Raw genomic sequence first — 60,948 nt, 5'->3', positions numbered from 1 at the left:
GCTGCGTCTAAGTCTGAACAAAACCTTGCAGGTTTGACTTGCGGCATTAGTTACCACGGCAACTAAAGCAAGTGAACCCGAACTGCCCACGAAGTTAGCTGGTTATTCCAGCGACCCCGCTCTGCTGGCCAGTAACCACCGAGATGTGTGTGTGGACTGAATGAAAACGGACCGACAACCAGCACAGCCAAAGAAATGAAATGAAACAGCAGGAATTCTCCGATCAGTTGTGGGGCTGACACCAGAAGGCCTTCTTAGCTGTTACAGCAGCCTGCTGTCCCGACTCCCTTTCCTTCCCGATTCTCTTGTAACACCGTCAGACACACTGAGACCAAACAAACATGTTGCACCATTCTCTTTCTCATAAACATTTGAGAAGCAGATTTTTGGAATATTTTGACTGTTCACTTCCATGTTTGTTGTCCACGTTTGGCAGTCCTCTGTCCTCATGCTCCCCTTTGCACGTGTGTGTGCCTGTAGAGCACGGAATACAGACAAAACAGAGAACTGCTCGTCAAAACATGGAGGATCTTTCCTTGAGCCGTGCTGACACGGACACCGTTCCTCCACTGCAGCACCCAGCGAGCTAAAGGAGTTTACCTTGATGTGAAACTGCCCGTCACCCTCTGAGTCTAACAGCCCATTGGTTCACAGCGAGGCCGACTCCTCGCTGATACTGTCGACAGGAAGTGCATCACAATATTCCTGTGTGAATGATGAGATCTCTGATGTGCAGTGCTGCTCAGTCATGAAATAATCAGGCCAGCAAATAACTACATTTCATTGTTTACTTTCAACTTCATGTTCAAAAAGTTACGTAGTATTTTAACAATTAAAATGTGCTGAAGCACAGCATTCTAAACTTCTAAAAGCCGCTTCGGACAAATACAGAACATTTCAATGAGCATAAAAAAAGAAACCTGTATATGTATAATAAAAAGTGTAAAACACCTACACATTAAAAATCATTGAACATCACCATTAATGAAAACAAAATGAAACAGGAAATGTACAAAAGTCTGTGGGAACACAGAAGGAGGAGGAAACTTCCATACGAGCGGAGTGTGTTTGAACGCTGAGCAGAGGTTGCTTTAATCGAACATGTCGTCGTCGTCGTCTTCTTCCTCGTTGTCCGACTCGTCGAAGTACTTCACCTCCTTCTTGGCCCGGCCCGGTCGGTCGCGGGACGGAGCGTTCATCGCGCTCAGGCTGTTGCTGTCATCGTCCTCGTCGTCTGATGGAGGCTTCTGAGGTTTCTGCACACGGGGACGATAGAACACTTCGTTATAGTCGCCGTTCAGGTCGGTACTGAACTGAAACTGCACAGCAGCTACATGTCATACGTTAAAAAAAAAAAAAAAAAGGTACATTCTGCTGAATCTGAGGTTTACATCCCAGAAATCCTGTATAGAGATAAGTAACTGTGGGCCTCATGTCTCAGACGAGCAGGACATGCTGCTCCTCAGCTCCTGTGCTTAGTTCAGGTCTTATTCCAGCATAAGGTGTACTGCTCCTTTACACACCTACCTTCAGACTAGGTGCACTTTTCTGCACTCAGGAGAGAAAATGACTTTGGTACGACTCTTTCAATACTTTTACAAACTAACAATATGCCATCCTTTTCCAAAGGGTAGTTATTATGGGATGTTTTGTTTCTGAGGCTTTTAAGTAATTTAAAAAGTAAAATTTGAAATATTTATTAACAGATTCTAGAATAATAGATTTTAGATAACAATGAACGACTTTCTGCCCACTTTTGTTCTTTATTTAGGATAATTAAGATAAAGCAGATGACTTTATCTGGCTGCTGAAGACATACAGTGTTTGTTGTGAATGTAATATGTCCATCATCAGGCCACTGAGAGTGTAATACTGAAGAAGCAGAGGGAGTCCCAAGCTCATCTAATGAACCCAGGGAGACACTCACTCTGCCCACAGGTTTTGCTGCTTTCTTCATTGGACTGTAATCATCTTCAGAGCCGGAGCCCTTCCTCTTCCTCCCCCTGCCTTTACCTGTGCAAAGGAAAAAAAAAAAAGTGACCAAAACATTCACCACCAGCAGTGTGAATTCCAATGAGTGTTTGAATAAGTAGTCGTGCTGTACCTTTGAGGGCTGGTGCTGGCTTCTTGGACCCAGTGTCAGAGTCAGAGTCCCAGATGGATTTGTCTGGTTTCTTTGCTTTTGGTGCTGGTGGCTTCTTGGGTTTGGGAGCTGCATCAGAGGGCTTCTTAGCTGCTGCAGATCACACATGTGACCATTAAACACTGCTACACGTGGTGACTGATCTGCCACAATCCATCACGCTGGATGCTTTGTGCTACCTCTATTTTATACACTGTTACAGCATCATGCTTTGATGAGTGTCCTTATCTGGGCTTAATGAGCTCCGCTTCAAGTGTCATTGAATTCATTAACACATCAGTAATCCCCTTTAAATCCCCCTCCCCTCTTTTGTGCTGTCAGCTGTGTTGCTGCATTAGAGCTCCCTCTGGTGGACAAAAGGCAGTCTTTACCTTTCTTTGCTGGCGAGTGTTTGTCAAACGCGGAGCTGCTGGAGTACGTGGAGAACACTGGGCCATTGCCGTCGTCGCTGTCAGACTTGGAACCATCTGCAAGACAAACACGGACCAAAAATTCAAATTCATCCTGAGCCGCGATGCTCTGCAGGCTCAGTGGACTCAGGAAGCACTTCTGTATTACGGTGCGTGAAAGAAAAGTTTGCGTCTGGTGTGAAGCTCTGTGATTCCATACTTTAGACAAACTGATCACACCTTCTGTGCTGTTGTGACAGTAAATCAAGGAAACACAACGTCATTCCCAAAAAAAACTGTCGAAATTCTAATGGATACTCCAGAGATGGGAGCGCCTGTTTTTCACTGAATTATACTCCTGGAAGCGCTTCATTGCATTGATAAAAAAAAATCCTATAAATCCACTACTGACATAAATGAATTCTGTTCGTTGACCTCATGCAGCCAGACACATTAAAGGGAGAGGCTGCTCGGTATAGACGGCACCAGAGCAACAACGATTACTTGATTAGTTGATCAGACAATCAGAAGACAATTCGACTGTTGGATTATTTGAAGTTTTTTAAGTTCTCTTTTCCCAGCATCTAAAATGTCAAATGTATTTTCCAGTTTTCGTTGTATCGTCTCATATGATCTAACTTTCACAGGTTAGTCAGACCTGCAGTCTTAAACCCAAATCACTGCTCGTGCTGCAGCGGAACAGAAAAATCTCTCACTGTCGATAAACTCTTACCTTCACACAGACAAAATAATAATTGACCAAACACTTCACTGCAGTACATTTTAGAGAGCAACACCGGGCCTGTACTCACCGCTGTCGTTGCTTTTTTCAGAGAAGGCCGACTTGGACGAGAAGATGCTGGTCGTCTCTTTCTTTTTAGCTGCTGGTGCAGGCCTTCAGAGAAGCACAGATAACATGGCCCACGTTACTTTTCTGTGTGTTTTTGGGCATCTTTGCCTTTAGAGAGCAGTTGGAAAACCAGGTCAGGTTAGCCATTGTTAGCAATACCAGTGGATAACGCAGCCTTACGCCGGATTTTGCACATACAAACACCGTAGCAGCATGACCACAGATAGAGATTGGACAGGACTGTGTGTACTACTGATTTAATAAGACCTAAATAAGACAGAAGTGCTAATATACAGTATATTACTACAGCTTTCACACTGGGGATGCACGGAGCAGCCATCTTGGTTTTTTTTAGTTGAGGTTGGTTTCCAAGTCAGAAATCTGTCTTCAGGGGGCGGTCCAGCTGAATTCTCCTTTTAATTTGACTTTTAACTTGAAATGGAACACACCATTAGGCCCGGAGTACACAGAGAAGTCCCAAAGTATGACTGCAATCCAACAATTGCCAAAATCTGTCCCTTCAACACACTGTAACCGTTCCTACAATCATTCAACGCGTCCACATGAGCTCCTGTCTAAACCTTACGTGGTCTTCAGTTTGGAGGGAGAGTAGGAGTCTTCGTTGTCCTCGTCCTCGTCGTCATCATTGTGGTCGCTGTACCGCTCCTTGGTCTCCGAGGAAGGGAAGTCATCTTTAAATGACCTCACCGGAGAAGAAGCCATGTCGTCATCACCGTTCTCCTCTTCATCTGCCTCCTCCTCCTCCGAAAAGTCGAACGTGTATTTTGGCTTGGAAGCTGAAAGACAAGAGCAGAGTCCGTGTCAAACCGCCTTATTATTGCTGTGGATTCTGGTGCCTTGTTCAATAATTATTCCTGTTGCTGCAGGGTTGCATCAGACGACTTCAGAGGCTGATCAGACTGAGGAAATGCGGGCCCGGTTCACAAGTTATTTTTGGCCCCAGTCGGCTTGAGATGGATGGAAATGAAATGGAACCAGTCGCCCTGTGATCAGCTGCAGGGTGCAGACGTACTTATCAAAAGAGACGGAGGCTGAAAATTCATCACTGATGCTGTAACAGGTAAACAAGCTAAAAGCACAACTGGTTCAAATTCTGTTCATGCAGATTTACGTCCAACTCCTTTAAAGGACAAGTCCATGTTTTTTTAAAGGCGGTTTCAATACAACACTCATATACCATATGTGCATGTATATGAAAGAGTTATCGGTCAGTGTAATAATGTCTCCTGCCTTGCGCTTGGTGATAAAAAACTATGTTTACACTGATAAAAATTGTCCATGATACTTTCCTACCTCGTCTGTGGCTCTCAGCCCTGATTTCAAACTGTAGACATGCAGCTTGCCTTATAAAACAGATTAGAAATGCATGTTTCAGGTTCATCCACATTTGGAGCTGAGTGAGCGTTTGGGGCAGCAGGACTGTGTGCGTGGGACTGAGTCGAAACAAACGACAGTGTGTGTTCGTGGTGATGAAAGAACATGTTAGACGGTGTAACACTGTACCTCATTGTTGTGGTTCTAACAGATTTTTGGATAACAATGGAGGCGTTCACACACAAAGTGCTTGTTAGTAGGACACATTCAGTGTTTGTTTGGGTCTTTTTTTTTCTAAGATTAGTTGACAGGAAGTAAAATACTGAAAATCACCAAACACTCTTTCAGATTTAGACTAAAAATAGCTGCAAAGATTAACACGGTGCATAAAGTGGCCTGACGGTGGTGCTAGAGATGACAGTGAATATTCAGACTACTTTACCTGATGCCCTCTGGGACTTGTTCTCTCTGGGAATGATCACAGGCTCACTGTTCTCCAGGTCGCTGTCTGACTTGGACTCGTCCTCAGACCAGGGGTTTCTCTTCTTCACCTTCTTAGCAGAGGCCGCTTTGGGTCCGGGAGGTTTTCTCACTCTGGGAGTTCCTGCAACACAGTAAATAACCGTTAGACTATTTGTTGACTGTCTGCATTCTGAGTTCAGACTGGGGAGCTGCTGGTTGTTCAATAATTGATGACAGTTTTCTCACTGCACTGCAAAGCATCAAAGAGGCCCAGGGTAAAAGCTACTTTCAAACCAGTCGGACGGTACGCAAAAGAGACAGAACGCTGCATCATCTGAGGATAGTCGCAATTGACAAATATCTGTCTGTGCTGATAAATCATTCATCTACTGATACAGCAAGTCCAGCTCCATCGTTTCTTAAACTCCTACACCTTTCATCTCAGAAAGTTTGCAACTGAAAAACATCTCACTCTTTCCCATTTGACCTTTTTAATGGAGCACTCTTACATTTGGACAGAAATGGGACCTATTAAAACTTTAAGTAAAAAAACTGAAAGGAAATGAAGTGAACGTGTTTGATGGAATAGCTGAGTTTTCAGTTTTTAGCACTGACCTGGCTCCTTCTTCTCTTTCTTGACACGTGGAGCCTTTGGTTTGGCCACAGAGTTTTCTCCCGCTCCTCCCTCGCCACCCACGCCATCATCATCAAACTCCAACTTTACACTCGCATCTGCGTCGCCCTGAGAGAAAAACAACACCCTGTAACTATCCTGGATCGCTGACATCGCTCTCCTCGTTTCAGTGTAGCATCACCAGACGTTACGGTACCTTCTTCTTTTTGGTCAGTTTCTTGGCTGCGTCTGCTTTGATCGGCTGAGTTGGAGGCTCCACCCTGCGACCAAACGGTGAGGGCATGGTCTCCTCCAAGTTCATCTTCTTCACTTTAGGTTTGCCCACTTTACCCTTCACCAGTTTGATGGCCTTCCCTAAACTCTGCTCCTCTCGTTCTATGGCCTCCAGTTTCTGACAAACAGACACGGCAATTCTTCGGTTAGACAACTCAAACTCATGAAGGCCAGATCAAAAACAAGGAGGAAAGGCGGAATAGTCCACTCTCACGTGGTTCATTCCACATAGTGTACATAGTTTACAAGTTTCTTAGTTTCATGTAGCTTTCTACTCTTTTGGTTTATGTATGGATTCAACTAATGAGATATAATGTTTTAATTAGTGAGCTTTAGAGGTGCTGGTAGGTTTTGTTTCCTTCTGACAGAGCCTGGCTGGCTGTCCCCCTGTATCCATTCTGTATGTCGATGTCTGATCTTTGCCAGAAAGCCAATACGGTCATTTCCCAAAATGTCCAACTATTCCTTAAATTGACTGGAGAGAAAAATGGCAAAGTCGAAGCAGCTGGAAACATTTTGCGTGGATGAAAACAGTGTTTCTGTTAGAGAAGAGAGCAGTGAGTGTGACATGACTCAACATGTTGCTCTGGTGGAATGGAAACGGACATTATCCTAGGTTTCAATTTGTTTCTGATATCAGAACAAAATCAGTTGTTATCTGAAAGCACATCAACTTTCACAGTGTCGCGCACTGAGACAACAACAAATGTCTTAAACACAGAACTTACATCCAACTCCTCGATGAACACCGCCAAGTCCTCCCTCCACAGATCTTCTGGAAGTTTCTTCTGGAGATCATTCAGCTCTACTCTCTGCACATCAGCACACACTCGCTTTGTTAATCAACACCTCGACTACACAACTTCATACAGTAAGTCTGAGGTGTGGTCCTCGGTCATAGTCAACTGAATAAAATATGTAATGCTACTGGAGTTGGGTCACTCACTCCTGTTTGGTTAACCTCAGATAAATAAATGCAGTCACTACAATAACCACGGAGTCCTGACAGGCATGACGGCTGTCTGGTAAGATGAAAAGAAATACAACAGCGACTGATGATACCTTTTGGTCCCTCTGTTTGAGCAGCTCATCCACCTTCTCTTTAGTCAGGCACCACAGAGGCATGTTGAGGATGTAGTTGAAGTTTGGCCCTGACGAGGAGCCAGAGTCCACAGAGCTGTCGCTGTCATTTCCTTCCTGGTAATCTTCTTCCTGAGCCTGTCAGAGACAAACAAGATTCATCTTAATGATGACAGAAACTCGTGAATTTGTGTGTAGATGTATATCAAGGCCTCTGTAATTGTACCTTTTCCTGAGCCTTGACCCAGGCAGCCACTGGGTCAGACTCATAGCCTTTCTGGACCAGCATGCGGATCAGTTCACGCTTGGATTTGTTCTCTGTTAGCATAAAACAAAAATTAGGTTAGAAATGGAAATATATTCAACCACTCACTGCTAAATAAAAGCCTGATACTTTTTAAAAGAAAGCCATCTCACCGATTGAAACTTTTCCTTCAATCTTCTCCAGGACAAAGCGAGCCTGGTTGGACAGTTTGGCAGACTCGGCCCCCAGGCTGCCCACTGACCAGTCCTTCCTCAGTTTGTAGTAGTGCAGGCGGAGCTCGAAGAACTCCTTGAGGATGTCTTGGACTGAATCGTACCTCTTCAGACAGCCCATGTGGTCAAACAGCACCTACGGGTGAGGTCGATAAAAAAAAAAAAAAAAAATCAGTTAATGATGCAGCATTGACATTTAACAAAGACTGAACAAAAAACAAAGATGCCTGACTTTAAAACGAATGAACCTGGGAGGCCAGGAGCACTTTCCACTGTTTATATTTGGCTTTGGGCTGAACTGAAATCACAGCTTACCATGGAGTTGCAGGTCAGGCTGGACTGCAGCTTGAAGACTTTGTGGAGGCCAACTGCCTCGGCCTGGGCCAGTTTCTCTTCAGACAAGCGAACCACAAACTTGACCGTGGTGTCTGTGTGGTATTCCTTATAATCATTGATGAGAGCTGGTGTTTTGTCAGTGCCCTGTAGCATGGGCTCCAGTACAGATTCCTTATAGGTCTGCAAACAAGAGGGAATTCACAATAGTACATGTGACAATGTAAGATTTACCACACATCCTATTTTTATTGTTTGTGTTTGTATCCGATGTATCCTTGTGAAAAGAGGCTGAAGAGTACCTGTGTCCACGTCCGGACAGGAAGCTCTGTGATCTCTATGGTGTTCCTGTCTATGACTGACACCTCTCCACTGACCAGGTACTGGTTCTGGCCCAGCTCATGGATCACCCCTTTGAAGTTTTTGTAGCTGGGAAGCTGTTTGAGGACAACAGTTACACAGAGAGAGAAACTGAGAATGCTCCAATTTTTCTCAGAAACAAATGTAGCAACTTTTGATGCAAAGCCTGCATCCACACTGCGAACAACAAGCCACGGAGCACCACCAACAATCAAGGATACACAGCCGATGTGTGTCCTGCCAACAAGCTTAAAAGCCAAGAAAATTTAGTCGGAGCTGCCAAAAGTTTCCTTTGTTTTGTTTCCACAACAATGTGATTTAATTTAGGAAAAAGGATAGTTGGCAAAACTACATTCAGACTCCTAATTCTCTACAACTTTTCTTTGAAGGAGTGCAGGAGTATGGACACGAGCTTGTCAGACTGCCATTGGCACTCAGATTTCATTGACCCTGTCAGTCTGCCTGTATTGTTTGGAATTTGTAAATTAAAACATTTTTTCTAATAGGCTATTTTTACTGATTCTAATTTCATTCATAGATTGTCTTATGAATTGTAAATACTCACTGAATTCAGGAGAGAATTTTCTGTCTATTCTTGATTGTGTTTCATAAACCGACTTCCATGGTCTCTCATACTGTCCATGGTTTGAGGTGGGTAGATAAATCATCTATTGCATGATATGTAATTTATTGTATGATAATATTGATATATTGGTATCTGATATGCACCATGATACAGTACATTTTCAGGAAATTCAGTGAAAAGCGTGTCTGAAGATAAAACTACACATGGAATATATTTGGCTGAATTAAACACCTTTCAAATAAAGGTATGTGATTACATTGGGATATCAGAAGATATCATGTTGCACAACACTACCCATAGTCACTCAGAAATCAGGGACTGCCTGCTCTTTATGGAAAGCGTACTGAGATAACACTGTTATGAACTGGTGCTATATGAATAAAGACTGACTGACTGATTGATGATCACATTGCTTGAGGTGTGAACAACAGAAGTCACACTGGCACAGGTGAGCGAGTTTCTCTGAGTCCTCAGACTGTTTACCATCAGCAGGGGGTCCTGGTGGTTGAGCAAGCGGTTGATGTTGTTGACGATCTCTCGTGGGTCGTAGTTGGGGATTTTACACGCCCAGCCTGTCCCGATGCCTTCAGCACCGTTCACCAGCACCAGAGGAATGATGGGAATGTACCACTCGGGCTCCACCTTCTGGTTGTCGTCGTACAGGAACTTAAGTAGGTTGGCATCCATCGCTGGGAACAACAGCTTGGCAAGAGGACTGTGGGAAATGCGGCCACCGTTATGAGACTTACTGATTGAGTTACTTCATAGAACATGTATACTTGTACCATGAACTGACATTAAGAACTGAATCCTAACTATTCAGTTCATCGTTGCTTTACCTGAGCATGGTGAAGATGTAACGAGGGCTGGCAGCGTCTTTGCCTCCATTGATGCGAGTACCAAACTGACCCAGTGGCTGCAGTATGTTCACGTTGTTACTGCCCACAAAGTTCTGGGCCAAGTTCACGATGGTCATCATGAGAGCTTGCTATGAGGACAAATGGGAAATGGGCGGTCAGAAATTGTGAAAAGCCTGCTAACTGCCCATCTTCCCCATTGTTCTAATGACAGTCAGTACACTGTCACACATCGAGCTGACTGTACCTCTCCATGATGATAAGCAGACATTTCTGCCACTGAGCCAGCCAGCTGAGCAACCTTCACTTCCCTCTTATCGTTCCTCTTCATGCAGGTGAACAGCACTTTCCTCTGGCCTGGTTTTAAACCTGGAAACACACACATCCCATCATCAACACACAGGGTCTGAAATGTCATTTCCACTGCCTGCCACAGTGGTAGGGAAGCATGTTTTGGTTTACCACTAACAAATTGTACCTGTCACTTTTGAAAACTGTGTTAAATGAAAGAATAACTGTAGAATAACATCTAGGTCATCCAGACATCACTGAATGTAAAGAATTTGAAAGCATGCTTGCTTCCATCCACCGCAGTTATGTGATTATTAGGAGTTGGTTCATAGTGACAAACAGTGGATTGTGACTATTCTCCAGTCAGAAAACCATTATGCCATTACAGAAAAAGAGTGCTGGTCAACCTCAAGCAGTAAAAAGCAATTTGGAAAACAATGTCGAAGTATGAAAGTTCAGATTGTCTGGTTTTTCTTTTCATGAATTCATGTGAGGAAGGTTTCGGTTTCCTCACGGGTCCACATAGATCTGATGTTATGAAAACTCACCTATTGTAGCAGCTAATCAGACACCTGTCAGACAAAATTCATGTGGGGTAGCTAGTGTTGCTACAGTGACGAGGGGGTGTGTATGTGTGTCCTGATTAGTTAGAATTCTGTGAACTTGAAACGAATAAAGGTTCTACAGCCGACGTATAGCTCTGTCCGGTCATATGCCAACACTAGTAAATGTGTCTTCCTGTTGTGCATCTCCCCTGATAATTCCTTCCGCCACTGCCAATCATTTGCCCCCATTTGGAATGTGGCGAGTGCTAATTTCAGGCCCTGTCAACACAATGCTGTTCTTCTCAGGTGACAACAGAATGTGATTTAAAATAGTTTAACAAAATATGCCTTTTTGCATTGTTGATGTTGTTGATTCTTTCACTAGGGCTTAAGGGAAAGGAAAATTGTAACAGGAAAGCAGGACACCACACAGTTCTCAGATATGGAGTTTGTTCACTCAGGCCTTTGGCAGCTAATCTGTTGTTTTGTTTGTCTGTAAAGCGTCCTTGGGTTTTTTGAAAGGCGCTATATAAATGCAAGCTATTATTATTATTATTATTATACAAACCATCGACCAAGGATGGAATTGATCTCTCATTGTCAGAGTTGGAGAACAGAATCAGCTCTTTGTTGATGAAGTCATTGTAGGAGAGATGCCTGGCCTGAGTTCCATACAGGTATTGCTGAAAAACAAAAGGAAAAGCACACATCTTTCAGTCACTAACAAAATGTTACATCAGGGTGGGTTCAGATGTGTTTTACCACAGCAATTAGCCCTTTGAAAGTTTTCAAAAGAGACATTTCCAACACAAACAACATCGATATCAGTGTCTGACAACCACACACAATTATGGAATTCCACACTATCAGTCTGTGAAGCTCAGCCCAAAGATTTCCCTCAGTGGGAGCAGAACACACACTAAAACAAAAACATCACACACACATCTTGACTTCCACACAACTTTAAGCAAAATCACAAACCTCTGGCAGGCCGTGCATCCTCCTCTGGCGTCTGTCCTCCATGAAGTTAGTCAGCCACTCCTTCCTGTCATCGGTCTTCTTCTTACTGAAGGCCTGGGGCACAACAACCAGCAGCTCAGCCTCCATTTACTGCATGCCTTTAGACTGTATTTAACATTTAAGAACCTTTTCTGTTGATTGAAATGTTTTGTTGAAAAGGTGTCAAAAAAAGTATTGTTTTGCTACCAAATCTCAGGTATAATAATGGCACTATTATCAAAAAAACGTCACGATATTAATGCCTACACATACATGAAGGTAGCCTTTATCTCATTTTATTTAGACACATATACACTGTGGGTGTCTTGTGCCCTGGCCAATATATTCAACAGTCTACATACACGCTGAGGCCAGAAATATAGACCCCCTGCACAGTGTCAAGCAATCCAAAAGAAAATCCCTGCCACAGATCTTACCTATAAGAAGCCAGTGATGTTGGAGAGGAACTGATTCAGTTCTAGATTTGAAGTTTGGACTATTTAACAGTGGCGTTTGACTGTGCCTTATACTGGAAGGTATTCTTAACAATTCCGCTGCCTTAGAGAACAGACTAGCTTGCAGCACCAAACTCACCAGAGTAATAGCGGCGTCGTCCTCTGCGCCGCTGTATCTGAACGTGATGCGATGCTTCTCCATGTCGGCAAAGTACTCCTTCGCCTCTTTGCTCGTACTTGTACCCAAACCTGGAAAATGAATGAAAGACTTTTAAATCAAACTATTTTTCAAACAAAAACAGAAGGAACATAATGTATTAACTTTAATATATTTAAAACCCAGAGGAGCGAACCTTTGTAGTACTTTATATGCCAGGATTTATAGTTCTCTGTCTGTTTCTTCCACTCGTCAAACTCTGGAATGCTGTAGAAGGCCAGCTCCTGCTTGCTCTTGGTCACCTGCAGACAACAAGTGAATATCAGTGAGGTCCAGCTTTACTGTGCGTTTGTGTTGAGTTTTCATTCAGTGCACCAAATGTTTCACATGATGCAAACAACCCCTTAGAAGACTGCTTCACCTCTGCATTTCACTCCCATGCCTTTTAGGAAGGAGTATTAAAACAGTAATGTACAGTGTGTGAGGCTGCCTGTGTGTGTCTCTCTTACTTTGACGATGGGTGTGATGAACTCCTCCAGGAATGTGTGTTTCAGTAAGGATGGCCAGTTGTGGTGGAAGAAGTTGATGAGCAGACCTTTGATATGGGAGCCATCTTGATCCTGGGACAAGACGAAAGCTGTTAAAACTACAGGTTGAGCAGCTATTAATCACACTAGAGTGCGTGGGTGTCCCCGGGGCAGCTCACCTGATCCGTCATGATCATGATTTTGCCGTAGCGGAGGCTCCTCAGCGACTCTGCATCGTCATAGCTCTTCTTGTATTGGAGGCCAACGATTTTGATGATGTTGTTAATCTCTGCATTTTCCATGATCTGTTGACACAAAGGGTCACTTCAGACTCCAGACAGAACATAAAAAGTTCCTTTAAGCAATAATCTGATATTCATTTTGGATTTTGAACACCAAAGCGCATTGATATCAAAGACCAGGGCCGTGCTCTGCCTTTATAACATCTTCCTTGCTGCACTGTGTTACATCATGTCCTGTCCTTCGCCAAACCAGTTCTTTGAAAGTCTATGCGTTGGACATTCTGTTTTGTATTTCCAATAAATATCTAACAGAGTTATGATCTAGTGAATGGGACGGTCATGGAAGGTGTATCAACTACATACAGCTTTCTCGACACCGTCCAACATTTATTTAGCAGTGCATGTTAGGGCTTTAGGGCCCTGTAAAATGAGAATACTTGCTTTATAATCCCTTTCCCAAAACACGAAAATGCAACTCCTGTGGCCTAAATGACCTCTAAATAACATTGTAGATCCCCACTACATTTTGGATACAGACAGTGTTACAGGCGCGTACAAACCAGTAAACACATTCAGATGTGGGGAAAAGGGTGAACCACTCATCACAATATATAACTTTTTTCATTGCAATGACCCCCATTTTACTCTCCTCCTCATTAATCATTATAGCTGTCAACTGCATTGATTCCGTAGGGCAGCACATGTGATGTCAGCAACTTTCCTGTTTAATCTGAGCTTTACCTTCCTGATTCTGATCCTGTTCTCTGGTGCACTTTGTCAGGGTTTAGCATGTGCTGTCATGGCATACGATACGTCTGTCAAGCTGAACAATCTGTGAGTGATGTTCCTCCAATCTGAACACAAGCCGTTTGCTTTGTGTGGAGCCCGATAAGCTTCCTCTGCTTTCATGACAGCTGACATTGAAGTTCCAGTCATCAGAATGGTCACCTTCGCCGTTCTGTGGTACTTACTACAAATTCTGACAACTGCTTTTCACTGTCCGCTTTATTTTGTCTACAATCTGCAGATCAGAGTCCCTCGTCACACATATCCTGTCTCATACCTGCTTGTGTGTTGCCTCTCGCACGTTAAGGATCTTTCCTCTTAGTGGGAACACTCCATAGCGATCTCGCCCAATGACTCCTAGTCCAGAGACAGCCAGAGACTTGGCTGAGTCTCCCTCAGTGAGGATGAGTGTGCATTCAGAGGAGTGTTTGCCGCCTAGGACATGGGTATAGAAAAGATTTATACTTTGAATCATTGTGTATCATTCTATTGTTGTCTGGATGGCTCCAGAATTACAGTGTAATCTCTGATACAAACCGATATTAAAATATTGGCAGAGCCTCACATAATAGGCCTTCTCTCTGGTTTTGTTATAGCAGTAAAAACAGTGTTCTTAGTAACATTATTAAAGAAGTCCTGAGCCCACCCTAAGGCCCAGTATCGGTATCGATTCCAGCAATTTTTAATGAATCGGTATCAGCTACAATCAAGATGAACAAAATACAGTTCTGTCTTTACTGGACTGTAACTCGGCAAGTATAGTTTTGGAATCAGTTCAGTAAGCAGCCATGAAAGAGGCTGCAGATCCTGTTTAACCAGATCCAGCCGTTATATCGCTCTCTTCAAAACCACCAGACTCAATTGACTAAACAGCCCTTTCACCTCGCAGGCCTACTGCAGCCCTGCTTGCTATTGTGTGAATTTGGTGTTGTAAATGGCTGGTTTCGATCTGAACTAACCTTTTAAAACACCAAAGTCTCCCAAACAGTAATCAGTCATTTCAGATTGCATTACTCAGCCTGTTTAACATCTGATGCTGAAATATGTGCAGATGGGGCTCAGGTTTAGGACTGTTCCTTTCATAAACTAAGATAAAACATACTTGTAAAGATTGCAAATAAAGGCCTGGTAGTGCCAATAATGCACCCCAGAAGCCATATAATGCCTTTTAAGCAACACCTCATAAGTTATAAAGTGCTTTGTAAGCCTGTCTCTACTCCACATCAACATTTCAAGAGGCAACAACCACGACTCTGTCGTCAGCGGCAGATATTCAGAACAACACACTCTTCTACACATTCATGAATAATCACACTGTTAACACACCAGCGTCATTAGCGTCGTCTAGCTTGGGGATGCCTTTGATCTTGCTGTGCTTCACGGATGAGCACTTCTTGTTCAGCTGCGTCTGAGCTTTAAACTTCACCCAGTTGAGTATACTCTCAACGACCCCACAGTTGGTTGCCTGCAGGCGACAAAGGGAAAACATTGTTTGTTGACTGATGCCCAGTTATTGTACGAGACACTAAAAAGGAGGGGTGATTGAAAGTAGAAGAATGAGAAGTGTCCTTACAGCCCTGACAAACTTGTCTGACAGAAGGCACTTGGACCCAAAGCTCTTGGTCTGGAGTGTCATATTCTCCTTGGTCTGAGAGTCAAAGGAGGGGTTCTCAATCAGTGCGTTCACAAACACCCAGATGTGGCTCTTCACCTGAAGCACAAAGGAGAGGAAGGTCAATCCCATCTATAATGAAACCACCGCGGCCGCCTTGAGTTTGAAATGTTGCAGAAAATCATTCGTAACTCTACCTGGAAGGGTTTGACTGACACTCCTGCCTTGTTCTTCTTCTTCACCACTTCAATAAGTTTGGACACTATCTGGTCCACCACATAGTCAATATGTCTGCCACCCTGAAACACACATACTCTCAGTGTTAGAAGTGGTGTGAGTAAACATGGAGGCAACGAGTAAAACTGGGTTTCTGACAGTTTTTATTGTTCAGATTTAGAGACCTTAGTGGTGGCGATGCTGTTAACAAAGCTGATTTGTTGGAATCCCTTCTCGCTGAGCGTGAGGCACACCTCCCACCGGTCATTCACAGTCTCATTCACCACCTTCAGGGCCACGCCCGTCTCGTCCAGTTTGTCCTTCACGTACAGATCCACATAGCTGCGGAACCCATTAATCTTTAGTGACAGAAAGGATAGAAGTTAGGTTCAATAAGTAATATTCACCTGCGGAACACCATGAATAAAAGTCACATCTGCTCTCAGATCTGCCATGCTAATTTCATTTTAATTTCCACTTCTGTGCTATGTTGAACATTATATCTTTGCTCTCTATGTAAAGTGTCCTTGGGCTTCTTGAAAGGCGCTATATAAATCCAACTTATTATTATTATTATTATTATTTACTGTTTGATGACAGCACCTCTGCTGAAATTCATGACTATTATGACATATGAACATTTCTAACACTATCAGCTGTTTAAAACACTCCACACAGTAGTAGAGAAGGTGAGAACTGTACATTAAACATTTCACATTGAAAGCCTACCAGTATGGGCAGGCTGGCTAACCGTGGCATATAAAAATCAGATAAAAAAAACAATAACTTGTTCATGAAAACAGCTAAACGTGAAATACAGAGAGATTTCTAAACAAATTTGGTCAAAACAACTTCAAAATAAAGGACATTGTGCATTCAGTATGTGCTGTCAACAGATTGTTGCTAAAGCTAGTACAGTACAACAGTGGTATAATGATGATGGAAAAGAGACTCACAGGTAATTTTTTCCCATTCAGAGAGACTTTAACCCCCTTGCAGGAGCCGGCTATATCGTATGCTCTGCGTGTAAGGAGTGCTACAATATCCTTATCCAGTTTCTCCATCTTGAACTTGGACAGGTCTGGCTGGAACGTCACGCAGGTGAAATCGTCTCCATCAAAGAATTTGATCTTGGGCTCAGAAGTCTTGCTCATGTTGTTCTGCCACGTCTGAGGAAGATAAAACACACGGTAACATATACACATTCCAGCTGTTGCCCGAAAAGTTGTATTCTCCAATTCTTAATTATTTCAATTTATTACTGACAATGTAATAAAAGATCTTACACACACACACTCACACACACACACACACACAGGTATATGCGTGATCCTCTTAAACCAAGACCCCCTTTACTGTATCAAGTGTGCTTAGTCCATCACGAAAACAAGTGTGACAAGAAACATTTGGTTATAATTATGCCCGTACACCCTGGAGGGTGCAACCACAAAGGGTGAGAATATACCCAGCCTTACCTCGGATATGACCACATGTTAAAACCCTATAAAACAGCAATTACTTCATTCAAACCTCAGACAGCACTGGTGAAGATTTTATACTGAAATTTGCTGCAAGTAGATCAAATCAGTCATTACTTTGTAAGCAAACAAAACCAGTGGCTTCGGGTGACCCTAATTGAAATTGTAGTAGCACATTAGCAGCTTCCTGTAAGCACAACTATGTTCCACTTGGAAAAACATCACAGGAAGAAATGTGCACTGGTACTGCTAAAAAAAAACGTTTAAGCTTTCAGAGGGAGGAAGCGGATGAAAACAAAAACCATTTTCATTATTACAGTCACCTAGTTTATCTTTTAGAACAGTGGACAACATTACCTTTGACCAAAAAAAGCAAACATCCTCTTTGTGACAAGCAAATGTAGCAGTCTTTAAAACCAATAATGAACGTGAACGTTTGAGCCGAGTGTCATGGTATCAAACAGAAGAGACATCCTCACCTGCTTAAAACTGTGTCTGTATTCCTTGCAGGCGGTTTCCACTGTGAACTTGGTACTGAAGATGTTGCAGAGTTTAGCACCGTACCCATTCCTTCCACCTGGGGGCAAAGCAAACCGTTATTACAGTCATGTTAACTTTCCTGAAAGGACCTCTAGAAGCACTGATGAGGATGTTAAGGTGGCTCTGCTCACCTGTGACCTTTTTCTCATCATCATCGTAGTTACTGGAGGTGAGCAGGTGACCGAAAATGAGAGCTGGGACGTACATCTTCTCATCCTTGTGCTCCACCACAGGTATTCCTTTACCATTGTTCCAGATAGAAATAGTGTTGGACTCTCTGGTGGGGGCAGAACACACGGCGGGGATGAAAATGAGAGTTAGTATGCAACTAGGGTTCCATGAATTCTGGGTGGCAGAAGGATGTTTTCTCTTAAAAAGTGTGTCAGGTTAAGACAGAAAGAAAGACATATGGAGGGGCACTGGAGCAACAAGGGGGAGGGGGGGGGGGGCACAAGGTTTGTGGTGACTCAGAATAAAAAGCTCACCACAAACAGGCTGGGGGGGCTGTGGTGAGGAGCGTTAACTCTCTCTATAAAACCACATTAGCTGCCCAGAGACCTGAGAGCGACGGGGCTAATGGTATCATTTATACAGCGGCCGACATTAGAGCGAGCAGCAGCAGCTCGGCTGAAGGACACGCTGCTGTTTAAGCAGTCAGATATGGATGCAGCTGGCGGGCTGGGGATGAACTGCATATGAGAGAAGAGCGGAGTGCATTTCACCACAGGCTCATTAGACTGTATCTCGCCTAGATCGATGTCTCCAACCTCCCATCTACTGCATGTATTCACCCTGGTTATAGCCACAGCATGAAGAAAACAGCCATCTAAAGAGAGCCTGGGCCAGACCCCCCCCATCACCTCAGCTTACTGATACACTAAAATAAAATCACAGCCTGAGAAAAGAACAAGCATGGTCGTGCCAAAAGGAGCTGCAAATTGCTTTTTAAGGATGGTACACACTCCACTTAGTGCACTCTTGTCTGTAGTTACATTATGAAACATTGTACTCACGGATCGATGGTGATCTTAATAGCAGTCATGTTCTTGTCCCTTTGTTTGTTGTCTGCGGCATTGACTGTAAAGGATATGAACATTGAAATTCAAACACAGTACACACAGTATCCAAGTACAAGACATGATGCTTTCATTGATCAATTGTCTGTTAACATGTCAGACAAACAGTGCACAGCAGGATTTCACACATCTGACCAGCAGGCCAGAACCCAAACATATTCCAGGAAAAGGTGGCAGACTGTTACATCTGAGAAGCTGGAACCAGGGAAGGTTCTTAATCAATGACTTGGAAGAATAATCAACTTGAAAACTGTTGTTTATTCATTTTCTATTGATCACCTGATTGATTAATCAACAAGCTGTTTCCGGAATGAACTAAACAAAGAAAGCGTCGGCTCTATTTCTCTCATGAATGGTACTATATTATATGAAGCACTACAGCTGCAGTCCTTACAGGATACAGCAGAATATCGTATATCAGTCATAAGTCATTTCTTAAAAACCACACCTCACATGACAAGCAAACAACAGCAATGTTGGCGATAGTGTGGGCACGAGAGGGTGCCTGACAATAGATTAAGCAGTTAAGTCGTTTATCAATGCCAAAGTGCCAATCATTCTTTGGTTCCAGCTTCTCCAGTGAGAGGATTTGCTGCTGGTTTTTTTTTAAATCTCGATAAACTGTATATCTTGGGGGTTTTAGACTGTTGGTCAGACAAAACAAGTAATTAAAAGTTGTCCCTTTAGGCTGTGGGACCTTGCCGTCATCTTTTTTCAGCATTACAACAAAACATTTGTAGACTAAACAATTAATTGATAAGCTGAAACAACAATGAATGAATGATGATGAAAGAAAAAAAATCCTGGCTACAGCCTGAGCGGGCACATGAATGCTTGTTATTCCCTAGATCTTGTGATCATGTAAAAAGAGGAAAGTACTCAGGAGAATGTATTTGAATGAATTTCTCTTGCCGATAGTGAGATGTCGGACTGATAACAGAAGATATAATAGGCAGCATCCTGTCTCTGTGAAATGTTTCTCGTTTCCTGAAAAATGTGAGCCTATTTCATATGGAAATAGTGAGGGAGACATTCATGTTGGCAAAACCTCTGTTCACCTCGACCATTAAGAGGGAGGAAGAATTACTATAAGTACAACATGGATATCAAGGCAATTGAAAAGAATCACATACCCCACATGGTTCAATGGTGACCAACAAAAGGACCCAATTATTATTTCACACGGGTAGAAAGGAAACTGGATCTTGTGTTTTTGCTGAGAATGAGTGAGCCATGGATGAGTGCTCCTGGCCGGAGCCTCTGGTGTAATTACACTGACGCAGCAGTAATATCCAGACAATGACACACTGTCGTTAATCAAGTACCTTTCTAAACACACAACAGGGGCCGTGGGTGCACAGATGAAAGCTACACTCCCGTGGGGGGGGGGGAGCAGCGCAGCATCATTTAAAACTGATCACACTGCTGCACTTTACTGACAGAGGCATCGGGCACAGCATCTCTTTCACATTTTACAGCTGTGCACACGTCACAAATAGACCACACAACCGACTCGCTAACCTTCATTTAGCTGAGAAAAGCTGTCTGAGCACAGTCGCATTTTTACCAAGGAACATAAGTGAGACCGCAGCTTTGACTTGACAAACGCTGAAATGATTTCTCAGTCAACTTTTCGTTTCTCACAAATGTCTCTAATCAGGCTGCAAACAGTCGCACAAAGACGAGCTCACAGAGGGAAACTAATCTCCACATACAGTCCTAGATCAATGCCGCTTAGCAGTGCCGACAGCAGACTGTGACTCAGGGAATGAAGCTGACATTTTTATAGCGATAACAAGCTTTCAATAGCCCAGTTACAGAAGGACAATCTCAAGTGACAAATGATCTTTCATACTAATTGTGCAGATTAAAGAGTGCCAGAGGATGATGAACGGTGTGGATTTGCTCACCAAGAATTTCGTCAAAGATTTTGTACAGTCCAGGAACGTAGGTGATTTCCCTCTGGTTCATTCCGACTTCTTCGTCAAACACCCACATTGGCTGAAAGAAAAAGATAGAAATAATTGAATTGCTCACAGTGATCATAAAAAAACACTGTCAACACAACAAAGTTAAGAGTGTCCGATGTGCAGATTAACACGTTAACAGTCGTGTGTCAGCTGATTAGCAGTAATAAATATGTAAGTTTAAAGGCTAATGGAGATTTTTAAATTACTGACATTGATATCTTCTTACAGTACATTGACTGGATATACGACAAACTATTATTCTATCAGTGATTAAAACACTGATTGTTCTTTTGATAATTTAGCTACAACGTTTTTGCAACAATCCTCTCATTAGAGAAGCCGAAACGAGCAAATATTTGATATTTGGACTTGACAAATTACTTGAGTTAACTGTCAGAATTCCCGACCATCTTCTTGACTGATATTCAGTAAACTGACAATTGTTTTCAGCTGTGATTTGAACCGAGTCATCAAATAAACCCTGATGGGACTGATCCAGTTCATGCAGACAGTCTGATCGGATGGTTATTACAATGCTGCCTTTATACAAAGAATTAATATAAAAAGAAACATCACTGGACAATTAAACGATGTAAACTTTACTCAGTGACCTAAGGGAAGGGCTTGTTTAACAGTACTGGACAGGACAGGTAGCTGACGCAGCACAGGAGCAGCTTTTTGCCCTTTACACATGCTGTAGGTTTCTGTAGTGTAAGTGAATCCTTGGCTTGGCAGGAAGCCGTCCTGTGTGAGGAATCTGCATGTGTTAACGTTGTATTTAGTGTGTGAAACTCGACATGAAACAGGAGTTAGGCACCGCACGAGGGATTGTTTACTACAACGCTCTGCCGAGCCGTCGTGTTATCTCAGACAGCGGCTCTCTAATGTCTCCGTCAAGTTCTGTGCTCAAGGGGCGTCTCTTTACATAGTAAGATCTCTGTGATCCCATGGTTGGTCACACACAAACACAGCAGATTTAATCTATCATCTGCTTGTCTACGGTCCAGGCTGGTGCCGGTACCGTGCCCCAAAGAGCAACCAATCCCAGAGTTGACCAAACTACATTTGTCAGAAGAAGCACTCCTCTTAATATGATTTCTTCTGATTACACATCAGACACAGACGGCAACACTTACAGAGAAACGTCCAGAGGTCCTCTTGTAGCATAATGCCAACATGTAAAACTCGTGGTGTTTGTGTGTTACAGTGTCGGCCTCCTCCTGAAGCCAGCAGTGGAAGGCAGTTTGTTCTGGACTCACCTGGGTGATGGGCTCCACGCTGCCGATGTACGTGTCTGGACGGAGAAGAATGTGCTCTAGCTGGGTCTTCTTCTGATACACTCGCTCCACAGACAGCTTGGAGCCGGCCTTTTCTTTCTTGGCCCCCTCCATCTTGCTGGTATCACCTCGGCCATTCGTCGCCTCCTGTTTAGCAGAAGCACTTCCGTTATTAATGCCGACATAACTGCGTTACAACCCCAGGAGCAGCAAGACACCGACTCTGCTGCGCTGTCCTGTTGACAACAGATAACCAGCGCTCCCCACCACCGAGAGAACGCCCTCCTCTCTGTAGCTTTGGGATCCTAGTGGCAGTCAACAAAAGCAAAGGCCATTATACTGTAACTGCTCATGTTGTGTTTAATGTGAAGTGAGCTTTAAAACGAATATCTGTGTACTCTAAACCACAGTAAGATTCAGGAAAGTTAAACACCAAGCTCTGCGAACGCATAATATGCCATATTTCAAAATCCAAAAGGCAGTGAAACTGAATAATGAAAAACTAAATGAACGTGCTTGTATACATACATTCAATATTTCGTATGCACGACAAAAACCAGAAAACTTTTGTCATGTGGAATCCAAAAATGTGAACACCAGAATATTAATGCCGAACTCTGCATGAGATTTGAGATCTGCATGAGATTTTTCAACAACTTTTCCTCAAAGTTTCCAGACCTTCGCTTTCCCATCACACAGCACACAGCAGCAGGGTTAAAGGTTTTGTACCTATACTACACATATACTACACTTATACAATGAGCACAGTAACATTATGTATGTTTGGATTTCTTTTTGACGTTATATTTGGCGTATACTTGGATTTCTTATTCATGATCGCTTCCATTTTTGGACACTTAAAAGGCATTTTTACTGTGTGATCCTTGCTGTTCGGCATCAGGTTTAGTCTGAACTGCATCTCACACGTTATTCACTTTATGGATCTCACTATCAGGCCGTTCACAGTCTAAACATTGTGTGCATTAGTTTTAACACCTTACTGTTCTATTTCCGTGTGTTTTCTTTCCCCACTTTCTTGCTTGCAGGCATCTTATTTATGAGCTGATAAAGAGCTGCTTGTCAAACCATGTTAATGAGGGAGCTGATAAGGAGACCATGCCGAGTAAATACTGTGTGATCAATACCTGATACATTCACGGCACAAAGGGACCAGACACCCTGTGTGTGTGTGTGTGTGTGAGGGGGTCTGGGCCACTACAGTGGAGGGTGTGGGGGGTGGGTGGGGGACATCTGGGTCACCATACAGGTTACTACTCCTGTATGAAGCATCTACCCTGCTCGGTGGTAATAGTCCACATCTCCCATAACAGAATCCTAGACGTCCCACAGCAGCAGGCAGATCGCTCCACTGTGATTTATTAACTTGATCACAGTGAGCAACTCCAGACATAATAAACACTTCTCCCAGTGACTGCTTTAAGCTCCTGCTGCATGCTGGATATTTAACTGAATGAACGGTGCAACATTCAATAGTCACGTTAGCCAAGTTTTCTCCGCCCGGCTTGATTTTGTCTTCATATAGGGGGGTGGCACTAGCGCACTGACCCCCCGGACAACATGCTACGGCAGCCCCGGTTGTAAATCTTTGTACCAGCCGGTCCCACAGCAGGGCCAACGCTCCGGGACCAGGCCCTCACAGTGAACTATTTAAACGCAGACCGCAGCTCGCTGGTCTTTAACACGCTTTCTCCGGACAGGAGGCTCGACACTACGGACTTGCTGGGAGATTTCACAGATAGCTTCAGCACCTAGCCCCCCTCCTCCACCCCCCTCAGCTTCACCGAGCGGAACACTCCTCAGTGTTGCAAAAACATGGCTTACATTAGGAAAGTGTAAGTTGGCGAGTTGTGAGACAAAGTAACTTACCATCCAAGCCAGACCGCCGCTTCCTGCTGCGCCGTTGGACATCTTCCTTTGTGATCCTAGTTTTTTTTTTTTTTTTTTTTAAATGCAGCTCGCAAAATGTCTTCAGTTCCAGTGAAATTAAAAGTCCGTCTGCATAACAAATGTCTCAGTTGAAGAATGGTACCCGGACCAGTTTATGTCCCATGTTCCTTCTCCGTTTGCTTTTAATGTACTCCTTTGAATGTATCACAACAAGCGGAGGAGGGGAGTGTGTCGCGGCTATTGTTAAAATCGACAAGCGGTGGCACAGTTGGGCCTTAACTTCCAACAAAGATGCTAACCGGGCTACTTGCTGCTAAATAAATACTATACAAAACGCACGCATTAAATAGGCTTACAATTTCATGTGAAAGCTTAACAGAATAAAGCAGGAGATTAACAGACACGCACTGAAAACGATACACTTAAATACATTTCATTTAGAAATAAAAAACGAATATTAGCTAGCAGTAGCATCCGCTGTCCGGCTCCTCCATCTGCAGGATAGACGGCGAATCGTCTCGCAGTTAAACTGACCAATCAGGTGGCTGCTTTTCAAAGGCACCGGCACTTCGACCAATACGGAAAGTCAACATTTGGTGACCTATGCTCTTTTCCCGACACAAGATGGCGACAAAGCCCCGCTCAAATGTCCTCACTCAGGGACCAGTGTGGAATGTAATGCACACCTTTCCATAGCATTATAATGAAAATATCTTTATTATACCACCATATGTTGTTTTTGTTTTTTTTAACATTCAGCCCTTACCATCAACCCAACACCAATATTAATCTACCCACTTTATTATCATACACATGGATTTTTGGAGGGCATGGCAAGGTGTAAAAATACCATTGCTAAGTATCAAATGACACACTCACCAATACGATACAGTTTATCACCAGCAGGAGAACTGGAGCAACCTGAGCTGACAAGGGCATCAACCCTGGTTTGCTGTGAGGGATTGTCTCCATGCAGCACATACATTACAGACACATCCACAGTGGAGGAAATTGCTAAAAAAAAATACAAAAAAAAACTATGGCTTTATGGTTAAAACTCTTCACGGGTATATTTCAGAATGCATGTCTCATAAGTTATTTGGCCCAGGGTCAAATCAAAAAATAAATTAAGAGTGTGGCATCTGTACTCTGCGATAGGTACAAAATCCACGTCTTCATTCATCTATCATCAGGCCATGCATGTTTAATCATTCTGGAGGACTGACACGTTTAAATATTGCACCGACTTGTCAAAGAAAACTATCATCCAAACGACTAGCTTGTACCTTGTAAAAGCAGTCGGTGGTGAAAGAGGTCCGATTTCTTTGAGTAAAACGACTATTAAACATCTTTATCTAAGTGGATGATGATCTCAAATGAAGTCTCCTCCGTCTCCTTTAAGCTTTGTCTGAAGAGCTGAGAGTGCTGCCATGACGTCTCGCCCTCTCCACCACTGAGTCCTGCTACAACAACCAATTCTGAGGAGCCGGAGAGACCCTGGAACGACTGCGTCTTCCCATCTAAAACGTTCAAACACAGGAGAGGAAGTTATTTAGCAGGGATCATGGCCCGCAATCACGTTTGGGATATTATATCAGAGTATCTATTACATAACCGTACCTCCAGAGAACTCTGTAGTAGTCTGGCCCGCCTGCAAGTGCCAGCAGACTTTCCCAGAGTGGAAGGTCTGGCTGCTGGCCATGATCGAGACAGACTTTATCTTCATTCCTGCTGGAGCAAAGTCAAACTTCCAACTGATTCTTCCCACAGGAGAACCTTCTGTTCGAGCGATGTACACCTGAGGAGAGAAATACAATCTGCTCAGCATGCCTACCGCTGCACGCTGCACCTGGATCAAAAAAGATGACTCTGGGATGAACAAATGTACTCTGCAATATTTGTCACTGCGGCAGGTCTTTGTTTGCTATAGGATATGTATTATACCTATAGGATATTTCCAATCTCTTCCTGATCTCAGACATGTTAAGTCATACATGATCTTGCTTTAGGAAGCACTTTTTTTGGTATCCGTGTGTTGGCTGCTCTCTGAAATACTGTAGGTGCTTTCTCTTAACATAACACTCTCATTCTTAAAGGAGAACTTGGGCCCTGTTCATGTTTTGGTGGATAAATGACTAGTAGGTTACAAAAAGTAGAGAACTTCACGTTTAAATGAATTATTTATTTCATGAAACATGCATGCCGTAGACATTTTAAATCCATTCATTTCCTATCCTGAGCAATAGAACGATGACAAAATCATGAAAGGATACGGGTTTGTTATGAAACAATAATAAACGTACCATCTGCCAATCATTCTCCAGCTTCCTGAACACGCACTCCTTCCTCCACACACACCCGTCCCAGCTCTGGATGACCTCAGAGTCATTGGACACCCGACAGTACTGGTCTGTGGAGGCACTGTAGCGCACGTGCAGTAACCGGTCACTCTTTTCTTTCTCAGTAGGAGTAAACACATAACCTGCAGTCTGAGGGAACACACACACACACACACACACACACACACACACACAAAGTTAGACATCTAGCTACCAAGTTATCATGAACTAAGCTAATAAAATATCAATAAAACAATGCTGGTGGCTCAGTGAACCCAAAAACTGAGCTGCCAGTGATGTTTAATGCAGTTGTGATTACACATTAATAATAATACCATAAATATGAAACAAAAACGGAACATAATAACCGTCATGAAGGTGGACTGTTGTATTAGCTTTAGCTGGATATACCGAATAAACTGCGCTCGATTATAATACCATATTCAATATACTGTACCTGTGTGGAGGCCTCTGTGTCAGCCCCTCTGGTCTCCCCCCGTGCTATCCTCCAGGCCAGAGAGCCAGAGTTGCGCCCCCCCAGTTCTCCTGGTTTTGGTTTCTTGGGGGAAATAAACTCCACCAGCTCGACGAGCAGCCTTTCTGTCAGCTCCTTCTTCCTGTCTGGACCCAGGGGCTGCTGCCTCTTCAGTATCAGAGCAGACGGAGGGTAGCATGACGTTTCATCAGTCACCACAACAATCAGTCAAAAGGGTCTGAGCCTCGAGGCTTACCGAGGCATTGAGCCCGTTGATGGTGTGCAGCAGCCAGGCCTCCTGAACCCTGGTCCTTCTCGACAAAACCTCTGGATGTTTGCAGGAGTACCTCCAGGTCACATCAACCACCTGCACCACACACATACTCAAGTACATGACCTGTCTGTCCCAGGAAGGGAGTTCACACCTAAACAACAGTCAACAGTGCACAGCTCTTCAAACCAGCTTTGCAAATATTTAACAAGGAAGGAAATGATTTCAATGAATGAATTCATGAATTACAAACATGTTGGTTTACCAGATAACTCTACAGGGCACATTCTGTTTGCCGGAATAATGTTACACCAACAAGCATTTATGTCGCTTTGAAAGATGTGAGATGTAACAAATGAGATTTGACACATTAATGCATAAAATTGTGAAGTCCACCAAAAGTTCCACCTTCAAATATTCAACCATTTGTCTGTTTAACAAGTCCTTGATCACGACACACTACAGTAACTTCACTACTGCTCATTTTAGAAAGGCCACTGCTGGACAATTATGAAAACCTGATTACAGAGCTTTGAAAAAAAATACCAACAGTTATTTACTGATTAAGTACAAGCAATGTCAACTCAGTGGCTGTTTGGTTTTACAGTGGTTGATGCACTTCCTTTGGGCTGCAAAGTGTTACTTCATTCTCCCAGTAGACAGGACAGAATTACTTATAGGGAACCATTCTAAACACAGATGGTGTCATTATTCTATCGCAATTACACTGTGCAATCACTGTTTACTTCATAATGATCAATGAAGTTAAAGCCAAGAAAGTTGTCTGATATTTCATAGTTTTCTTATTATCAACAAATCCCATGAAAATAACCAAACCAACAATGCATTGATCCTACTAACTAAGCCTGGATCTAAAACCTGAAATAACTCGTTCATCTGTGCCAGGAGCTCCATTCTTTTCCAAACATGGACATGCCATGTGGGTATTAATCCAAAACATAACAAAGAGTAGTCCCCAGCAAATGCAGCTTCTTTCTGTCTGAGTAACATTTGTTAAAAACAGTACAGTGACCAGCTGTTTTAGAGACTAAGTTTGTATGGTTGCTGGTAAAATATGAAAGACTGTAAGCATCTTTATCCTTTAAGGATGTGATACCTTAGTGTTTATTTTAACTGACACCCAGAAATAAGATCGCAAAAAGGCAAAAATCTGAAGTTACATTAAAACATGACCGATACCAGCGTAAAACTTTACCAACTGATAGTGGTAGTTGTAACAGTAGTAATATGTAGCGCCTATTTGTCTCACCTGATCCTTAGAAAAAGCCAGAACATAGGCCAGTTTCTTCCCCCAGCCAACCTCATACAGTAGAGGCTTATCACAGGCGTTCTCACACGAGTCACAGTGCAGCCAACGGCGCTGAGAGGCCGAATAAATCTCTGTCCACACGTGGTCTGAAAGAGCAGGGCGACAACACAGCTGGCTTTCACTGAGCCTTCCACACACTTTATGCACAACACGTATGAACAGCAAGTATGAAAGTAAAACATGTTGTGATGTTGGAAATGTGACAAGTTATGTCAAAGCTACCAAACACTTTCAGTGGCACGATTTAAAAAGTGTTTCACATAGAATATTGTTCTTGAAGGGACCGGACCGACTAGTTCTCAGGACTACTAGTCAACAACATTTCCTTTCAATGTGTCAAACTGCTGCTTTTCTCTGCAGGACAGAGAATTAAATTAGCAATGCAAGAGCCACATCTGTCACTTCTGTACTTACCCGTGCTGTCCCAGATATATCTGGCCTCTAGGCCCATGGCTCTGCAGCACAGTGTGAAACAGTTAGCCCACTCTCCACAGCGCCCCCTCCTGGTTTCCAGAAGCTTCTCAGGATTGTTATACCTGATATTAACAAAAAGCATAGAAAATGAGCATAACTGAAAAGCAATCAATTATTCTCCATGCATTTTGTGGTCGGATTCATTCATACTCGTTACGACTGTTTCCAGGAAACATGTTTTACTTCTTACCATTTTAAAGTGTTGTTAACAGTAAATACTGCTGAATACAAGAAATTTAACAATGACAAGTACAAGCAGTTAAAACGGATCCGTATCATTGCTTAATGTGCCTGACTCTTTCTGCAGCTTCGTCCAAATCTGAATTTTATCTCTAAAACTGATCCCAGGTGGCCTCACTGCCATAGTAGAACTAGCCAAAACAAACACACACACACACACACACACACACACACACACACACACACACACACACACACACACACACACACACACACACACACACACACACACACACACACACACACACACACACACACACACACACACACACACACACACACACACACACACACACACACACACACACAGACCTAGGGAATCTGGTGGAGAGCTGGCAGCTCTGACAGTAGTGGTTCTCCACTCTCTGGGCTCCCCAGCGGAGGTCATCGGTGGTGGGGCTGAGGGAGCTTGCGTTCTGGGTCGGGCCTCCGCAGCTGCTGCAGGGCAGACTGTTCACCCATGAGAAGAAGTCCTGTTTGAACCATCTGAGCAACTCCAGCACCAGGTAGTCTTCAATTCCAAGTTTACATTCTACAGGCAGGAAAGCAAGTCAGTTGGTCTCTTTGAATGACTCCTTATTTGTGTCTTTAATTGCATGCTATATGATCCAGATCTAACCAGTTCTTCTGAATGGGTGAGAGGACTTCACCTGGATCGGCGTCTTTCACCTCCTTCAGCTTGTGCTCTGCAGCAGAGGACAGCTGCTGGTGAGGGATGCAGCTCCTGGCTTTCTGCTGTAGCTCAGGGTTTTCATACAGCATCACATGTTGGAAGTTTGACTGTAGAGTCACAAAGAAACTCATACTGCTCTCCTGACAAAACGACAAGAAAGCATCCGGATTACAAACAAGCCGAGAGTAAGGAAAAGTAGAGACGGCGTGACAAATGGTCGTGAATGAAGGAGGTAAACATAGCGTTTATCAGAGATGTAAGGGATTGTATGGACTGTTGGTCTGACACAACAAGTCATTTGAGGATGTCGCCTTGGACTTACTCATTCTATTAATCGAATAGGTCATTGTTAATTGTCAGTGAATATAATCACCAATTGCAGCCCATGTTCATTATTGTACAGGAAAATAAAGCCCTGAAACAGGATTGCTGCCCCAAGCATATGGCAAAGAACACCTTTATGAATGGTTGCACACACTGAGGCCATCATCTGCAACAAAAGTGAGCTGAGGTGTCTTCAGTCTCCACTGTGACCCTGCTACAGTGTCATGCTCAATCACAATTTCTGATATTTAAGCTACGGATGGACCCATATTTACCAAGGATGTCGGCTGTGGTGGCTGTGGTGGGGGTGGTGCTGGTGCTACTGGCTGGCTGGGGGCAGCAGGAGAGCTCTGTGTTGCTGAGGTTGAGGCCGAGGTCGATGCAGATGCAGCAGCAGCAGCAGCAGCCTGAGCGGTGGGCTGGACAGGATGTCCTCCACGCAGCCTCTGATCTCGCTCTGCTGCTATGGACTCCCGGATAAGCTTTAGCTGTTCCACTGATGCAGACTTGGGGAACACTAGGTGGGTCTCAGCCTGAAAAGAGGTGCAGATGTCGTCACAGTTAGGCCGACGACCGATGATCAAATAGACCTTTGGCAATTAAGCTAATCGTACGATGGGTGTGCTCTCTATAATTCAGTTTACTTATTAATTACGTGTTAATTACCTCCTCAAATCCCATCTCAAAGAGACACTCCACAGCACCTTTGATGGGCAACAGCTTGGTGGAGAAAGTAGGATTGCCTATGCGGATGGATCTGTACTTTTCCTCATTGGGATACCTGTTGGGAGGTGACACCATATGCGGAAGTAGAGCTGTTCTCGTCGCTTTTAAGAAAATATATTTTGAGACAAATTACCATCTACAAAGGCTAATATGTAAGCAAATAATAAATTGGTGTCATTAGATTAAGTTGTGGTAAGTGGGCATTTTCTTGCACCCATATTTCACGCCACGCTCACAGTCTATTCTAGAGAGTCGTAGAGGGTGAATAATAGATTTTCACAACTTAAACCTGTTTCCTGGTGAGTTATTCGAAAGCCGAATTAACCAGAGCACGCTTGCCGTTAATAATTAAGTCATGTTAGGGTTTATATGTATGAGTGTGTGCTGATACACATGGAAGAATCAAATGCCGGCTTTTTTTTTAACAGTTTGGTTTGACGCTGTGTGTTAACAGCATCAACGGCATATATCGTGGCTCATGTACAGCTAGGTTAGCTTTACCGTTTCTAGGCTGCTGGTGCCAGGGTGTCAGCTACTGCTGGACAGTAACGTTACAGAACATTTCAAATCTAATCTCGGTTTAGCCAGCGTTAACACATCACATCTGAACACTCCGCTGGTATAGTGCGTGTTGCACACAGTTCACAGCTTTAACGTTACCTTAAAATGTTGTCCGCGTACGTAAGTAACAACCTGGCGGCATCTAGAAAGACTTCATTTGAATTCTCACACAGTGCTGTGACTGCCGGAGACACAGCCATACTGCTAGTTCTTGTACAAATTAAAACTCCTTTCACTTTGGAGGATGAGAGCTAGTGCTAACAGTGCAAATGCGACTAATAGATGTCTTAGGTCCTAGGTGTAGCTGACCTATCAGCGCCTGAATACGTATTTGCAGCTTTAAAAAAACACAATATTATATTTCATCATAATTGCATTTCATATAGCGGTATTATCATCTTCTTGGTCGGATTAATAAAAAATTTAAGTCCATATTTACATTTTTAACTAATCAGGCGTTCTAAAATGCTACCTAAAAATAGTTACAGTCAAGGATGAACTCGATGTCTCGTGTCATGAATGTCTTCATAGTTGACAGCCTGGTCTGAAGCAGTGCCCGGCCCAGTAAGTCTCAAGCTTAAATGCAGTTGCGTCTGCAGTCCACTTTTGGTTTTGCACATTTATTCCTCTGACTGTACGAAGGGGTTCAGCAAAGCTACAAGCTAGCTGTGTCCAACTTGACAGATTAGAGCATGTCTGCTTTATCCCTGTCCTGCTGCTGGACCAAACTCCAGCTGAGACCACAGAGCATGAGGGCACTTCTCCAAAAGATCGTCTGTGTGTGTCCAGACCAAAACTCCAGACATCACAGCTCTGAAAAACACAAAAGGAGGATTGTTATAACTGGCATAGGATTGGTGTGCCCTCTGGGCACAGGCACTGCACTGCCCTGGGACCACCTGATTAAAGGCCAAAGTGGGATTGTTGCCCTTAACTCAGAGGAGTACAAGACAGTCCCCTGTAAAGTGGCAGCACTGGTACCCAGAGGGGATGAAGAGGGTCAGTTTAAGGAGGAGAGGTTTGCCTCACGTGGAGAGATCAACAGCATGTCACCAGCCACTGTGATGGCCCTTGGAGCTGCTCAGCTGGCTTTAGAGGACTCAGGGTGGTACCCGAAAACCCCAGAGGAGCAACTCACGACTGGGGTGGCTGTTGGCATGGGCATGGTATCGCTGGATGAAATTGCTCGCACATCCACTGCCTTCCACGAAAAAGGCTACAACAGAGTCAGCCCCTTCTTTGTGCCTCGCATCCTTGTCAACATGGCTGCTGGGCACATAAGTATCAAATACAAACTGAAGGGTCCCAACCATGCAGTGTCCACCGCTTGCACCACAGGTGCGCATGCCATAGGTGATGCCGCCAGGTTCATCGCCCATGGGGATGCAGTTGCTATGGTCACAGGGGGAACAGAATCCTGTGTGGGGCCTCTGTCCCTAGCTGGCTTTGCCAGAGCACGGGCCCTCGCCACCAAATGGAACGACAACCCCACGCAGGCATCAAGACCCTTTCACCCAGAGAGAGAGGGCTTTGTGATGGGCGAAGGGGCTGCGGTGCTCCTTCTCGAGGAGCTGGACCATGCATTGAAAAGAGGAGCCAGGATCTACGCAGAGGTCCTGGGCTATGGACTCTCAGGGGATGCCAGCCACATCACCGCGCCCACTGCGGATGGAGATGGAGCATTCAGGTAACTCATTTTACAATTGTTTTTGGGTTTTTTTGGAAGCAGATACTTGTTTTTGTTTGTAATATTTACAAATGACTAAAAAACTACAGTCATTTATTTAAGCAGTGGTTTGTGGGGATCAGGGCTGTTGATAACTCAGAGGGGTTAACAGAATAGGAAAGCAGATAAAAACACATCTGTGCCACATGTGATCATGCTTGTTTATCTCTTTATTGTTTATTTTTTTCCACTTTCCAATATTTGGTATTTCTAATTGAAGTTTGTATTTGTTTTAACATTTTAGCATAATATAGTATAGATAGTACACACACTACTCACAAAAAGTTAGGGATATTCGACTTTCAGGTGAAATATATGGAAAATGTAAAAAGTGAATGCTACAGTGATATTATATCATGAAAGTAGGGCATTTAAGTAGAAGCATGCACTGGTAATTTTATTCATCTTAAACAATTTATTGAAAGAAAATCTAACAACAGTGGTAGGTATACCACAACAAAACATTTTCGGTGCCTCAATAAATTGGGACGTGGCCAAAGGACGTCCACTCCTCTCCTTTCTGTGACTCTTCCAGTCTCTCTGTATCACTGTTCCAACCTCCTGATGACACTCTGTGACCCTCTAAGCTCAGTGAACACCTCCGTCTGAGGACTTCCTGTTTGAAGCCTCCAGTGTTGAGGTGCTGCTGATCAACTGTTAGGTGTCGTCTTGGTCTCATGATGTCAGAATGTGAACAGCATGATGAGGAGGACTGTTTAAATACCAATTCTAACTGAAGCAGGAAATGTATTGGTGGATTCATGGATCAAACCTGTTGTGAATGTTGCTGTTAAGCTTCTTGTTAGAGAACAGCAACTTGTGCAAAAAGTACTGAAACACTGAACAGTTGGACATGTGCATTCAAAAGTTTAGAGAAGGTCACATTAAGTTCACCTGGAAAGGTTAGAATGCATTTTAGGTTCATCCTGAAATTTCACCTGAAAGCTGAATATCCCTAACTTTTTGTGAGTAGTGTATGTGTATTTACTGAACATAGTAAAAAGACACGATGAAAAGGTAGTTTGGTTGTTTGAGCCACTCTTTTTTCACATTTCCAACATTAATTATCTCAGGTGAAGCCCATTTTAAACCATTTGTTGTTTATTATGTGTTTTTATTGCTATTCCTTGTTGTCAGTGTGATTTTTTAATTACTATTGTGCCCTTCACATTAAATTGGTGGTCAACTCCAGTTGTTTTTAAACACGCTTCATAATAAACTAGATCTGATTTGATAAAATAGTAGAAATGTATTTGGATGAACGACTTCTTGCATCTCTTGAAGCCCAACTTACACACAAGATCACATCCTCTGACAGGTCTTCCCATATTTGTGTTTTTTGTGAATTATCGACACCTTTCACATTAGGAGTGAGCAAATTGAGCCAAAACAGCAAAAGTAAGTAAGATCAAAGTTATAATAAGCTGGAATCACCCTTTAACTGTCGTTACAGATCAATGTCTGCAGCCCTCAGAGATGCTGGCGTCTCAGCAGTCGATGTGACGTACGTGAACGCTCACGCCACATCCACTCCTTTGGGTGATGCAGCTGAAAACGCTGCCATCAAGAGGCTTTTTCAGCAAAATCTTGAGAACCTGGCCGTCTCCTCCACCAAGGGAGCCACGGGACATCTGCTCGGCGCTGCGGGGGCCCTGGAGGCAGCGTTCACTGCGTTGGCCTGCTACCATGGGGTCCTGCCCCCGACCCTCAACCTGGACCGCACCGAGCCAGAGTTCGACCTGAACTATGTCCCCTGCACAGCGCAGCCGTGGAGGACTCAAGGCCGACGGGTCGCTCTCACAAACTCTTTTGGATTTGGTGGCACCAACGCCTCACTGTGTCTCTCCAGCATCTGATGTCACACTGAGACCAGTTCTTATTAGGAGTCTGATCTCATCTCATCCCGTCTGCATTCTTATCTGATTTTAAGGAATAACTCTGGCAGCCTTTAAACTGCAAAGATTTAAAAAAATTCCTGGTAATATTTTTTTGCTGTAAATGTATTATTTAGCAGTCGGGCTGTTTTTTTAGAGGAACCGGCTTGTGTGTTGTTTGCTCATCAATATTAATGTTAATATTTGGCAGCTTGTGGAGCGCTGGGTGGTCACATCTGTCACCAATTCGCTTCCACTGACCTTTGCTGCATGTCATTCGTCCTCTTCCACTCCCCTGTTTCCTGTCTGCCTCCACCGTTACTATCTAATAAAGGCAAAACATGCCAAAAAATGACTGAAGCTGCATACCAGCACCCATAATATCATACTATTTAGTGCACCAGAAAAGGATTTCGTATGTCTCAATGCACATGCAGGTGTGCTTTTCTGGCTTTTCTGACCTACAGTCCTCTGCTCAGCAGAAGATACGTCACATGGTCTGAGCCACTGAGAGAACACAACCAGATGACTAGACATGACAGGACTGCAACGGATGTATAAGCAAGCAGGTCAGAGGCATGGCACAGTGTAATGGTGAAGTAGTGTGTGCCAGTTGTTTGTATATTGCAGGCACATACTTTGTGAGGGCAGCTGCAGCACGCTACGAGTAAAACGTATGCGATTTGGAACGCAGGGCTTGTGACTGGATAGGAGGAAGGACAACTGGAGAGGAAGTAACCCGCACACGACTCACTCATTACCACTGCTCAGTGGCCAACTTATCGCACTTACGGGTTTAATCTGTTCGTTCTGTTTTCCCTTATTCGATTCTTTAAAAGTCTATTAAACAGCAAAATATATTGTAAAATGAATAGCACAAATGTCACCAGAAATATTTAATGTGCATTTATACTAAATAAAGAAAAGAAGACTTGAAAGTTCTAAGCAGAAGCTTTAGCGAGGACATTTTTGTTTTTTTGTGCTTCAAAAATGATTTCAATAATGATTTTATACTGAAAATGGATGATTACCCATCCATCCATTCATTGTCTGTACCGCTGATCCTTTAGGGTTGCAGGAGGCTGGAGACAATCCCAGCTGACACTGGATGAAGTTGCTGATTGATTTAATAAAATTAATTTGATCAATTAAAAGATTAACAGATCATTTTTTATAGCAGCACACAGTTGAAGTCTACAGAAAAGTAACTCTGCTCAACAGATGGTTTCACTCTAACTGAGAGCTTCTGGCCATGACGCTACTCAAAGGAAGTAAAAGGAGTATTTCAACAATTTTAACTTGACTGAAAGGCTCGTGCACTGCTTTAGTTTAGCCTGGTGCGTTGAAGGAAATGTCGAAAAGCAAGAGAAGAGAAAGCTGCCACACATTTTCCCAAGACCTTCATCACTGATGAGCTGTTGTAAAAGGACTGGGTGCGGCAGCTCTCTCCTCTATAACTACCACTGTGCTAAGTTTTCCTGAACACTGCATGTAATATCACCTGATATGGATGAATTTGACTTCAAAAGTAGCTTTCAGACGGTGGTGAGATGGGCCTAACTTTGTGCTAATACTTCACAGTATGTATGAATATGTGTGTCATACAACAGAGATGGCTGCAGCGACCAGGGCAACAAGGTCAACAAATGCAGTCCTTAAACTGAGATGAGGTAGTTTATGATGTCACCCAAGTAGTATATTCTTTTGTGACCAAAAGTTCACACCAAGCTCATGTGAACCAGCTACATTTGTTGAAAAAAGACCATTGAGAAAGCTCTGGACTTGTGATCTTAGGTTACATATTCTTAAATATTACCGTCTTAATGCAAAATGAAATCAGATGAAGGGATTTACCTTTACGTTTCCCCACCAGAAATATTATAATCCTGGCAGTTAGGAAAGGCCATCAGACACATTCATGTATGTCACATTTAAATGCCCCTCCAAAGGGTCACAAGATAAATCTGAGGTTTCATGAAATGATGATGAATGAATAAAGAAGAAAAAACTTTAGTGAAACTGCTAATAACTCATAGACATCTTGATGACATGAGGGCCTCCAACCAGACATTTTGGATGCTTATCATGTTTTTAAGGTAAAATGTTAATCTGAAAAGCAAAACTGGAGCAGTCAAGTAAATGTAGTAGGACTAAAAAGTATAAAATTCAAAGTACTCTGGCAACTTTTTTTTCAAAAAGCACATAGCAAGGTATTTAGCTACTTTTAAAATTCATTTGGGACACTTTTAGCAAACCTTGAACACTGAAATGCACGTGTTTTCCTTCTAAATTACACATGATAAGAATGATTTAAAAACCAAATAGCTAGCAATAGGCCACATAAAACAGCCAGGTTTTATATAACAAGAAAAATATGAATATATCAAAGCCATGATGTGTTGTGTTGATGTGTTGTTCCAGCAGGTGGCGTTAGCTCACAGCAAGTCCTGCATGTTGCTTTTTCATCTACACTTCCAGTACAGTTCACCATTCAGTAGACACCAGTGGAACAGATACTAAGCATCACCACATGTACAAGCATCCAAACGGACTGAGGTCAAAGACCAGGGCTCAGGGCTCATCCTGTCGTCCTTCCCCGACCTTAGAGCAGGAAATATCAAAGTGTTTGGAGGAGCAGTCAGGAGGCTTTTAGATAGATCCATTAGAGTAAACTGAGAGTAAAGTCGTAGAATAGGTTGATGTGGATAATTGCATTAAGAAGACAGTAACTGTTAATTGCCAGCTATTAGCTTCCAATATCCAGGCTGTGTTTGTCCAAAGAGCTCTGACAATTTACTGCAATTGGGAAATAAGCGGTGCTAGAGGTGTGTGCAGCTGATTTTGATAACACTCTAGTAGAGGCATGACCTCACAGTAGGGCCTTCTGTGATCACTAAGTGTAGGAGGGCGCTTTCCAAACCAGACCCCCTCCCTCCTCTGCACACTGGAGGAGCAGCTGTGGAAGCAGTCTCCAGCTTCAGGTACCTGACTTCAGGACTTCACCTGGAGCTGCAGCACTTCCTGCCTGGTCAGGAAGGCCCTGCTTCCTTAGGAGGCTGAGACTGGACTGGGGAGCTCAGTCCTGACCTGCTGACCTTCTACAGATGTGTGGTGGAGAGCATCCTCTGCTCCTGCATCACTGTGTGGCACGGCAGCTGCTCTGCTGCTGAGAGGAAGGCTCTGCAGAGGGTGGTGAAGGCTGCACAGAGGATTGTGGGGAGCGGCCTACCCATCACTACACACATTTACACCAGCAGGTGCAGGAAGAGGGCTGTCTGCATCATTGAGGACCCCACCCACCCTGCACACTCACTCTTCACCCCTCTCCCCTCAGGCAGGAGGCTGCAGAGCGTCCGGAGCAGGACTACCAGACTGAGGAACAGTTAGACTGCTGAACTCTGGTGGTGCTCAGTGGCTCCCCCTGATACCTGATACCTGCTGTGATGTTCAGAGCAATATAGAGTGTTTCTCTGTCAAACTACAACTACAGACATCTAACCCGGCCAACTGCATTTTGCACACATGCTTATTTATCACTGTTAAATGCTTGTTTTTATGGTGTTTTCATCGTATTTTTGTTGTGTTTTGTTCTAGTGCTCTAGTTTATCCAGTTTTAATGAATGGTCTTTGGCAAATCACCATGGTATATGCAGGATAATGCCGTTCAAGGTGTCCATTATCAGGAATTAATGGACCACGTGGTAGAGAACTGTGCAGTGGAGCGTTATTCCTTACATATTTCACAGTTTTTGTGAATTCAAAAGCCGCAACTGCCAAAGGTGCACCCTGCCACACACACGCTGGCACACACAGACAGGGTTCGAAATTAACAACCGTTAAACTATGCTATGATCTATAAACATTATAGCCCAGGTAGCACAAAAACACTCCGTTTGAATTTGGCCAACAAAAACAAAAGTTGCCACAACTGCAATGGGATGGATGGCTTTTAAGGCTCCTTGCCTGCATGGGGTTGGCAAGCTAACAGCTATCACTCTTACAACAGACTGTGCTCCCCCTTCATGGTTTGTTTTTAACGTTGACAAACCAGCTAACCAATATCACCATCTTAAGATCCTTCAGTTAGTGGACAAAAATAACATTCAGTAGCAGAGATATAACCTTCACTTTGCTTTTGTGAATGATTGCATGAGCTCTTCTTATTCTGCTCTCACAACATTCCTCCAATTCCTTCCTGTTTTGATGCCTCATAAGTAGCGAATGAAGCCAAATTTGCCCAAATCCTGGTTCTCAAACCCTCTTGGCTCTCTTGCTCTGTATTTCACTTGATGAATAATTGTACTGTCCTGACTGAATTGAATAGCATGATGTAAAGCTGGACCCAGATGATAAATTACTGTACTGGGGAATGTCTTTCCAGACCCATTTTTAGAGATTACGTTTTATTAACTCTTCTGGATGTCACATCCAGCTAATGAATAAATCAATTATTCATCCATTTTTTAATTTGAAATAATCTGACATTGATGAATGAGTTGCGACAAGCCTCTTTTTTTTCTTTTTTTTTTTTTTAAAGATTTAGAAAGGAAAGCCCGGCGTCTTCATGGGGAATATTTAGGCCTCAGGCCTTATACATCACTCTCTGTCCAACCCGGGTTTCTCACCCTGGTACATGATATGTGTGTTGGTGTTTTTCAGCAGTTTTCTTACTTTCACTTTTGTCTCATTGTATCAAGAGGTTACATGCACCATTGCTTTGTTGTGTATGAAGGTGTGAATTATAACCACTGTACCATTACATGGATGGGATTACCTTTACATAGTGTTAGAAGTGAATGGACATATATGCCAAAAATAATACAGCATTATGTATGTATGTATATGAGTCCCGCCCTGTGTCCTCTGAGAGCTAATTGCACCGATTCCACCTCTCCATATCAATAGTGCCTTTGCTGGGCAGGAACTATTGATTCCTATTGCTGTAATGATGATGATTCTGGATCCTGTTATTCCTTCTACTCCTCTGTTTTTCCTTTTTTACATCCCCGCCTCCTAATTAGGAGATATCCAAGCTGAATTATGATCACCATGGCAACAGAGTCAGCATGCATTCCCTTTGATATCACCCTGTCCCACATGGAGCACAGCTTATCACCAGGTTCTAAAATTAGACCCCCCCCACTCTCTCGCTGTGGCACATACTAGATGGCTTTCATTCTTCAGCCATGACCATTATTCAGGTCCACTCTTAGCATTTTGTTCAGTTGTGGAATTCTGGATTTTGAGCCAAATGGGTCCAGGAAGTTGCAGTAATACTCTGTGTTAAACACTTTATAATGCATGTGTGGTGTCTGCAGGTAAAATCTGAGTGGCTATTGGATGATTGACAAGAAAACATTTCTACTACAAGAAATGATTACGTCTTAATTCTTAAGTTTTATTTAAAAAAACATTTCTGTAACATTTTCTTCGGGGCTCTAGAAATGATCCATTGATGATTCTTTGCTTTAAGTGCTGACAAGCGTAACTGTTGACAAGGGGTCACAAATTGAGGGTCCCAGACCAGAAAGGCTGGGAGCCAGCCCAGAGGAACGGGGAGTAGAAATATGTTGCTGGTCTCTCAGTAGTCAAGCACCTGTTAAAAAGCTTAAGACAAAGTATCCATATAAACTAAAATGATAAAGTTCTTTTAACATGATGTTGATATAAAGTAGCCTCTGCCTTTCAACACCACCAGGTCAGATGATAATGCAAAACCCACCTTATGTGATATTCTACTTTAATGGTCTAAATTCCTAACAAATGAGTAATTACTCACTACGTTTGGGTGATGGGGGGTGGGGATGGATGTATGCTACCAACAACTGGCCGACTCCATCACAGTTTGTTTTGTTTTAGGTCATTCTTTGGATGATTTTAGTCATTTGCTCATTTAATGGTCAGCATCCTCACGAATTTAACTAACAGCACTATATGTTTGCAAAGATGGTAAACTGCTTCATTTAGGTCCTTCAACTTGGTAGTTTCACCAACATAATTATCCCACAATGCAATGTAGTTGTGACGACGACATCATAGCAAACAGTGGCAGCTCTGGTGTATATCAACAACGCTTCGGCTGAAGTGTAAGCGTACGGGTTCACTTTGCTAGGCGCTATGTATTGTTTCAATTAGTTCATCATGTGGGTTTGCGCCTGCAACTGGCGGGGAGACTCTCTGGAAGTGATATGATGATTATGCGCTGAGAAAGAGGATGCATGCAACTGTTTATTTACACAGAGGTATGTTCAGTGATAGTCAATCAATCAATCAATATTTTTTTCTATAGTGTCAATTCATAACAGCGTTATCTCAAGACGCTTTCCATAAAGAGCAGGTTCCAGACCAAACTCTTTAATTGAGAGAGAGACCCAACGATTCAGGAATTCAAAATCAAGGATTCAAGAGTCCCCACATGAGCAGCATCAGGCAGTGAAAGGAAAAACTCCCCTTTAATGGGGAGAAACTTCGAACAGAACCAGGCTTGGGGGGGGGGGGCTTTCTGTCGGGTTCTGTGTTGGGTGGAGGTTGGACAGAGAGAGAGAGAGAGAGACAGAGAGAAGGGAGTTGGGAGGTGGAAGGGGAGAATAATAGTAGTATATTGCTGATGATAGGAACATGACTAATAATGAGCAATATGGTAACAGTGAATAACACGGCAATAATGAATATATGAATAATAATAATAGCACAACTAATATTATGATCTGCTGCAGTGATCCATGGAAGCCAGAGAACCATGACCACGTGCACACGTTGGGTGTGTAATGTAATGCATTGTATAGGATGTCAGATATAGCACAAAATAATCCCAAATAGGGGATTTTGTGTTCTTTCATATTTTGCAATGAGCTCCTTCATGAAAATGGAAGTGAAGCCCCCCCCCCCCGCCTACTGCACATGCTGCACACACACACCTGTGGGATCATATGGATAATCACTGGTTGTTAGGCTGACGGTGGTCGGTTGGCAAATTTTAACATAGAGCCCAACCCCGTTACTCAATTCAGCAAAACAGTTGACAAACTGTGCACCTGGGACCCCAGGAGCAGCTGGTAGGTGGGTCTGCTATGTGCACTTGCAAGAATCTCAAGTATTTGTTCATATGTTGTGATCCAGTGCAGTACATTGTCATCTATCCTGTGCATGGCAGACATTGATGTCACACTGCCACGTGACTCATACAGAGAAGGGAGGCCACATTCTCCATGGAGCAGACATTATAACAGGTTGACCACTAATTTTAAATGAAGCTACAGTTACAAAGATATGCAAAGAACGGCTAGTTAAAGTCGAGTGCCGTGAAATAAACAGTGGGTCAGTTGCAGTCAGAAGAGGTCAAGGACGCCGCAAACATGTCACACATGCTTCAGTTGTTGCATCACAAGGTGAACACAGAAGAAGCACTTGCTGCTTTTCCGGCATTGGTGTCAGTAGTGCTGATGATATCTTCTCCTCAGCTCTTGTATTGAAATGAAATGTCAGTAGGAGTGGAGGCGCGATCACTCATCAACACATGTATAATTAACCCACATCCTTTAACGAAGAAAAATGTTTATGATCGCTTCACAAAGCTGGATAATAATAGCTGATGCCTGTAATCATCACTTTTTCATTCAAGCCCATCTCCAAAATGTTCCTCTGGTTCCACACCAGGGAAGAGTCAACAGGCACGAACACCAACCTCACAGAATGTTTTACATTTACATTCATTATAATGCATTACAAAAAGGTACAGCAACTGCCTTTCCCCCAGCACTCAGGCTATGACCATGGCTTGAAACTACTCAGATGAAAACACAAAGTCTGATTTTACATAAATGTTTACATAAATGAGGATGACATAAAGGCATTCTCACTATAGTGTAGAAAAAAACGACACTTACAGTGAGATGGATTCCCCCTCTGGGATGAATAAAGTATCTATGTGCAATTAATTTCTGCTTTTCAAAAATGACTGGAGTAAATACGATGTATCTGTGCCAGCATTTCTTATTATTTGACATATTTTGGGTGATTGACTGGTAGGAAGGTTTGGAGCTGGTTCAGTAGATCGCCTCAGTCAGTAACCGTGAGGGGGCTACAATGGCTGCAGCACATTCCTTTGAGGCAACTGCGACCCATCAAAGTACATTGCTCTCTTCAAAGCCACAAGACTCCACTGAAAAAACACTAATTACCCAGCAGAACCGCTGCCTCCATTGGTTAGTTAGTGTTATTGTGTGACTTTGGTGTTTTACAGGGGGTAGTTTAGATCCAACACAAATTTGTGTAATACACAATTCCAAACCAAAACTTCCAAACCTTCGGTCAAGGTTTAAAAATGCTGAAGCTACCCTTTAACAATCTTACAATATGTCAGTGACCATTCAGAAAAAAAAGGGGCCACGAATGTTTGGGGTAGTGACTGAGCTGGTGAACACAGTGGAGCATTTAGCAGCCACAGAACCAGATATTTCCTTCAGGAGCTGGTGGAGACCAAAAACAGAGCTAAAAGGAAGAGTATACCACTTACATTCATCAGGTATCCAGAAACAGGCTGTTGCTCTGTAGCTGATGGATGTGTAAATGTTGCTATGATTGATGATGTTTGCTAACTAGTCCACCATACCAGCTTAAAAGTGAATGATATTTCTGTGTTATTGGTTTGAGTTTGTCTAATTTTACTAATGACACTAAGGACCAGACTTATTTGTCAAAAACCAAACCAGTGGATAGATTGAAATTCTGATTTGCTGGTGTTGCAAAGTCATTAGGATTCATCCTGTGGGGATCATAAATGTGTTAACCAAATTTAGTGCTTGTTCAATATTTCTCAGGACATTTGAGTCTAATTAAAAGTGGTGCCGCCATCCCCAGGCCCTTCAAGTGGCATGATGTGGAAATGATGAAATTGAAAAATATATTTAAAGCTGTGCAAGTAATGATAAAAATAACTAAAAACACAGATACAAAAGACACATTTCCTGGTTCACATATTACATATTCCCACAACCAGTGGGTTTTCAATAAATAGCTATCAATATTTAGCCTGACATCACCAGGCCGATTCACAAATGTAGATTAATCTGGAACTTCTCAGTTCATTTATTATCAGTGGGTGCAGATCAAAATGCCTCTTGACACAATTGGATAGACCTACGGCCAATCAGAGCAACACAATGTGACCAGAACATAACCAAATCCTGTCTAGAATATGTTGAACACATCTCTCATATCCACAAAAGTGCAGTTTTTGCTCTTCCTTAAGAGAAAACATACCGTCCACTTCGTTTAATAATGACTCTAAAGTGGATTCAACAGAACGTTCCACAGTGGCGGGAGCCATCTTGGTTGTTTACTCAACCTCATTACCTCAACCTGCCTCACATTAGATGAATGGTTGTGTTTGGCTGACCCGGGTCAGGCTGGCTGGAAATCAGTCTGAACTGGAGGGGGACCAGACGCATCTGCCAGAGCAAATAAAACATGAGCTGGTAGATTAGTCTGGTTCCCAGGCGAATCAATATTGGGCCGTAAAATATAACTGAACCAAAAGTGAGTAACTGCCCCCCCAAGCCTTCAGCCCTGAACCCTCACAGACTTTAAACAGCGCTTGTGTGACATCACTGTGAGCGTCTGAGGTAGTGTGAGGGCTGTAATGCTGAAACGCTGTATGAAGAGAGAGAAAGCCCCTCACCTGGTGAGAGGTATTTCTGTGGACTGAAAAGTGAGGCCTTTATTTCAAACTGTGCTCTAGTTTAAAGAACTGGAGTGTGAATTGTTCGCTCCCTGGATATACAGTAAGTATGAGTTACAGTTCTGTTCAACCAAATAAACACATTTGGAAGTCGCTATCATCACAAGACAAACAAGCACGCAAGCTGTGCTGCTTAACAGCGTGAACCATCATCTCATAGACGCCTTCCATGGTTTGTTCATTTCATTCCTATTCCGTTGTCACTGCCATTTTAATCTCACAACTCTATGCATTGTGGGTGTTCCCCTTCGTCAAACTCTGCAGAGTTGCAGACTTCCAGAAAGTGTGCATAATTGGCTCAAAAGGTACTTAGACAAACGGGCATCTCGAGAACATATACTACAGCATTTTAACTTATGTGGGGGGAGGACAAAACACAACAGCTAGAAATGAGCACTAGATAGTTTGCTACCAACTCAGTAATAACTAAGCCCTGACCCCTGAGCTAAACGTGCAAAATGAATGCCAATATATGCAAGCCAAAGGGCTCTCTCCTCTTTGTGGCAGGCGTTTGGTGGACTACATTTATTAACACTTCACTCACTCTGTGCCCTGACATGCACTTCAGTAGGAACGCCACTGATTTTACACATCATAGTGTGTTTCCAGGTGTTGGGGTGTTCTTCATATGTGGAATATGTTAAATAAAGCCTTCCTTTTGTGTCTCCAGAGGGAGCAGTCAGAAGTCTGATAAGTCAGCATCAACTGGGGCTGAAGACCAAAGAAAGAAATCTGGAGGTGTGGCAACATAAAGATGTGGCCTTTCCAGACCAGTGTAGTCTGCCCCTCGCCTCTGCTTGAGGCTGGTGGCACCAACCAAACTGATGGCTGTCAAGATGCGTTGTGAGTAATACATTTTGGCTGAGGATGAGGAGAACGTGTGAAATAAAAAATAGATGATATCTGCATTAATGTTGCATGGACTCACTGACCATTATGAGTCTGACAACGTTATGAGTGGAATGCTAAACTGATTGGGAGTGCCCATTGTTCTGAAGCCATGGGTGTATTATAAGAACTGGATACTAGCCAGCCTTGCTTCCAATTTTTCCCAGAGGCCACTCGTAGCATTGTAACTAAACATGCGCTGTGGCCCGAAAACACTTAGACTGCCACTGTGAAGGAGACGTCTGTAAAATTGCTGACAGGACGGCACCAGCTGTAAACACGGTCAATTACTACTCTTAGTCTTTTACTGAATGACATCACCTCTGTGGTACAAGCCACTGACAAGCAGAGCTGGACCAGATCCACAGAATGTAACCCAGTTGCCAGAGACGTTTTTTTGGCATATGCGTCAGGCGAGCAATTCTCACTGGACTGAAAAGGCATCATCTTTGTCTTTTGTACCCAGTGCTCATAATACATCAGCGTCTGAAACCCCAATAGTTGTAAAAAATGTCCCATAGGTCCTTCCCTCTGCATTCCTCCCTGAATGACTCCTCAGTAGTGAGACAGACACCCACACTATTGAGGCTCTGGAATAATGGACCATGGGAACGATGGCATGGCATCAGATTGGAACTCTTTTGAGCAACTATTTTACTCAGAGAGACGAGTTTATCCAAATATTCAGGGAGCGTGTGCACTGTAGTGACTTGGTTACACAGAACACTTCGGTAGTTAGATTTCTTGTACAAAGCAGATTAGAAAACAGGCGCAGATACATGGCAGACAAAACAACGTTCTCCAGCAGAAATCTGTCATGGCCAGACTCTGAAGCATGAACCCAAATGCACAACTCAAAACAGAAAAAAAAACAAAACACTTAATGAGGGAAAAAGTATAATAAATCACTCTTAAAGAGGAAAAGTACAAGTACACCTTTTGATAGCTGGCAGCACATTGACTCTAAAGAAAATTATATTAATATACCTTAAATTAACAGTCAAAGAACAGAAGTGTTTAAAGTACAAAATTAAAAAAATGTGCACACCATCAAGAACACAATTCATGTCATGCTAATGCTATTGAACCTAAATGCAAAATCAAACTGTGTTGGTTGTTTTCTAGAGTGAATCCTCTTCAAATGAAACAATATTTAAGAGAGTAAAAGGCAGATTGGAGGAATTTACCACTGTATTTGGCCGCTGTAAGCTGCAGGATGCTGGTTGTCTTGTGGTTCAGTTTCACACAGAACCTGGTGGGGAAGACACACCCATTTCGTTTGTCAGGCTGACAAACTGATCAATGCTGTGGGGGTTAGTTTGACCTGCGTTTAGAGGTTCAGTGTGTGACACAGTGACAGCTGATAGAGCTGCTGACTGATGTCTCTGGTTTGAAGGTGCATCACATTGTTACACAAAAAAAAAAATGAAAAGAGGTGTGCGGAGTCTCTACTCATTATCTTGTGTGGCTTATGAATAACACTTACGAAATTCTGCAGTGAGTTTGTTAGATTAGATTAGATTAGATTAGATTCAACTTTATTGTCATTACACCTGTACAGTACAAGGCAATGAGTGCTATGTGTTATGAGTGCTTTTGACCTGTACTCCTGGTACACACAGTTCATTTGTCACTGCCTGCAGATCTAACTTTGGGTATTGTCTCCATTAACATTATCAATGATATTAGCTGAAAATATAAAAATACATTCTATGCAAACTGACCACTATCCGCTCCCTCATTAGTTAACACAGTGGTGACTTAGCCTACAGCCCACTGATGAAAAGCTTTGCATCTGCAGTGTTCTTTGGTGTTACAAAGTGGGTGGGAGAGTTTGGGCACAATCGGTGTACTGTTTTCTACAGTCTCTGCTAGCAAACAATTATCCTGGCTGAACAAAGACAAGGTTGATGACGACAGATGATGAAGTGTCAGGGACGAGTGCAAATCCAAATCAAAAGAAAGAAATTCGATGTTCAGATGAAGAAAAACAGTTAAAGCTGTCGGCCAGGACACTGTTTGGATCTCTGTTAGGGTGAGGCCCAAAAACACACATGTGACCACCACTTACAGTCACAGATGTGATAAGTGAACGGGTTATCAAGCAACCATAAAGGGTCTTGATAAGATCAGGTTGCCCTTGTAAGCTGCAGATCTGGAGATGCGCTTTACAACCATGTACGTACTGCGGACGTCTGCGATGCTGGGGGTCTGCACAGCCAGGATTCCACTTTGGCCTGTCACTCAGCTCGCCATGCACCCAACCCCTGTGAGGGCCCCTGCAGGTGGTGAGCCCGCAGGGCAGCGGCTCCACATTAGTCCTTCAGTGTGTCCGGGCAGGGCCCCGTGGATCCAGGCTCGGCCACCAGGTCTGGCCCCGGGAGGGGGTTTCCCGAAGGAACTTTTGGCTCGGCTTCACACAGGGTTTTTTTTTCAGTCTTAATCTGGCCCCTCCACTGGAACCAGTTTGCCCTGGAAAATGCTACAGACAACACAACTCACAGGTTCACAGGGGCGCACAACCCCCCCCCCCCCCCCCACCACCACCATGATAACATGGGGATTCTTAGAGGGAACCGAAGGAAGTGCTGAGTTTAAAAAAACATAACAATTTTTTCATGTCCACATCTCATGCTACAGGTACAGGCATTGAAATTGTAGTGAAAGACGTTTAATGTTGCTGGTATAATGTCAATATGATGGTCACAGATCATTTGTACTGTCTATTTTTGCTATGAACCACGAGTATAAATAGGCGAGACTCCGACTCTCTAGATGAGCTGCACCACAGCTTCCTCAAGCTACTGGTCAGGAGGAACAAAAATGAAATACTGTAGTTCACACTGAGGGCGGTGCTGGAACAGACAAGACATGTCACATGCTAAGAATTGTGATTAGGCTCACTTTATTGTACAGTTTAATACTGGGGATGAAACTCCGCCTTATTTCAGAAGAAAATGTATTTTAAGGATTTCAAATACACAGTATATGTATAGTGCCTCAAAGCGCTTTGACACACCATTCCAACCACCATGCCAACCCCGCCATCAGGAGGGACACTGAAACTATTAGGGGTTCTTGCCCAAGCACACTTAGACTGGAGGAGCCGGGGATCGAAGCAGGAATCTTCTGATTGATGGACGACCTGCTCTGTACAAGTAAAACACAAGCTCATAAAGTACTTTGTTACAAACTATATCTCATATTTTCTGTCCTGCAGCATACAAATGACAAAATATATGTATTGCTTAGCAAATATGTGTTTAAAATACATTTAATTCAAATACTGCCTCTCCACGAGATTCTGCAGTAAAGATACGAAGCATGAATGTCACAAACTAAAAGACCTTTTGGCTTTCAGAAGTTGCTCATTCATTCTTTCCTGTGCGTCCCACACAGTCCCTTAACCCCTACAGCTGCTGTATATCATTACAATGCCAATTACAACCCTGATGACATTCCCATGAGCTGTTTACAAGCTGTAATCATATTTGGTGATTTTCAGTCATCATAAAGCACCATGTGTACTGTAATTAGCCAATTGAAACATGTTTAGTACTGTACTGCATTCTGCTTTAGGCCTTGTAATTATCTTCCAAAAGAGAATATTTTGCAGTGCACAATTATAGTCAAGGACTGCAGCAATCTCTCTGCATAATTTGATGAGTCCCTGCAGCCGGCTGAGAAATAAAATCAAGACGTCAGAGAAGCACTGAGAGTAGCTTTCTTTTTCACCATGTGATCACAGAAATCATAAGTGTAATACACAATACATCCCAGTATTTAAAGTTTCACCGCGTAGCGTTTGTGAAAGAAAGGTAGAATTCTATAAATGGATGCTGCTCGTTCATTCACACAGTTTTGTCCTCAATTAGGGTTATTAGCTGTTCGCTCCTTCCACCATCTGCTGCTAACAGACGCTTAGAAAACTTTGTGCTGTTTTGTGACTTAAACCAACATAACAGATTTCCCACCAACCATAATAAAGAGGTTGGTTATGCTAACATTTTGAAACTCAGTACCAAAGAATTTTATTTGCAGTATAACCCATTTAAATACCAATAATGACACTGATGCCATCAGTCAATGATTATTTCAAGAATGTAAATTTGGTTTAACTCTAGTGGAGACATTTTTTCTCTTTCATATGCACAGACATACAAACACTATTATTGTGGTTTATCTTTCAAAGGGCCCTGATGTCTTCCATATTTTGCTCTTTGGGAGAGTTTTAGCTTAATGTTATAGTCAGTTGTTAATTTGCTGATGCTTGTGTTGTTTATATGAATGGAAAATATAAATGCATGCTTTGAATCCTTACATTTATATCAGGAGGATCCAGCTGCTGATATCATATGGAGTTACTCAGATTAGGAATCCCACATATGTCACTCATTAAACTGGTCAGTACTCTTATAGGAAACAAAAAACACAACAACAGGGACAAAAGCCTTACTGGTAACTCATATGTAACATTGTTAGAAATATTAGTAGAAACACTTTAGCTGCACATTGTGTACCATCTACACACAAATCCTGTGCCTAGAATCCTAAAATGTAAAATTCAGACCTTTGAAGTATATTAATGTTTCAGAGTAACTATGGTAATAATTTATAAATCATAAGATACTATGATACAACTTTAAAAGACTAATTAATCTGCGTCTCAGAGAAACAGATTGAATTTTATGTCATTTGTCAGATTAATGTTTGAACCATACCATTAAGGTAAAGCAAAATCAAGATTACCATCTGTTCATGTGAAAACAGCTGTGATGCGACGCTTTCACTCATCCTATAATCAGGGACATCCTATTTGTCTTGTCATCATTGAACACTGATAAAACACTGCAGACCAGCGACAGAATACATTTTCCTTATGAGCAGCATATCTCTGTAAACACAGCCAAATTAACACAAATAAGCTTTTCTTCTGCAGATCCTGAGAGTCTGTATTGGCTAATAGTGTTTGGTGGTTTTTGAATGCTGACCTGAGATAATTACATTTAATATGGTCTTGTACTTGGATTCTCATAGTCATTCCATATCAACTATCCTCTATAAACCTTTTATAAGTTTGTGTTACCAATTAGAAATCTCTCTGTGTGCAGGGAGAGGGAGGTTAGGGAGCAGTCGTGCAGCATGCATTTAGTCTCTTTGGTTTCCATGTAGCGTCACATGTCATATATGTTTACGTGAGGGGTCTAAAAGTAAACCAAGGCTTGTAGGAATAAAATGCCGTGTTGCCACTATATGATATGGTTCACTTCAACTCCAGGCACCTGGTACTTTACTTTCCACTGCAGATAGATAGTAGTACAATGTCCCTGCTTCCATGATTTAGGTGGACAGAGACTTGTTTCACATAGAACCCCACAGAGAAAGGCATGCACATTATTTCGTTCGATGAACATCTCAAACAAGAAAAAGAACAATATGCCACTTTTAATGAGTACTACGGCCTAAGAATTGTTCAACCCCTTCTAGACTAGCATCTTGAGTACTTAGTAGAGCATCCTTTTGCTGTTATGATCCGCTGCAAATGTGCGGCATAGCCAGACACCAGACTCTGACGGTGTTCCTGAGGATTCTTAGTCCGTTCCTCATGGGCAATAGCCTCCAGCTCTCTAATATTCTTGGGTTTGCTTGCTGCAACTGTCTTCTTCAAATCCCACAAGAGATTTTCAATGGGATTCAAGTCATGCAACTGTGACAGCCACTCTAGTATCTTCCAGGACTTTTTCTGAAGCCAAGCCTTGGTGGACTTTGAGGTATGCTTGGGATCATTGACCCGTTCAAAGGAAAGGACTTCTGTGGCTTATTTATATGGTTTCAAGCATATTGGAACCGGCTTATCTTGTGTATTTGGGTCAGTAGTGGTGAATGTATAGGAGTTCATGTATGGAGTCCTTCAGCGTTTAGCATGCACCTTACCGTAGAAACTGAAACCTCAATGCCTGCTGCCACCAAGACTTGCAGGTCTTTTGCAGTCACTTGCGGGTTTTTGTCCACCTGCCTCCTCAGAAATCTGGTGGCAGCTGTTGATAGCTTCCTCTTTCTGCCACGTCCAGGTAGTGTAGCCAGTGTTCCTTTAGCTTAGAACTTGCGAACTATGCTTCCAAAAGTATCTCTAGGAACATTCAGTGCCTTTGCTATCTTTTTGTATCCCTTCCCTTGTTTATGCAAGGCAACGATCTCCTCTCTTAACTTTTTGGACAATTCTCTTGATTTACCCATATTTCTAACATGGAACCAAGCGTCACTGTGAAGAAACCCCTCGCCAGTACAGTTCTGTGATTTTAATATCCATGTGGACTTCACCAGCTGCACCTTTGCCTCTGAACTTCTCTCTCTACTGGACTGCTTTAACATCACACAACATGTTCAAGGTCTGACCCACACCAAAAGTCACACACTGGATCTTGTGTGCTCTACTGGCATTAATCCCCTCCATCTTCAGTGCCTGGACCTTTACCGTTCCTACCCCCTCCCCAGCACCATGCTAAAAGTACCATACTAGCATTCCAGCCCGATCAAATGAAATAGCTACCCACCTGACCTCTAAGCCCTCCATGACCACAGTGGATGCTCTGGCAGCCGGCTACAACACTGCTATATCCCTGAAAACTTGCTTTGTCTCCTTCACCAGTCCAGTCCCATGGTACACCACTGAACTCTGCTCCATGTTGCCAAGAAATCTGGCCTCACTGTCCACCTGGAGGCCTACAGAGATCACATGTCCTCCTACAAGGAGGCTCTCTCAAGAGCCAAGAAGCAGTACTAAACCACCCACTACTGTTCTCTACCATCAAATCCCTACTTCGCCCCATTGACCCCTGCCTCCCCCAAGGCAACCCCAACCCTTGCTCCAAGTTCTTGGATTTCTTCCATAAGAAGGTTGATGCTTATCCATCAGCGACTCCTGGCACGTGCCTCTGTACCTCTCATTTCGCCCTATGCCTCAGAACACTGCTCCCTCCCGTGTTCCCCTCTCTCAGTGCTCTCCTCTTTGCCTTCACATATGTGGATATCCCCCTGGTGGCCAAACTGGTCACCAAGGCTCGTCCCCCAAGGTCCGCAACCTTGGTGTCATCCTGGGCTCCACCCTCTGTATCCAATTGCTCATCACAGTCTGCCTTTTTCCACCTTAAAAACATCTCTTGGTTCCAATCATCGCTCTCAGACTCAGTGGCAGAAACCCTCATCCACTCCTTCATAACCTTCCGTCTCGACAATGGAATCCTGTCTGGGGTTCCCAACATGGCCCTAGACAGGCTCCAGTACATTCAGAATTCAGCTGCCAGGATTCTCATGCGCACCAAGTCCTGGCAGCACATCACCAAAACACCTATAAACCTACAGTACACTCCAATCAAGTACCGCATCAATTACAAAATCCTCCTACTCACATACAAATGCCTCCTGAATCGCTCCTGAGTACGTCACTGACCTTCTTCGACCATTCACCCGGTCGTCAGACTCTGGCCTCCTTAACATCCCTCCCACCTTTGTCGACAGAGCTTTCAGTGTTGCAGCCCCAACCCTCTGGAATGCTCTGCCAGCCGACATCTGCAATGCTCCATCTTTGCACATATTTAAGAGACACCACCTGTTCACCACAGCCACCTGATGCAACTAATGAGGCCCAAATAATGAATACTCTTATGAAGGACTCTATTCAGAAGGTTGAATAATTTTGAGTCATTAAAAGTGGCATTTTGTGTTGAATTTGGAGAAACCACCTGTAATATTAGTTGTGCTGAACTATTTCAATCGTTCATGTCTAAGTTGTTCATTGAACACAGCTGAACGTTTGTGCATTTTGCCAATACACCTACTTTGCAATGGAGGTTGAATAATTTTAGGTGCAACTGTATACACGTTGAAATCCATACATCTCCAGATGCACACATATACACATCTCTGGCCCTTAAGGGAAGGTGGGATCTGTTGGTCTGTGCTGAATCAGGGTGCTTTAGACATTCTGACTCTGACTACACCTGTGAATAAATCAGCCTTAACTAAGAATAAACTGATCATTTAACTTCCTCTGACTCATGATTTAAGAAATCCTACTTTTAGTATGGCATGTTCTGTCTGGGATATCACCAAAAAATTTCTTCCTCATCGTCTCTGTTGATCATTTAATTTGATTTGATTTGCCAGCCTTCTGTCTGCAGTTCCTGTCTCATTTACAGTATTCCTATTCAAGTTTGTTTTCTGTGGCTTTTCAGCACGTTTGAATGGTTTGTATCACAAAAGCCAGATGAAGTATAACGCTTGCATTCTTTAAAATGAGAAAGACAATAGCCTGCTGACAGTGTGATTATATTTGCAAGACTGTGTTCAGGATCTGTTGGAGCAGTACCATTGTGGTGTGAATGTTTAGACAGCCTCCGTGAGCTGTGTAGAATTCAACAGATGCTTCTCGCACAGCACAGATGGAAATATTTCTCAAAACACTTTGCCACAAGCCAATGTCACCAACACAGACTGTATTCACTCAATACACTGCAAGGCCTTTCGCTTATTCACTAATCCCTCACAAACACTACTATTCTCCACAATGTCTATAGTAAGCCATTGCTCGCAATACCAGTCACTATTTATTATCCTACATTACATCAATGCAGTTCAGGGAGCAGCCAGTTTAACAAGTCATCAAGTCTCACACCTTCATCAGTATCTTAAAACAAGACAGAAGAAGAAAAAATGGTGCATTAGGTATCATGAAAATTGAATACTTGAATTTAATTGAATATATATATGTGTGTGTGTGTGTGTGTGTGTGTGTGTGTGTATATATGGCGACTGTACACCTAACAACACTGGCGTTTTATGTTACGTCCCGTGTCTAGGAAAGGGAAGAACATAAAAAGCTGGTGTTGTATGGTATATAGTTGCTGTTTATTGTACAAGTGGACAAATCAATGACCATGAACCAGGACAATCAGATGGGTTGGTAGGGGTGGACGGCTGCCCTTATCCTAGTGTGCTACACAGGAAAAAACACTACGTGAAGGTACAATGGTCAAAAACAAAAGAAAACTAAACCTTTGTCCAGTCCCGACCAAAACGAGTGTCTTTATACAAATTAAAGAACGCACTTATAACAAAAGCTTTCAGAAGTCACAAGTCAGCTTATAAAGACAAGCACAAGCACTGGTAGCACAGCTGAAGGGCCACTGTGGACTGCTCAGGTTACAGCACAGCCACCCGGCCGTATTTTAAAACGTCCCTGCTGATGTAATTGGCAGGGACGTTGGACGGCTGGGTAGTGACGTCATCGACCGAGAAGAGGAGGATGGACCAATAGCTGCAGAGGGGACGGACTGACCCAGGTGAGACCGCAGCGCACCGTCGTGGACACAGGTTGGAGCAGGGGGGCTGTGAGCTGGAATGTGTAGGTTGTGGGGTTGGGCTGACGAGGTTAACTGTGGGGGCAGCTGTGAGCCATGTATCAGAGGCAGGTCGAAGGACACATGGAATGGACGGGAGGACGGGTCACCCCAGCAGGGCTTCCCTGTCTCCTCCGCCATCAGCTGATCCCTACTGTAAACAATAGGGCCATGGCTGCTCCCGGGGGTCCCAGACACAGTCGTCAAAAGTGCAAAAAACAGCAGAAGGGCCAAAGCAATCACGGAGCCTTTGGACTGCATATTAACCTTCTGATCAAAAAGAAAAAAAACAATAACTCTAAAATATGTAGTTAAATAGAAAACAAAAGTAGGAAAAAGCAGGAGGAAACTCAAAGCTGGGTGACAGCTGCTGTAACAGACTGCCACTGGTGCGGCGCTGTCTTTACTCATGCAGACAAATTTGACCCAATTCAAATTCATGCGTCTAAAATGAAAAGAGCTCATCCTCTGGAGACTATGAATTGGTTTGGTGGATTTCTTTGCAATCTGCTCATTAGTTTTAGATCTGACCTTCTGGCCCAGAATAGAATGATAATACTTAGTATAGCGTCTTAGTATAGCAGCTCATGATGATTGTGATGTCCAGGGAGTTCATCGCCTCATTATTGGCATACATCCTCCAGAGATCATCAATATCCTCAGTCGATTTAGTAGCCATTACCATTGTAGTGGTCAAGGTTCCTTGAGTGCTGAACAGACAGGCTGACTGGCTGCATTGCCATTTTTACATCAAGGTTAAGTTCAGTTCAGTTTGAACAGATTTGTAAATGATGAAGATCTGTATTCATTATTCAGGGTACACATATACAGGATAATGGACTTAATCTATCCATTCGCCGTGTTACCTAGGTAACTGATGTCTCTGCATCGTCCAGCATCCATTTCTCATCTGCACTTGAGAAACTTCCACATTGTGCACTTGACATTGGACTTGACATTGGACTTCACATTGTGTCGTGAACACGTCTCAATAAGACACGGCATGTGACGGCAGAAAAGCTCAGTGGACATTATTAAGAAAAAGTCTGTTTAGTTACAAATTTTGCATGAAGGTATCGACTTGTTCTGAGAACCAGCAGCAGACAATCAGCAACTGGACAAGGAAGCACCCACGGCCTGCTGTAATGTTTCATTTCTTCATGTGCATGTCGGAAACATTGTTCTTTCTTGTGTAATTGTGTAGATATCCAGGACAGTTTGGGAAACACCTTCATTTTTTTTGTCCCAGAGGCAAAGCAATCCATGCATTGTCTGTCTCCCTTCTCTGCTCAGAATGTTCAACATGAGGCACAAATCAAACAAAAGATCTGTACGCTGTAGTAATAGCTCCCAGCAATTTGATCTCTGCTGAGATCAAAGCCTGGTCATGGCACCATTTAAAACAACAAATTCATTTCACTTTGGTGATCTTTGATTGGGGAATTTGCACCATTGACCAGTATCTCTATTGTAGGCCCAAAAGTAGCACCTGGATTGACTGTTATCAGCAAGTGTTCTTCAGCAAGTCAAGATTCTAGTGGTAATCATAAAAAGGCCCTTTATCAGTTGTTATCACTACCGCTGTAATGCTTAAGACGGGGCCCACTGCACCTACCAATAGGCAGGAACGTGCATATCATCTACTCCTATCAACATGCTATGTCACCTACCATCCTCCATGGCTTCCGTGATGATTACTAGACACTAGACACTGCTGCCCAACACTAAATGTAAACATGGGCTTAACAAACTTTGGCTTTGGATGAACCTAGCAGGCCTCCACTTGTACATATATTTGGGACAGATGTGTGATGTGAACACTCATTCAATAGCCTGATAAAAGTTCAGTCAGGATAAACCTAGTTCACAATTCCTCTTGCAGCGTTTATGGCCTCTATATTCACATTTAAGGCGTGTTGATTGATAAAGCTAGTTAGCGTGGTTTAAGTTTTATTGTTAAAGGTACCATATCATGCTAATTTTCAGGGTCTTTCTTGTATTTTGGGGTCCAACTAGAATAGGTTTCCGGGGTTTCATGTTCAAACAACACGTTGTTTTGTCATATCAAAGTGCAGCTCTCTCAGAGACGCTCCATTTTTTAGCTCCCATCTCTGTAACACCCCCCTCATGATATTGGTCAGCTTTTGCAGTTGGGTTGGTCAGCAGGTATGTTTCTGCATCAGCTCTACTGGTGCTCCATTGTTCCAAGTTTAGCGGCACTAACTTCAATATCATCACAATAGCTGTTTCTAAACCAAAAACCTCAGCACTGCAACTGCTTGAGCAGGAATTTGATCTGAAATCAGGGAGAAATGAACAAGTTTCAATCAATATTGATGATGTTTGTCTGAGGTAGGTACTGCTAACATTATGAATATCTCTCTGTCACATTCGGTTACCATTTATGGCCGTATAACCCTAAAGATACCCTCTGTTTTCAGTTTGTTTGAAGAAATGTTGCACTTTTGTGACATTTAGGCACTGAAATATTGGTTGGGTTTAGGACAAGATGATGATTTGGGTTAAAGTATGTCATTACTGATATTCGTAAAGTTTAACTTTTGGTGAGACACAGGACACAATCCCCAATCTCCAGGGTTTAAGTCTAGTGTTTGAGTCATCCAACCACTCTTCCACTTCCACATGGACACTTTTATTACTGTTCTGCACAACATTGCCCTTTAGATTCTCATACAGATGGAGACAGGATGTCTTATACAGACAGAAAAGGGCGCTTTGTATCTCGGTATCAGACTATTCTTTCACACTCATTCACACACTGACACCATAGACACTGGATTACACTGTATGGGGACCATGCTGACACTTCTTTTTGTGAATATGTTGGTGGAGGGTTAGTGCAAGGACTGTATGTCTTAGCGGTGCCTACAGCAGACTGACAGCACAGCCCGGTAATCTGTCATACACTGTAGTGCTGATGATCATGCAAGTATAACAGCACAGGATTCATTGTTGAGGTTGTCCTACTTTGTCTCTCTCATCTTGTACACTCACACCAAAACCAAAATCAATAAAATGAAAGATTGATTAATTGAAAGACAATAAATACACCGCCTTAGGTTTATTGTTAATGATACAAAAACATATATAATCATGTATTACTAATAAATAAACTAAACCTTTACAATTGAAATGTTTGGTGATGATGATGGTACGGAAGATGTGAACAGAGGAATGCACTAGCAGGATGAACTGCAGCCACTCTTCCTCTGCAGGCCGACATGCATGGCACTGTAGACTAGATCAGGATGAGTTTAGTCAGAGGAAGAAGGGCTAAGAATGTGTAAATTTACATTTCTATTACATTGCACTTTGTATTTTTATCTTATCGGATGGTTTCACATTTCATCTCCTACTGCTCCACTGTGTGCTGCTGTACCAGACAGCGAGGTGACAAAGGTTAACGGAGAGCATGAATTCATACAGAGTATAATAAGAAATAACAAAAAGGACTGTCTGACATGCAGCGTTAGATCCTTAGCAAAAAACCATTTAGACAGAAAATTCTCAACAGTTTTACATGTAGGGAAGCTCATTTCTGCCAATGTGATGACAAGAAAGATCCTGTAAGTCATTAGAATGAGAAACTTTGCTAAAAAAAAACAACTTGGGAAGGTATCTCATTATTTCAAGAAAGCCATTATAATAACTGACAGGATCTATATTTTTCATCGCACTGGCAGAAATGGGCTTCCATATTACATGGGTGTTGAGGAAGAGATCTAATGGTGTAACGTTGAGGGAGGCCCCCCCCCCCCCCCCCCGCACTGCCCCATCCATCCAGACGCAGAAAAGACTTGGACAGAATTGAACCTCCCAAGACAGATTTTGTAAGCAGCTGTTGAAAGTGGGATTTTGACTGTTGATGAGGGCGATCAAGAGCCTATGATTCCAAGTAGGGTCCAATGAGAGATCAGTAAATATCTGTGTGGAGGTGGGATTGTGATGTGGATGGAAGACGGATGTTTTTCATACCATAGATGTAATAATGGAGGGACCAGATGTAATAATGGAGGGACCGGAAGAGAGATGAGGGAGGAAAGAGTCGCTACAATTATGTTCATATTTCCTCACTACACCCCTGAGTTAATATGATGAACATCATTATTGCCCCAAATGAGATATTTTGACAGTTCATAATTTCCAATCACAATAATATTGGCTCTGAGTGGTTCGGAAACATTCCAGCGTGACATTGAATCCAGAAATCTGTAACTAAAAATAATAATTTAGCCTACTAGGTATTTTCAGCTAGTAAAACGCAAAGAACCCACAGAGGATAATGACTAAATTAGCAGTTTCTCCCAGCTCTGCTGAGCTTAGACAAATAACTGTATTACTTCCTTCATGAGGAAATTCTTTTTCACTCAGCAGTGCCCAGGCGATGAACGGTGCCTCTCCAGCTACCTAATTACTGAGCTGCTGAGCTAATGCCTTTCTTCTTCTTTTCACAGGTTGCTGGTGAACATGGTGGTGTATTTCACAGAGAGCGAGAAGTTGGTGGAGATCAAAAACAGAGCAAAAAAAGTGAATATTGGACTGACATGTCATGAGGTCGACACAAACACAACTCAGAGTGAACGATAATTGTTACTGCTGCATGTGAAAATGCACAACTGTTTTCTACCAAATTCCCCGTATCAAGGATCATATGTTACTATTGTGTTCACAAAATTAGTGCAATTATTTACACTATATTATCATACATAGAAAACTACTGGTTGAGCTGAAGGTACATCTGTAGTAAACCCAGTAAATTTAAATACAAGAAATTATAACTCTGTGGGGCTTTAAAATAGTACATCGCACCGTTAATGTACAGACATCATAGCACAGATCTGAGGACCATTAAAATATGTATATTGTATGTTTCTAGACATTTTTGAATAACCCACTTGAAAATATGTTTTCAGTTTAGATTCAAGCTTGCGTTTTGGACGAGTATAAGGTCATTATATGTTTTGCTCCTGAATTGACCAAAAACAACAATGTGATAAAAAAAATAAAAAAATAAAAAAAATCAATGAATGCAGTTTTTTTTAAAGAATCCATTCATTATTAAGTTACCTTTTCATTCTCATATAACATGAACAATGTACTGTCAGTCAGTACGATGAGCGTGTATTTAAGTTCTTTGTATTTCATTTAGATTTTAAAGGTCAAAAGCAATAACACTGAGCTCAGTATTTTGTCAGGTTTGATTCTTGCATTACTTGCCATTTGACAGTATACACCTCTCTGTGGGGTTTTTCAGGCAAAGCCACAGTGTGTTGCTCATGGTGTGCGAGCATGTCAAGTGTTATTAATGTCGAACTGGGGAAGGGAGAAGGAAGACCACAGCTGCAACTGTCAGAGCGGGCGATGTAGAGGTTATTACACCAAATATCAGGGGAAGCAGCCTGCCCTGCTTGCCATGAGAATCTGTCAGTCCTGACCCAGCCGAGAGGATCCACACGCCTGCTGCTGTAGTGACTACATCCAACCCTGTATTCAGTATTCTTGGAGTAGCTACGGCTTACTGTCCAATTAAATACAGTCTATTTTGATTAACATCATTTTAACTAATGGGTTAATTAGAGCGTCTGCCGAGAAGCAGAGTTTATGTGATCACCTCCTTCTGTTTGTTCGTATTGACCTTGAACTGCAGCTTTAAATCTGATGTCTACATTCATGCCCTCGGAAGAATCCACCCAGCGGCATCTAAAGGCCATGCTTTACCTTTCTTTATGCAACCATTCTGTCATTGGCACGGTACAGTAACATTATGAAATAAACTAATGCACAAATAAGAGGGGGCTATTAGGCTTAGGTGGAGGCATAAACTCATTTTAATCCAAATCATTTTCTCTTTAAAGAGAAACTTGCTGCAGTGATGTAGAAGTGTACTCCAGGGTGTGTCAGTACATTGTGACATCACTGTTGACAGATGCAGTCATTAGCGAATCATAAGACCTGGATATGGCGCCATCCCTCTGCCCTGCTTCCAAATTTTCCCAGCGGCCACTTGTGATATGGCAACTAAAAATCTGCT

At 42.9% G+C, this 60,948-nt stretch overlaps 3 protein-coding genes across 4 annotated transcripts; 1 reads left to right on the top strand and 2 right to left on the bottom strand.

Moving 5' to 3' along the window:
• Nucleotides 1-806: 806 nt before the first annotated feature.
• Nucleotides 807-24,351, bottom strand: top2b (DNA topoisomerase II beta). Of its 2 annotated transcripts, none has more exons than XM_070846200.1 (36): nucleotides 23,838-24,351; nucleotides 21,933-22,097; nucleotides 20,614-20,704; nucleotides 18,641-18,704; nucleotides 17,759-17,904; nucleotides 17,567-17,664; nucleotides 16,566-16,778; nucleotides 15,795-15,968; nucleotides 15,591-15,692; nucleotides 15,355-15,492; nucleotides 15,108-15,246; nucleotides 14,059-14,216; nucleotides 12,933-13,058; nucleotides 12,736-12,846; nucleotides 12,423-12,528; nucleotides 12,209-12,318; nucleotides 11,597-11,689; nucleotides 11,184-11,298; nucleotides 10,027-10,148; nucleotides 9,762-9,910; nucleotides 9,406-9,637; nucleotides 8,279-8,413; nucleotides 7,959-8,159; nucleotides 7,584-7,779; nucleotides 7,393-7,484; nucleotides 7,149-7,304; nucleotides 6,815-6,898; nucleotides 6,010-6,204; nucleotides 5,795-5,921; nucleotides 5,160-5,321; nucleotides 3,969-4,179; nucleotides 3,345-3,427; nucleotides 2,515-2,610; nucleotides 2,105-2,236; nucleotides 1,928-2,013; nucleotides 807-1,256 (listed from the first exon to the last, which is right to left on the bottom strand). In XM_070846200.1, exons 1-36 carry the CDS (start codon nucleotides 23,877-23,879, stop codon nucleotides 1,092-1,094), a joined length of 4,815 nt encoding a protein of 1,604 aa, XP_070702301.1. In that variant the 5' UTR covers nucleotides 23,880-24,351; the 3' UTR covers nucleotides 807-1,091. The 2 variants fall into 2 exon arrangements, with proteins under 2 accessions (XP_070702301.1, XP_070702302.1); XM_070846201.1 differs by having other exon boundaries at nucleotides 2,105-2,233.
• A 236-nt stretch (nucleotides 24,352-24,587) lies between these two features.
• On the bottom strand, nucleotides 24,588-31,532 carry ngly1 (N-glycanase 1). Its single transcript, XM_070846334.1, has 12 exons — nucleotides 31,371-31,532; nucleotides 30,651-30,765; nucleotides 30,260-30,517; nucleotides 29,638-29,800; nucleotides 29,300-29,519; nucleotides 28,688-28,809; nucleotides 28,214-28,359; nucleotides 26,929-27,039; nucleotides 26,655-26,840; nucleotides 26,162-26,347; nucleotides 25,479-25,656; nucleotides 24,588-25,378 (listed from the first exon to the last, which is right to left on the bottom strand). The coding sequence occupies exons 1-12, from the start codon at nucleotides 31,469-31,471 to the stop codon at nucleotides 25,200-25,202; spliced, it is 1,965 nt and encodes a 654-aa protein (XP_070702435.1). The 5' UTR covers nucleotides 31,472-31,532; the 3' UTR covers nucleotides 24,588-25,199.
• Nucleotides 31,533-31,789: 257 nt separating this feature from the next.
• Nucleotides 31,790-34,929, top strand: oxsm (3-oxoacyl-ACP synthase, mitochondrial). The gene is made up of 2 exons (XM_070846910.1): nucleotides 31,790-32,958; nucleotides 34,451-34,929. The coding sequence occupies exons 1-2, from the start codon at nucleotides 31,964-31,966 to the stop codon at nucleotides 34,851-34,853; spliced, it is 1,398 nt and encodes a 465-aa protein (XP_070703011.1). The 5' UTR covers nucleotides 31,790-31,963; the 3' UTR covers nucleotides 34,854-34,929.
• The last annotated feature ends 26,019 nt before the right edge of the window (nucleotides 34,930-60,948 follow it).

The sequence above is a fragment of the Pempheris klunzingeri genome, chromosome 16 (assembly GCF_042242105.1).
Source record: "Pempheris klunzingeri isolate RE-2024b chromosome 16, fPemKlu1.hap1, whole genome shotgun sequence".
Classification (NCBI taxonomy): Eukaryota; Metazoa; Chordata; class Actinopteri; order Acropomatiformes; family Pempheridae; genus Pempheris; species Pempheris klunzingeri.
Note: the sequence above shows the minus strand (reverse complement) of the source record. Positions and strands in the feature narration are given on the sequence as shown.

What these genes read in the sequence shown, in the direction of transcription:
- oxsm (XM_070846910.1), top strand. Translation starts at nt 31,964, where the DNA reads ATGTCTGCTTTATCCCTGTCCTGCTGCTGGACCAAACTCCAGCTGAGA. An exon ending in GATGGAGATGGAGCATTCAG is followed by an intron (nt 32,959 to 34,450) that starts GTAACTCATTTT and finishes CTGTCGTTACAG; the next exon opens with ATCAATGTCTGCAGCCCTCA.
- ngly1 (XM_070846334.1), bottom strand. Translation starts at nt 31,471, where the DNA reads ATGGCTGTGTCTCCGGCAGTCACAGCACTGTGTGAGAATTCAAATGAA. An exon ending in TACGCGGACAACATTTTAAG is followed by an intron (nt 30,766 to 31,370) that starts GTAACGTTAAAG and finishes ACCTCCCAACAG; the next exon opens with GTATCCCAATGAGGAAAAGT. An exon ending in CTCTCCACCAGATTCCCTAG is followed by an intron (nt 28,810 to 29,299) that starts GTCTGTGTGTGT and finishes TGTTAATATCAG; the next exon opens with GTATAACAATCCTGAGAAGC.
- top2b (XM_070846200.1), bottom strand. Translation starts at nt 23,879, where the DNA reads ATGTCCAACGGCGCAGCAGGAAGCGGCGGTCTGGCTTGGATG. An exon ending in TGAATGGGAAAAAATTACCT is followed by an intron (nt 15,969 to 16,565) that starts GTGAGTCTCTTT and finishes CTGTCACTAAAG; the next exon opens with ATTAATGGGTTCCGCAGCTA. An exon ending in GGATGCACGGCCTGCCAGAG is followed by an intron (nt 11,299 to 11,596) that starts GTTTGTGATTTT and finishes TTTGTTTTTCAG; the next exon opens with CAATACCTGTATGGAACTCA.